The following is a 72,089-nucleotide window of genomic DNA, read 5'->3' on the forward strand; positions in this document are numbered from 1 at the left end:
GCTGATTGCATCCATCAGGAGGTCAATGAAGAATGCCTATTGTGCACTCTATGAATCCAGTTTTATGATGCAAGATAACTCAATAAAATTTGGAGGACAATCGAGCTTCCTCTTCAAGGGCAGAACGTGATAGCGTAATTGCACTTTGTTGGCATCACCTTCTTTATCACTACACTTGAATACAAGTCAAGAGCAGTGCAGCTTTCCTGTCAAAGGATTCCCCTCAAGCCAATGGTGTCGTGGCCACTTTGCGACACCTTCTGACACGCTGCTTTGCGATTCCTCTCTTAAAGGGGCCCTGCAACACTTTATGAGCATAGTCAGAAAACGCTGCCGATCGGTAGTCGAGGCTCCCGAAAACAAGCGGGTCAGATATTACATTGCAGCACGCGGCCTGGAATTCACAATAAATTTTCAAAGTCAGCTAAAAATTGCTTTCTCTTCTCTCAACAAATGACGCTACAAGCTCAAAAACCACTCGTCACAGCCATTGCATCAGCCATTGGCTGATTTGAGCCTGGCGCGCTCGTTCGTTACTGAGGCCGCCGCAGGAGGCCGCGAATTGTCCACGTGTGCTAGAGTCACTAGAAAAATTTTCCAGTGACTCTAACGTGTGCGCGCGCGTGATCGCACTGAAAATCCGCGTATTCGAAGAAAAAAAAAAGACAAAAAGTGCTCAAGGTCACGAGGTGCTCATGACGTGTTTTTTTTCCCCGTGCCATCCCTCCCTGCTTAGCTTCCAGTGCTTTCGCCGGGACAAGAGAAGAGAGAATGCAATTGCAACGTGCGACAAACCTTTGCAACTCCGCTCGTACCGGATGGATTCTAAAAATTTTTGCGGTGGTGAATTCGTGAGGCAATAAGCTCCTTTAGTGAATCCATTCCATGGCTACTTGGAAAAGTGTTGCAGGGCCCCTTTAAGCACAGCACAAAGGCAGTCTGCCGCAGAGTCATCATGAAACGGCGATACCATTGGCTGGAGGGGGTTCCTTTGACCACGAAATGCCGCACTGCTTTTGACTTGCATCTGAGCATAGCGTGGCTTCACTTCCTGGTGAACACTGAACCCATGCCGCAAGAAAAGGAATGTCTGTGCGCCTGTAAATTGGCCCTTTCAAACTATTCTAGAACACCTACTGCAAGTACGCTTGTGAAGTGCCCACTATGACATGATTCTTCCTTTTGCAAGTTGGCCAAGTGCCCACTACAGTCACCAGCGGATTTTTTGGACTTTGAAAATTCTGACTTGTTGGATATTTTGAGCTTCATAAATGCACAGTCAAGGTTCCCATAAATCTAATGCATTTTCGTGACCGATTTTGAGACAAATCGATGCCTTAAAGTTTGATTTTTTGGCCTAAATCGCTTGTTGTGAGCCAGGCCACCTGATTTTGAAAACCACCATGTTGGATTTTCTGCTGCCATGGTCAAGTTTGGCTTCCAGTGGCGAGTTCTGACGCCGCGAAGCACGCACAATCTTCCAGTTTCGGAGGCCGTGTCCGATCTTCCTTGCCTTTCAATATGCTTTAGGGGACCCAACTTTCCTTTTTCAGTCAGCCTTATCATCATGATTAATGTGCCGGTGGAACTTTCTTTTCTTTTGCTTGTCTTCTGTGTTTGTTTTTCCAGTCGTCATTCCACACATGGCCATGGAGGTGGTGTGTCAAGTGTTTTTGAGCTGTCAAGCGTGTCACGTGTTCTCTGCTGTTGCGGTTGCTCAGTGCTTACAGTGCTCGGCAACTGACCTAAAACACGCGGGTTTGATCGCAACTGCAGCAGTAGAGTTCCGATGGAGGCGAAATGGTGAAGGTTTGTGTGCTGTGCCGCAAACCTCAACCATTTCGCGTTCATCAAGATGCTACCGCGTAGTTTTAAATCCCAAGAAACAGATGAGATGTTGCATGCATCTTTTTGTGACAGGCGTCAAGTATTGTTAGCTTAATGCCATGGAGCCACCAACTGTGCCACCCGCAACAGTTGGTGGCACCAATGGACCTTTGTCACGATAGGTACAACGTCCCTGGCGGCGCGAGCCAGGAGCAGATTTGGAGGCCTTCCGGTTAAAGCGACAGCGTGGGAGCTTGTGCGTTCCTTCGCACACATGGCCACCGAGATGTCGGGCCGACATGTTTCAGAGGCCACGAGCCACCAAAAATGTTTCAGGGTGGCGCCGTCGAAGTGTTTCCGGTGCGCATGCGCAGAAGGCGCCCATGAAAAAGATCCATTGCCAGCACACTGACGATGTGCCTGCATCTGCTCCCTCTTCATGTGAACATTTCTCAAAAATTAGCATCCGAATAAGCGTGAAAAAATCGGGTGAGAAACCAAAATTGTGCTTTCACAGGATAATATTAGTATGCGCGACAGTATTGCTGCCATTGTAACCACAAGGTAAGGGCAGAAGTTTCCATGAAAGTTGGTGATGACAATGTGCTGTATATTTTTTAAAGGGGCCCTGTGACACAATTTAAGCATGCTGTCTTCTCGGTTCATCTGGACATGTGGAATGCACCAATATTTAGTGCAAGTGACAATGCCAAAAATAAAGCTGTTATAATTTTATTTCAATGGAAAAGCTTTCTTGATTTCGGACGAAAGCAACACACAACAGCTGTTTTTGTGATGTAGCATGCAGACGAAACAATGGTGCAGGGCCCCTTTAAAATCAAAGGGGCTACAAAACATACTGAGCTGGGAGTAATGAAATTGCTTCACATGCTCTAGATATTCCAAAGACTTTTATGCACGTCAAGCACTAGAACTACAGTACAGTCGAACCCACTTATAACGATCCCACGTATAAAGATCTATCGGTTATAACGACCATATTTGAATGCACTTACGATTTTCCAATGCTAACCATTGAAGCTGCGTCCACATATAGCGAACATTTTTCAAAGCCTCCTACTTTTACAACGAACACTTCAGGCATGGTCGCGGTAAAAATATGGCGCATACGAAGCGAAAAAAGTTAAAACAGGCCTTCTAAACTGCGTGAGAGGGGCGCGCGCTCGCACGTGCCCCGCTCCAGTTTACTCACGACTAAAGGCTCTGTTATACTCCGACGTCCGACGCGAGCGCCCGCGAGGACGTTGCGTTTCGTCACGCCGAGCTGGCGACGCTACGCCAGGCGCAAATCGGCCTCCGCTACAGTCGAGCCGGCTCCAACGCGCCGGTGCGATCGCATCTAGGGGAGCGCATGCGCAGTAAAGCGAAGAACGCCCGCGCCACCTGTCACGAACTGACGAAACAGCCCGCGAAGCAGGTTCATGTACATGCGAGTCTGGCGCGTCTGGCGCGAAATGCAGCAGGATCTATTCGGCGCCGAGCGACGCCCGAGCGCGCCAGCAGCCGTCGGCCGCGTCGGCGGTCAGCCGACGCCGGACTATAGAAGGCTGTCTTAAGTGCGAATGCACTTTATAAGCGACCCTGTGTCCGCCGTCCCATAGCAACGGCGCGAGCAGAGGAGAGGAGCGTCTGTAGCAACGGCGCAGCGACGTCACGCCCCACGTGACTGCGCGCGCTCCGCCCTCCGCTCCGTGGCTGCGCGCGCCCCGTGCATTGCCTGTGGTGATGCAGGCCGGCGGCGAGACGCCGAACGAAAGCGTGCGAAGCGAGCCGAGCACCCCGAAGCCGATCTGGCGCGGGGACGCGCGATGCGCGAACGAGCACGGGCCCTCGAATTCGATTGGCCGGACGCGCGCTTCAAGCGAGACTTCCTGGACCGCAGCTTCGGATATAGCTGCGCGGTGTGCGATCGACTGTGGTTCGACAACAACCTGAGCCCCATCTCGGGCGTGCGCAACGCCGCCAACAAGTTGAACGCGTTGCGGGTTCTTTGGAACGAGTTCGGAAGACAGATCATCATCATCAGTGAAAGTGCTTTGCACTTAAAAACGGCCAGACCTCCGTGGGTCGGCTGGCGCGTGCTCTCTCGCTGCCGTCTCCTTCGCTCGGCTCTGCAGTTTAGTCGTGCGCGCCGCCTCATAGCATCAGCCCGTGCTTCGCACTTCCTCATACTCCCCTTCGGGGAAATGCGGGTTTTTTTTGCTGACGTAACGTCGCCGTGACGCACGCGCTCGCTCGTCGACGTTACGCTGGAGTATATCAGAACCTTAAGATATCCCTGATCGGCGAGCACCGCACGCAGATTTCGGACGCTGCGAGCAAGGTCACTAACTTTCCAGCCTTTTTCTTCAGTAACAGAATGGCAGTGTGGAAAAAAAAAAGGAGGCGCATGAAGCCTTGCAGTCAGCTTTCGCACGATAACCTTTCCTGACGCCGTTCTCTGCAGCTACGACTGCCTACGATGAACCAAACAATGCTTGGAACGCAAGAGGGCATAAATGCAAGAAGTGATAACTGCGATAACTTTCCATTGCATAAAGGTTCACTGCGTCCCTAAGCTCATCGATGCCACCATGTGCCGCAAAAGGTCGTCTGTCTTTTCGGTAACGGCAGAGACCGGTCGATCGGTGATAACGATTTCTGCGCGATTTGGGCTTTGCCTTCGCGGATAAGCATCAGAAAAGAGCGAAGGAGAGGTGGCAGCCGTCGATGAACATGCAGTTATGACTTATAGCCGACAACCTTATATCACAGTCATCTGCAGATATCTGCTCGGTTGCGCGTGTGGCGTACGCCGTACACTGTGCGGATTGACGGCGGTACGAGCACGCCATGCTGTCGTTCGCAAGTTCGCCGCTGCCGCGTAGTGCGAAACCGCTTTAAAGTGTGCGTCGCTTTGTAGAAACGAAAGTAGTGTGGCTTGCACGGGGTCGAGTGCGTCAAAGGAACGTTTATTGAACGAAGACGCGCTCTTATATATACATCCTATCACAGGGGGCGTTGCCGCCAACCGAGCGCGCGTGTGCATGACTGTGCATTACGTCACATCTCCCTTTTTATTAAACAAAAAAGCTAATGTTCCGGCATTGGATATCTTCGAGGTGGCCGGCGGTTACGTTCGCTTCTGCGCAGTTGTGGCTCTGCCGGGCCCACGTCGACTTGATGTTCTTGTGTGGGGGACACCAGTGGAGCGGGGGCCAGACGGAGATGTTCTCTGGTGCGCTGCAACTGGAGCCCATCTTCGGTCTCGACAATGTAGGCTCTCGGAGTGTTGGCAGGCTTGACAACCGTAGCAGGGGACCAGGTCTTTGATGGCACGTTGTACACTGTGACGCGGGAGCCATCGGGAATTCCTGGTAGCGGCCTAGTACCTCTGTTGTAGAAGGAACGTTGTCTACTTCTGATGTCGTGGAGCCGCCGTTGAACCTCCTCAGGGGGTATGGTCTGCGGTCGCAGGTGGGTTTCTGTGACTGGTAGCAGCGTCCTCGCCTGTCGGCCCATGAGTCTCTGCATGGGAGATTTCAAATAGGAATCGCGAGGCGTGTTTCTCCACTCAAGCAATGCAGCACAAAAATCCACTGTGCCGTACCGATACCTCTTCAGCAATTTTTTGGCTTCTTGCACAGCACGTTCAGCCATTCCGTTTGATCGAGGGTGATACGGACTGGAACGAACATGGTGCAAGCCAATCTTACCGACAAATTCACGAAAGCTCTGGCTGCTGAATGGCGGTCCATTGTCCGTGCATAGGCGCTGCGGGAAGCCATGAGTGGCGAATATGTCTGCGAAAGCAGCAATCACCTTGTCGGCTGTCGTCTTCACAGGCCTGATTTCAAAAAAGAAAGAATAAAAGTCAACAACCACCAAGTACTCGGTGCCATTGTGATAGCATATGTCGGCTCCCACAAATTCCCAGGGTAGGCTTGGAATTTCATGGTTGATCAATGGCATGCGCAGATTTCGTGGCTTGTGCTTCTGGCAGGTCTCACAGCGTCGAGCAACTTCTTCTAGGTCGCTGTTTATAGAAGGCCAAAAAAGTACAGTTCGAGCACGTGCCTTCATTTTTTCTGCTCCCCCATGCGCCGCATGAAGGCAAGCAAGAACTTCGCTGCGCATCTTGGCAGGAATGATGAGGCGGTTGCTTCTGAACACGAGGCCATCTTGCGTATGCAGCTCGTCGCGGAAGCTCCAGTAGCAACGTAGCTCGCTGCTGACGTCAGCTTTGCTCTCCGGCCACTGTGTGCTTGCGTAGTGTCGAAGTTTCACCATCACCGGGTCCTGGTCGGTCTCATGTAGAACTTGGCTCAGCCGCCTGTCTGAAACCTGCAGGTAAGCAATGGTGTTCAACTGATAATTCAGGCACTGTTCTTGCAATAGTGCTTTGCTCGGGGACCGCGATAAAGCGTCAGCAACAAATAGTTGTTTTCCGGGTGTGTATTTGACGACTATCGGGTACCTCTGCAGGCTGAGGCGCATGCGCTGAAGCCTTAGAGGACATTGGCATAACGGCTTCTTAAATATCATTTCTAGTGGCTTGTGATCCGATTCTACCACAACTTCGGGCTGCCCGAAAAGATAGTCACGAAATCTTTCACATCCGTGAACAATTGCCAGCATCTCCTTTTCGATCTGCGCATACCTTTGCTGTGTTTCCGTCAAGGAGCGCGACGAGTACGCTAGCGGATGCCCGTCCTGTATGATTACTGCGCCAATTCCGTTCTGACTGGCATCTACCGATAGCCTAATTGGTTTGCCCTTCTCGTAGTAGCTTAGCACAGGGGCTGTCGCAAGCGCTTCCTTCAGAGCCTTGAAGCTTGCGTCTTGGCGGTCCTCCCAAAGCCACGAGACATTCTTCTTTAAGAGTTCTCGAAGCGGTGCTGTTAGGTCTGACATGTTCGGAATAAAGCGAGAGACAAAATTTACCATGCCCAGGAACGTCTGCAGCTCTTTCTGGTTGCATGGCGTCTGGACTTGCAAGATGTCTTCTAGCCGCTGTGGATCCAGGCTCAGTCCGTCACGCGTCAAAACATGTCCCAGATACCGGACGGACTCCTGCAAAAAACGGCATTTCTTTCTGTTCAATTTCAGTTTGTACTCTCGGCAGCGTCGTAGGACGTTTTCAAGGTTGACATCATGCTGCTCTCTTGTTCTGCCCCAAACTAGAATGTCGTCCATGACAACTGCTACGCCTTCGAGGCCTTCTAGCACTCTGTGCATGGCACGCTGAAATATTTCCGGCGCCGACGAGATTCCAAACGGCATGCGTAAAAACCTATAACGGCCGTATGGAGTGCACATAGTGCAAATCTTGGAGCTTTCTTTATCTAGCTTGATTTGCCAGAAACCGGAGGCTGCGTCCAAAGTTGTAAAGTACTGCGCCCCACTGATCGAAGGTGCTATGTCTTCCAATGTTGGCATTGGATAGTGCTCGCGAAGAAGAGCTTTGTTCAGGTCGGAAGGGTCAAGACAAATGCGTACCTTCTCTCCTTTCGTAACAACGACCATGTTGCTGGCCCACTCTGTCGGCTCCGTCACTTTCACGATGACTCCAGCCGTCTCCATGCGGTCAAGCTCAGCTTTCACCTTTCTTTGCAATGCTATTGGAATCCGCCGTGCTGGTTTCACTACTCCTTGGGAACCGGGCTTGAGCTTTAGATGGTAGACGATGCCCTCGAGTTGACCTAGACCTTCAAACACGTCTTCGTAAGGCTTGGCAGCGCCGTAAAGCTCCGTTTGCTCGATTGAGCAGACTCGTTGGAGCAAGCCAAGCTCTTCGGCAACTGTACCGCTCAAGGTCACGGCGATGTCGTCATCCACGACGAAGAACTCTGTCAGAACCTTTCTTTCTCTCGTTGCCACTTCAAGACGAACTTGCTTAGTTGCTTTTTTCTGGAAGCCAAAGAATGTGTTTAAAACAACGTTGCAATCCAGTGGCTGCTTGTTTGTTATTTTCTGCAGCTGGCTACGTGCTATAACCGAGCAGGTTGCGCCTGTGTCTAGCTTGCAAAAAATAGGCTTTCCTTCTATCTGAACGGTAGCCGTCCAGCGGTCGTCTTTTCCACGGGCATGCGATAGCGTTTCTAACCAGAAATCGCCTTCTTGCGCTTCGACAGATGCTACTGCTTGCTCTTTCGAATGGAATCTTTTTTGCATCTTCTTGCAGGCTAACGCAAAGTGATTCCTTCCCCCGCATTTCCTGCATGTGCGTCCTTTTGCTGGGCACACACGGTCGGTCTGATGAACCTTTGCGCACTTTGTACAACGCCGACCTTTCGCTTCAGATAGCGCGTTCATCTCGGCTGCGTAATCGCTTTTCGGGAGCGCCTGTATTTCCTCGCATTGTTCTTTGCCTTGTTCACGTGAGCGACACATTTCTACGGTCTTCGTGAAAGAAGCATTTTCGGAGATTAGCTTTTCCTGAAGCTTTTTATCTCCAATTCGAAGAATAATACGGCTTCTCAGCATACGCTCTTCAAGCTGCCCAAATTCGCAACTTTTTGCTAGCACTCGTAGGTCTGTCAACCAGTCGTTGAAACTTTCGCCGTCCTTTTGGTCGCGCTTTCCAAAGCGGAACTCATGGTAGGCTAAGTTTAGAGCTGGTTTGTAGAATGCCTCAAACTTCACTTTCAGTACTTCTACGTCCGACTTCTCCTCGTCAGTTGCAAAATCAAAAGTGCTATACGTCTTGCGCGCGTCCTCTCCAATAATCATGAGAAAGGTGGCTGCCTGTACCTCTTTCGGTTGCTGGTTCAGGTATGTTGCCGTTGCGAAGAGCTCGAACTCCTGCCGCCATGTCTTCCAGCTTTGCCATACGTCTCCTGTGATGTCCAGGGCTTTCGGCGGTGGCAATAGCGTGGTGACTGGACCGCTGGCCTGCTGGCGCTGTTCCCCGTTCGGCATGCTTGTAGCTGGTTGGGACCTTCGAGCCTCCCTTGTTGGCTTGCTACCCGTCCGCTGTTCGTTCCCCGGCTGCGTACATCGGCTGCAGTCCGGCCACTTCTGACACCATGTGGCTTGCACGGGGTCGAGTGCGTCAAAGGAACGTTTATTGAACGAAGACGCGCTCTTATATATACATCCTATCACAGGGGGCGTTGCCGCCAACCGAGCGCGCGTGTGCATGACTGTGCATTACGTCACAAGTAGCTCGCTGTTGTTGAGCGGCGCGGGCACCGAGAAACGTCGATGCACTGACAGCGAGCGTTTATTGCGTGTTTGACTAGGTGACAACTCAAGTGCGCCGCGCATCGTCGTGCAGGGCCGCAAGAGCATCGTGGAGACGTAGAGTGCGCATTGCTTGCAAAATGCTTGTTTTCGCCGCGTTGAACGAACAGGCTACTCGCCACACCCGTGCACGGTCCGGAGTGAAGCAGGCACGAAGAACGTACAAACGCACGCATACGGCATACAGCAAGCGGCCCGGCAGTGACTCCGCGAGCCGAGTAGGCGACGCGCTGCACGCAACTAGCCAGGGATGATCGGCTCCACGTGACACTACCGCGCTTCGGTGAAACGGTGTCAGTTCATTGCAAAGGCGAATAATTCACTCGTGAGCACGTAGTGGGCGTCGCTTCACGACGCGATAAGGCTTAGCTTGTCAATGGAGGGGTTGTTAGCACTTTAATAAAGTGTACAAAAAAAAAAAACCGCTTCGCCGCTAAGCGCACATTTTTAAAGGCGAGTCCATATACAACGAACTACTGATATAGCGACCACCTTTCACGACACTTTCGAGTACGTTATAAGCGTGTTCGACTGTATACATATATGTCGCCATCCATCCTGTTTGAAATGCTTAGAGTGCTCTTCCAAGAAACATCATATATCAACAGCATCAGTCTAAAAAAGACAGCGTGCAAATACAGACACAAGAAAGAAGTCATGACACCAGAAACACCACGGCATTTTTTTTAGAATAAATACTTACCAGCTAGCTCAGCTCTGTTATTCTAAACAGCATTGGATTGCCCAAAGGACATGCTACATTCCCTACTGAAGAATAACACAATAAACCTAAACAAAAAACATGTCTTTGACAACAACAGACATTACTTTAGAATCGCGTACATTTTTTAAAAAGAGCACTGACATAAATTAACTTTTTGACCCACATAAAACGCTTTCCAGCAAGCTGAAGCTACTCCGTGTGGATAGATCTCGTCTAAGTAATGACCCTGGATACGCACACGATTTAAGTGTATATAGAAGCACTGAACTGCCAGGAGAATAAATTTTCCATACTAAGAACACATACTGTCTCACACTCTCTACTTTTCTACTCGTTACCCTAGGGGAACGTACATTCTTACTTGGCATAGTGAATATTTGGTCGGCGTTCTATTCGAGTACAGGTGATTCTTTCGGACAGAATCGGAAAGTCATAAGATGTGGAGTCGGCATGAAATTGCGTCGTATAAGCAAGGATTTTAATACGTTATTTCTATCGGGATTTTGCCAGGACCAAACCGATTCGTCATAAAATGTGGGTCATCACAAGACCGGGGGATGTATAATCAAAATTACATTGTAAATTGCTGCAACGGTTTTTGAGTAGGTAAGGCCAATAAGCTATTTCGAAGCATCATTAACATTTCCACTGCAAATTGAAAGAACCGAAGAAGTGTCTGCATAAAGTGCAAACACCAAGCTGACAAAATGCCCATCAAAGTAGCAGCAAGTTCAGAAGTACAAATGTGCAACAACAAAATCCAACCTTCAGAAGAGACTTGTGGCACCAGGAGCTGTGCCACAACGCTGCTCGCCTTGACGAGGCTTTGTGCAGGTGCAGACACTGTGAGCTACTTCTGCAAAAGAAACAGACAGCATTGGGTACATTTCTTTGCACAATGACAAAACGTATGGCACGAATGCCATAGATCTCCACCATAGTTTTATTCTCACGACCACGCGCCATTAATTCTCACTACACTCATTTCAAGTCACTCTCATGATTTTAATACTTATATGTTATACCTGCCTTAGAGCACGGAATTTTAAGACCCCTATACAGCCACTCACTATAATTGTTGTCCACATCTGCTGTTCCATGAACTGGCGCTTTTTGGCCATCGAATGGCCCTTGCACCATAAAACTCCACACATCATCATCAAAACGTATGGCACGCAGTAACTAAAGCTACAACAATGCCGCTACGAAATGCACCCCCTTATATATCACTTTGCTGTTGCAACTAATACTCCATTTATTATCATACACAGTCAAGTAAAGCATAGAAGATATAATTTTTTAAATGAAATGTAATTATTAGTGAAATGAAATTGGACAAAAGAAACTTGCATTATGCAACAATCTCGCACGACAAGCATGTCTTGCACTTCCAAGTGTACTGTGGCAGCAGCAGCTTCTCTGTCCCTCGTCGTGCGCATTAATATATGCATAACCCATGTAGTACTGGAAGCACCAATGAAAATTATTCAAAACTAACATTTCCATTCCCCCACAGAAGCCTTATTCGAAAAACATTTTGCCACCAGTTGAACCCAAACTGCTCAATGTACAATGCTCAGCTCCCAGTGCCAGCAAGCAACTCCTTTATCTCAGCTTTATATTTACTACAGTTACATTGAAAACTACAAATTATATCTCCATGGCTTCATCATTTAGGTTTCTTGCGAGTACACAACTCACCAACCATTATTTTTAACCACAAGCACTGAACCCCCGACAATATGACTACAGGCATTTGACATTTATCCAACAAAGAATTTATAATAGACTACAATTATTACATGGACCGACAATCACTTTTCATGGCGCCTCTTTTTAATGCAACGGAAAGCTTGCTGGTCAAGGGTGTCTTATCACGGAATGGCAGGCAATGGGGAAAGAGCACCATGAAACATTCATGACAAAAATTTTCGGAATGCGGATGCTGCGTAAAGTAGAAAGTCAGTGCCAGGGCGGTGTGTTTGCGATGGTTGGCTGCGCATGCACGCATTCTGCGCACATGCAACGCAGCTCAACATGTTCCACTAGCTGCTGCAACAGCAACGCCGCTTCTTAGCGTGCAACTCTTTTTACCTTGTACACAGCACAGGGTAGAGTGGGCATGGATAATAATAATATACACACTAACTTTGAGCACTAATTATGGTGCACACGAAAGTACCAGACTACGTACAGCCAAGTGAACAACTCCATAATCCAGCTTCAAGGCTCTTCTGCTAGGCTACACAACATACCGGTTTTCTATGACTGTTTAAACGTGATTTACAAATATAAATCCGACTCAGATCGAGAGAAGAATGCTTTAATATGTCTGTACAATTCGCAGCCTTTTCATTTACACCAGAATCTGGTCACACGTCAATTCCTTTATCTGGAAAATTCTAAACCTTTTAAATAACCCCCAACATAGATCTTTCGTTGCTTGTTCTTTTTCACAACCATCCCATAACAAGCGATCTAATATTCTCAATTCTGACATTATTGGCACTAACATGTCTTGTTTTACTACAGCTTGAGTCATTCTTGCATTATAAAATATGCACTCCTCCTTTTCCCACAGAAAGTTTTTTTGTTTTTCTTAACATCAAAGTGATAAACATTCTGAAACTGCGCGAGAAGACGAACACACAAGTAAGAAAACATTCGGAACACCACAAGTGCAGGGGTGCTCGTTGTGTTCCGAATGTTTTCTTACTCGTGTCTTCGTCTTCTCGCACAGTTTAAGAAAGTTTATCGCAATGAACCAACTAGCCTGCCAGAACGTATTACTGATGAACACCAAAGTGTTTTATGCCGGGGTCCACCTCGGCTTCAGTGACGTATTTCTGTCATGCAAGAATGGACATGATCAGATGGTAAAGAGAAAAAGTTCTGTCAATGGGATTCGAAACCATGGCCTCTAGGTCCGCGACAACTAGGGTTAGCAACTATTCAATAAAGGAAGCCGGGACGGGGGGAGGGGTTGCGTATGCTAACTTAGTGAGCCAGCAAAATGAGTTTTTTCTTTAGAGTTGTGGCCTCTTGAAGCACTTCAGCTGGCTACATGCTGTTCGCAGCACTTCCTCTTGCTGAATAATGTACTCGTAAAAGTTGTCGCACTTCAGGTGAAAGTTCAGCTGAAGTGGCTAAAGCCTCTCGTAGCCACCACTAGCAACCACAACATTGCTTTGTGCGTGCGATTTTGCGTTGTACCACGTAAAAATTTCTAGCTGTACATTTCGGAACAAATCCGGGACATGTAGCTGTCCCGACAAGGACAGCACAGGACTCTGGACGGTGCCTGAAAAGTCTGGACAGTCCCGCAAAATCCGGGAAGGTTGGTAACCATCGTGACAACAGTTGCCGGGCACACTATACATTGCGCCACGGCAACGCTATCTGGAGGCCTTACAAACGCGCCTTTTATATCTACCACTTTTCTCTCGCAGTGCTCTTGTTCGGTGGGTGTTGTCTGCGTCTACGATGGTAAAGTGCAGCATGACCATGGCTTTCACGTTCAGGCCCCAAAACACGTCATTGCTACGAGTCCGTCTCATTCCGTGCGTTTCCAAAAGAGTGCAATTTTGTCGACGCCTTAACACACCGCGAGGAGGTAACCTCAGCCCAAGCGTCGGCCTCGCTCATAGCATCCACCCATATCCAAATAGATCTGCGACGCGTGCATGTCTTGTGTGGCTGTGACAGCGTTCCCCGCCCCAAGAATAATCGCGGCCAGGCTACAGGGGACACACGATGCGCGTTGCATTTCCCTCTAGTCCGGCTGTGCTGTTCAACAACTCTTTAACATGTCGTGGGTAGGCGACCTTAGCTGAAGTCCTGCATCAAATCGGCAACGCTCTTCTGGCTGTCGCACCGCATTCTACGATTACGCTCTCACATTTAACAACTGCAGCTACCACAAGGGTTTCTTTAATCATTGATCATGGACATTAGTCGCCGGGATAGTGAAGTATCACAAAGCGTCAACGTGGGGCATCCACGCTGAATGGTGCTATAGCTGCCAAAGAATAATAGACATTGTGCAAGCTCTGTTCAATGTACAGCAAACATTCAACTACTTCTGTAAGGACACATTTTACTTTTGTGTTATAGAGATTCCTATGACAGAGGGTTCAACCATGTTTTTTTCCTTCACTAGGGTATAAGACTCATTGAAAGACACCCAAAAACACACAAAGCTCTAAATTCGAATATATTGTTGGAACTTAGACTTGCAGTACGTTCCACTCGGTCATTTTTCAGTGCCTACTGTACTAGGTCAACTATTTTCTGTTTCTGTGCTTATCTCGTATGTGTTCTATGGAAATTAGTGATATTTTTGCGATTTTTCATGCAATGAATACCGATATGGTGTTATAGACCTAGTCAAGGGATTGCCTAATCTCACTTTTTGCCCAAAGCATATCATGACAACCACATACTGTAGAACAAAAAAATAGATAAGCTAGTACCGTGAAGAATGCCTGCCCACTATGGGGCTCGTGTTTACTATGATTATAATGCACAGTAACTCAACTAGGAATTAAGCTATTCAAGGTTCCTTTTTTACTGCACTCATAATTCTGAAACATGCTCACAAAACAAACACACAACATGGAATGCTGGCCTTCACCAATTTTCTGCAGAAGTGCATCGCACAATCTGGAATTTCGCTGCCGCTCTTCTTCCAGTTGACTTTCTAATTGCTGGACTCTTTTCTTATAGCTGTCTAGCAGCTCACCAGTGGCCCTGCTCTCTCCTTCGTCCTTCGAAAAATATTTGGGTAGGTCAACCTCTGCAGGCAATTCTGGCTCGCCTTCCCAGTGTTCCCTGTCGGGTGGGCCTTCCGCACTTGCCCCATCAGCTTGGCCTTCCTCGTCAGGTTGGCCTTCCTCATCAGGTTGGCCTTCCCCTTCAACAAGACGGCCCTCCTCGTCTTCTGAAGGCTGGTCCTCAGACTGCAAATAGTACATGCTGCCTTCTAAATCCATGCAAAGTCAATCTATGCATACCAGTGAGCATTTCATTGCTGTGCACTTATTTACGTTATTTTTATGTGCCCTGAAAGCGGCCCAGAAAGCACAATTTAGGCTTCACTGGCAATACAAATGAAACATTCTAAGAACATAGGTTTTGTGCCATCAGACAATGGCAAATGTAAATGTATTGCAGCTACTGTTTTGTTGAACACAAGTTCCAGCAACATAACTTGTCTGATGAATTCATATTAGCCTCTGCTTCCTGCAAAAACTTGGCAGCATTTTCAGTATTTTCAGTAAGTTAGAAGGGCCTTCCCAGTGGCTGCACAAATGAACACTTCAGTGCTCCACTTAATTACTGAAGAGTGGCACCTTATTTTTAACATTGCTATCACTACTCAAAAAGCATCGAGTGACTTCAGCTCTTGTAAAATTTGACGTGTACGTTTAGTGTTTTTTTTTTTCATTCAATGTCAAGTGAGGTAATGTCAATTTATGCAGTCCCCTAACTGTTATCCAACCACATCTTTCTAAGATAATAACATGAGTAGTTTGGCACCTTGCTGAAAAAGGGTAGAAAGTAACTGATTGTATTAATTCCAAAATTATGTAACAGAGGCATTACATACGAGGTCAATGTCCTTGGCATTCTTAAAGGCCTTTAGAATCTTCCCAAGCTCTTCCCTCTCTGCTTGCCGCTTCCGTTTCTTTTTTTCTTTTTCTGTCAGCCTTTGAGGGACCTTAAAAATACACAAAGACACAAAGCACAGCACACACTGGTGAATTCCTACCCTCTCTACATAAAGATACCCCAAGTTGATAAGAAATAGGTCCACAAGGAATTTGAATGGAGGCAAAATTTTGACAAGAGAACTTGCCTTCGTAGGGCAACCACTGTTCAATTATTTTTTAATCACTTCATGCATCCTATCTTCTCCTGAGGTTCTGTTTTGTTTGCATTTCAAAGTAGATAAGAGACAACAATAAAGAATGAAAAAGGATTAAGGACAGGGCACCTCTGGCAGCTTCTTCCAGTGCATTATATTTTCTTTAAAAAGCACGTACTACCTAGCCCTGCATGAACTTCTTTTGTGTGATCAATGTAGGAGTTAAGATGTAAATTCACCGAGGCAAATTGACAGCTTAGATGGCCCTACAGTAATTACATGTAGTAAATGTCATAAAAAGTAGAAGGGAATCATATTGCAAATGCACAACTACATTGACAGCACCTGTTTGTATAATAATTTGTCAAGAAAAAAAGTGTGAATATGTCTTTTTCTGCACCTCTCTAACACCTACAAATAAATTATAACTGTTCCCAAAGGCTGTGCTTTGCTGCAATCCAAGCACATTACAAGGGGTGCAGACACACAGAATTTTTTTATGCTAGGACACATGGACCCCTAGCTGCCATTCAAAGCAGGGGAAATGAACTCCTCTGTTGTTGTTTTCAATAAACGTTGTTTCTCTCTTTTAGTCCATCTCCATTTTTTTTTACATAACAAGTGTCACAGTGAACATACCAGACCCTAAAATGCAAACTTTCTTCTAATTTTGACTTTTCCTTTTTTTTTTACACATAGTGTGACAAGGCAGTATGTAGACAATACACAGACAACTGCACTGCATTAAAGCATAGCTTTTGCAACCACCTTGCATTAGTATAATCACCTTTCATTAGTAGCAAGTTTCTGCTACCACGATTGTAATGCTTTCAGATTTCAACCGCTTTGCGGACGCTAATAAGAATTTTTCTCCGAAAACATGCATTAGCGCTGTACTTTTTCAAATAAAAAGCTTAGGCATTACAACTGAATTTAAGCCACTGAATGTCGTTTACTCTGGGAAACATAGTTTGGGGAGGAATGGGACAGTTGAGATGAGCGAGATACGCGACATGGTTCCATTTGTCTCTATGCTACTGCCACACCGTGTTGCACAACACAAACGGAAAAAAAGGGTCCTTACTTGTACATTGGGGAAGCTTACATTGGGGAAGCATAAGCATGTACGATGTACAAGCTTACTTGTACATTGGGGAAGCATTCAGAGGTTAGCACGACAGTCTTAAAAAAAGGAATGCAGCACAGTTAAGAATGCCACCACAGCCCATCGAAAACAGATATGGCCTTTGCTGAAGGATTGCTGTTCTTCAAGTGAAGAAGACACACTTGCCGTTGCCTTTGACAAGTCTGACGACATGTCAGGTTTTGATAATGACTGGCATGACACTTGTGAAACCAATCGCCCTAATGAGTATATTTAAGTGACAAAATACAATGTGTTTCTTGTCAGTTTTAGTAAAAAAAAAAATTGGCGTTCATTACATGGCTAGAGTAAAGAACAGTAATAACATGTCAGCATCAGTGTGCAGTTCCTGCAGAACAAAGAACAGAGCTCTCAGTTCTACTTTTTGCCTAAGAAAGATATGGGGACTTTACCAATTACAGACATTGTGATGAAGCTGCCAGTGTCAAAAACTATCTGAGCAGCAAGGTTTGTGCAACCCTGTTTAATGTTTGATGTTGAACTATCCACTTATAACGATCGCCGAAGACACTTGGACCATTGTGTTACATACGTCCCACTCCTCCCAAGTGATGTCCCACTCCACCCACAAAGAGTCGGGTGGAGTGGGACAGATTTTAGCCGTCACAAACTATTTTTTACAGCTGCACCACCAGCTGTAGGAACCAGTGCATCTCGGAAGTTATGCAGCTCGTTTATACCTGTATTATAATCGATCAGATTGTTCTGCATTCAAGCTAAAACAAAACTAAAAAATATAGTCATGAAAATTGTCCCAATCCTCCCGACTCTCCCTTACCACTCTTTTATTAGACACTGACCGGTAAGCTTTTCATTGTGCTAAAGAAAACAGGTACCAAAAAATAGATTGTCGGTCCTTTTAAAACTTTCAGATAAATTGCATAAAATTAAGCAGTAAGCAATCATAACAGCATACATTACTCGTGTGTTTTATACCAGATAGGTGTTTTTTTTTTTTTCTGAGAAATTCTTACAGAGTTCTTCTGTGAGACTTTTCCCAGGATCAGTCTCGGAACAGGGGACCTTGATGTTCGAAAGGTCGCCAGGAGCTGTTCCAGTGAGTCTTACGAATGTTTGAAAGGAAAAGAAAGCATGTATGAGGAAGCTTCAACAAGCATAATTCATACCATTGTTGAAAGTTAGGTGGACTATTGGCATGTTTGACAATATCTATTTAAGTCAGGATGCAGCGTTAAATGTACAGTAACAAAGCACAGGCACTGAAAAATACCACATTCATTAATCTCGACACTGTTGTTCGACTTGTACCGATTACTGCGATTTGCTCGATCTACCCTGATCGATGCGCAGCTAAACATGTGCTTGCAGGGCACGTGTCTGGCTCAAGCACGCTCAGTGAATCTGTCGGAGCTACGTGATAGGAAAGTTCCTAGGCGCTACTACGACAAAAACGAAGTGTATACCTCAGCCGCTATCAGCGTGCTAGTGAAATTGCTTTGTAACCGCGCAGTTCTGATATGCATGCTCGCCGAATGGTAGGCTCCATCAGCGCGTAGAGCCTCTGCTACGAAAGATCTACCCGTGACCATTGTTACTGAAAAAGCATGCATGCCTTCACTTTCAGAGCAGCCGTACGCATCGATATTTTCATTGGCAAAGCTTGCCCAATGAAAATGAAAAAGAAATCGCATTCCGCGAGCAGAATACTGAAGCATGCATGTGAAGCGTACACATGTGTTCATTGTTTACTCACCTGCGAGTGCCACTCTCGCCGGGTAGAAGTTTTCGCAGTCACCATCCTCGTCGACCCAGTACGCTGAATACTCGCGATGTTTCTGAACATCCCCAATGCTTTTTGCTTTGAGCCCTTTTATGAGGTTTACGGGCAAAACAGCTCGCTCGTCGTCTTGAACGTACCTAACGCACGTGTACATGGTTTCGGGATTGTGCCGTAGAAATCCACGTGGAAGGCAGAAAACACAGAAAACCACGAGCGACGCAAGTGTAGCAGAGCCGTGTAGCTGATGGCGCTGCAGGGAGGATTATTACAGTAGAGGGGGCTGGTATCTTGTCAATATTAGAATTGTCGTGACAGCGTGATTTAGTAACAATCTCGTTCATTAAAATGCATTTCTACGCACATGATGAGTTTTATTAGCCGCACAAGTGTGAAATTTGTATTCGTGAGCCTTCGCAGGCATGCCACGCCAGGCCACGGCCGCTTGTGGCCATCGTGAACAGTGTAAGGCACCCTATGCACAAATTAATGTTGTCCTTATCTCTCATTTTCCTTAACGTTCCTGTGTCCATGATGAGTGTTAAGAGCATTAAAACAGTAAACAGAGCAAAATATAACTCAGGTTGATTTGTGAACGTTGCCTTCATATTTGTTTATGCATCTCATTAAGGGAGAGAAGATAACTAAACGTATGGGCCTCAGAAGCACGATGCAATTTACATGTTCATGCTGATATCCTGCGTCCGCATCACCACAAAATAAATGCAGTGTTTTTCTTTTTTTCTAGGCTGGTCTCTAACTCTGTCCGATCTGTTCGCGTCAGATCCCACGCACCGATAGTCTGAATTGAAAGTGATTTAAGCAGATGTGCTTCGCCCTACATGTTTCTGCGGCACCAAGTTTCAAACAAAAGAATTTATATAAGCTCTGAGTCTCTGACAGACAATTCGTGGTGTACTTAGAGTGTGCCATCGGGTGTGCCATCGGTAATTCGAGTGTGCCATCGGGAAACTGGCAATAAGCAACAATAGCTATTATTCGACTTTCCGTATACCGTGTTTACCCAAGTCTAGTGCTCCCCTGTTCATAACGTACACCCGATTTCAGGTCTTGAAGAAAAAGAAGCCCCTACTATAACACATATGTGATTTTCGCGCATGGAGTAAAAAAAGGGGGGGAAACGTTTTTAGCAAGAAGAATATCTGTTTATTGAATCACAGTTGGTCTAGGACAGCTCCTTGTCACTCTCAAAACAGCATCCCATCTTGTATTCCATCTATGGCATTGGAAATTCCACATTTCTTGAAGGTTTTCACAACTGTGCTAGCCCGAATCCCGAGCCGAGCTTCTGCCACCCACCTTGTCATATCATCAATAGAGGCACACTTCAACCTGTTGTTTGCTGCGAGCGCATGATGGCAACTGTTGACTAGCCACTTACTATATTGTGCTCGCGTGCGATCTCTCGTGGGCTTGTTCATGCGCATGTCCAGTGGCTAAACATTGAGCACCACAGGCCTCTAGGAGCTGCCTCACAAAGTCGCCTACCACATCTTCAAGGTCTGCAAACCTTCCTTCGAGATTAGTGGTCTGCGACAGCCTTTGCTTCACGACTTGCTGTCAAAAATCGATTTTTTTCATCTTTCGCCAATAGCAAACACAAGTCTGGTACGCCGTTATGAGAGGCTGCCTGCCTGTTTTCATTCTCTTCTGCACATGAATAACTTTATGCTTAAAACTATTCTCATGGTGTCAACAATGTGTCATTGAGGCCGATTTGTCCATTGGCTCTAGGCAATATGCTATCCAAAGTGAACTTAAAAAGGCAGCAATGACAAAGGAGGCAGAACTGGCGAACCGCACTTTTGCAACACAGAACACGAGAAAAATGTCCTGCCATGGTTGCCAGGTGCAAATGAAGTGACACCACTGCTTAATGATGATGATAATGGGCTTTGATGGGGGCCAGTTCCGGTTTGTATCCGATTCCATCATACATGCCAGTTGACGATAATATTTCTTGAAAGAATGTGCCTGTTAGAATCGGGTAAACGCAGTATTTACTGGACTCATCTGTATTGTGCATTATTTATACCAGCACACCACATACACAGCATAAAGGTGCCTGAACAATACATCACAGTAAGCCTTACTAGACAAGCTTTGAAAGCTCTCAGAGCTTCTGTGTCCTGTTTACTGGAGTGTTCCGCAGCTGCTTGCAGTACCATCTTATTCCGATTCCCACGTAGTAATGAAGCTGTTGTGACATAATGAAAACCTTGTGCTGATAACAGGGCAACTGTGTTATTCCTCTACATGGTACATTGTGTCATGTGCATGCCTTTCACCAACGCCTTTGCAAAATACGTCTTCCGATTCCATTAAAAACATGAACAGGGAAGTGTCAGGGTGCACAAATCCTCCTCGTCTCTTGCACTGTACTAATGGTGCTTCAGGCGTTGATGTTGCATTACCTAGAGCCATGAAGTAGCACCATTGAAAGCTGCAGTGCTTCAATATTTTTATTGCGATAGCAACTGTGTGGACACTCTCGGCTGATTTTTGCAGTCGCCGTCATGTCCCGGATATGTATATGTATGTATATATATAAAGCCACAAAGAAAAATTAAGCAGAAGAAAAAATTCCGAAGCACCCGACCGGGGAGTTGAACCAGTGACCCCTCGCTGGATGGCGCGCGCAGCGTTAGACAACTCAACCACGCGCCATCCATGCCCCGGCGAACTAACGGCGAGCTATTTATATACACAATATACCGCTGGTGGTACGCAGATCTTGGAGGAGCTTGCGCGTGTTTTCTATCACACAGCACTTCTGCATTTTCTTTCAATTTGAAAACTGCCCTTGAGACGCGAACGACAAAGTGGCCCCTTTCCGTATGGATGGAGGGATGCTATGAGCGTCTCCTTTATAACGGGGCAGTGACAAGTGTGCCACCAGGCTCGACAAAAAAAAAAAAAAAAAACCTTTACTCTTCTTTTTCTTAGTGTTGGCCTAGTGTCTTTACTTCAATTAAAACTATCTTACTCCAGAAAAAAAAAAACTTAAGTTTTCAGCTCCATTCTCTGCCCTTTACGGCAGAATATCCTTATTTTTTTTCCCAATATTTATTTTTGTCCTTTCTCTCTAATTTTCTGCCACCAATACTCTAACCGTCTCTTATTTCAATCGCGGTTATGTTCAGCTTTCCATTGTCTCTAAAACTCAAGGCATCATGTAGGCTCGTGCCCAAACGTACACCTGGTTGGATATCTCCACATTCAATCAGAACATGCTCCGCCGTTTCCTTATCTTCCCCGCAGCACGTGCAGTGTTCTTCTTCTTTACTGAATCTCGCTTTATAACTGCCCGTTCTAAGGCAACCCGATCTCGCTTCAAACAGTAAAGCGCTTCCCCTTGAATTATCGTAAAATGCGTCCGTCCTTATTTCATTTTTGCCCTTTCGGTAGTTACTCAAAGCCGGTTTTTTTTCCATACCTGCCGTCCAATAAATCCTCTCCGCCTCTCTGACTTTTCGCTTAACGCTCCTTGTTGCCATATCGCCCGCACTGCTAGCCGTATATTTACTGGTGAGCCTCCTAGTTCTTTTTCTCCACTACGTGTCAACGCTTTTTCTATACAAATACCTGAAAACCTTTTCTGCCCATCTACTCTTCTTCATTTTCCTCAGCCTTTCTTCGAACCTTATTTTGCTCTGAGCCTCCCTCGCCTCAAAACCGGCCCATCTCATATCGCCCTTTACAGCCTCATTTGTCGTCTTCCCGTGAGCACCCAACGCGAGGCATCCCACAGTCCTTTGATTTATATCCATTCCTGATTGCACCTCTGCCCTCATGCACACCACTGAGTTCCCAAAAGTAAGCCCCGGAACCATCACACCTTTCCACAGACCTCGAAGCACCTCGTACCTATTGTATCCCCACAACGCTCTGTGCTTCAGTATTGCAGCATTCCTCTTTCCTTTTGCTGCCGAGGCTTTTTCCTGTACCTCCATGTACCTGTCACCCTCATTTATCAATACTCAGAGGTACTTGTATTCGCTCACCCTTGGTATTTCTTGGCCCTGTATTGACACCGCCTGATCACAAGGATCATTGAATACCATCAATCCACATTTTGATACACTAAATCCTAGTCCTAGAGCTTCCCCTTCCCTTCCGCATATATCAGCCAGCTAGGGGTGTGCGAATAGTGGATTTCAGAACCGAAATCGAATACGAATCGAATAGTGATGAAACCGAATCGATTACGGATACGAATCGAATATTATTCGAATAGTTTTCGAATAGTAAGGCAGCAATTTTGAATGGAAAGGAATAGATAAACTTTATTCAGGTTTTGGAAATCACACTAGAATTGCAAGTTTTATTTAAAACGAGATTCACAAACGTTAACAAGGCACATGACAATTCTATTTAACCAACAAAGACACCACGATTACGTATATTGAGGTAATTTTGTATACAGCAGTGATAATAAAATTACACGTAGCAACACGCAGGGGCTTATATTTACAAAGCACGAAACAAAATAACTTCAAGTAGGCCACCTACATAATAAACTACTCACATGATAAATAGCACGGGCTATGTGTGGATTTTCCACGAGCTTCGGTATTGCGAAATCTGCCTTGTGCTAAATTTACTTACACAAACTCGTGCTGGTCAAGCTGAAAGCGTCACAAAGCAATTCTGTTTCTCAGAGCGCTTTAGGACAATATCGGTAGTTCCCGTGCAAGAACACTAGTTCCTCAGCGTGTTTCGAACTCAGCGACTTTCTTCTGCTGGTAACTGTATTGAGCAGGCTGAGAAAAGCCTCTCGCTAGGCACTTGGGTTGCAGGAATACCAAGGTAGCGCTTTGCTGCTGTCACCAGATTTTTGTACTTTGCCTTACCTACGTTCTGTCACCATTGAAAAGGGTTGTCTTGACGTGGCAGCAGCGGAGCTTCAAGATAACCTGACAATTCCTGCATTAATAGATCAGCACCCTCTTTTTGTCCTGCAGCCAAGCTACTGAAAATTTTCCACAATGGAGGACACTCACTGGCTTGTCCACTTTGGTTGGCACTACAGTCTGCAGGCATCTCCACGTCTGCTGAACGGCAAGACATTTCTTTGAGCACTGAATGCACCAGAGCTCGCACTTCCACTTTTTCTTCGTCACCGTAGCATACATCTTTGAAACGTGGATCAAGCAATGTGGCAAGACAATTGGGCGCGGTAGTGCTTACAGCCGGAAACCTAGCTTTTATCGATTTCAGAAGGTTCTGCGCAAAGTCGTACTCATCACAGTCGCTTGTTTTGTCGCAAAGCAACAGCTTCATGCAGTGAACGAGGGGCACGACCAAAGATAGCGTCGGGTAAGAATCGGCACGCGCAGCTGTTGTAGCCTCTTCCACTGGCTGAAGAACTGTCACAAAGGCGGACACTTGACGCCACTCTCCATTTGTCAAGTTTTCAACGGAATCATTTTCGGTCAGGTCGATCGTCACGGCACTCTTCAGCTTGGGCAGACGAGCTAGCATCGCAAATTCGCTGTTCCATCGCGTTGGAACATCTTGGACGAGCTCAGGTGGAGGGTCAACGGAAAGCTGCTTCTGTATTTCCTGCAGTCTTGCCCTCGCAGTGCTGCTCCGCTTGTAGTAGCCGACGATGGTCCGCGCTTTGGCACACATGTTGGCGAAGCCAATAGTTTCTTTCTTGGCATCTTGAACAGAAAGTTTATAAAGTATGTGCGAAGCATGAAATGCGAACCCACGGAGCCTGCTGAATAGCGGAAACAAAATTTCTCGCGTTGTCAGTGACAACAAAACATGGAAGGTTGTCACTGATACCCCAGTCCATGAAAATTCCTTGAAGCTGGGAACGCAAGTTGCTTGCTGTGTGGCTCTCACGGAGTGGCTGGCACGCAAGCACGAAGTTATGTGGCTCAAATTCCTCGCTAAGTACATGACAAGTCACAGCTACAAAACTGTCCCCGGCGCGTGATGTCGACCCATCCGTCGTAATTGCAATGGATGCCGCGCAAGTCTTCAGGATGCTTTGCAACTTCTCGTACGCGGCATGTCTTGTTGCAGAGTACAATTCTGGCACGACACTCCGGGAAAACGTTGTGCGGCTAGGAACTGTGAACATCGGAACTGCGCACTTCATGAGTGCAATAAAGCCTCGCTCTTCCACTATTGAAAAACTGTGCAGACCAGACGCAATAAATGAGCCAATTTTCATGGTGAACTCCCGGGAACGGGTTCTGTTGGCGCTTAGCTGCGGAAGAAAACCTGTGCATAGACTCGTCGTTTGCCTACTACCGGCATTTTTTGATGCCGGCGTCGTTGTGGTGGCTGCGATGCGACTGCTATACTCTTTGTGGGCAGCTGGATGGCGCTTCAGGTGGTTCATCAACGGCGTGGTAGTGTTGGTCGGTGTCTTCAAAACGCAGCCACAAGTGCGACACTCATGACGATCCAGTCCCAGTTCGGTCAGAAAGCTCCACACTGAACTTCGTTGCTTCCTCGGGGTCGTCTCTTGTTCGCTACTCATGGTGCGTCACGGTACGAAGCAGCAACGTGAACGCAATTAGCGAGCGTTGTCCGCCGAAAACAACACAAATGAGCAATGGTGCTTCGCTTTACGGTGAAAAAGAGAGTATAGCGCGAAAGCGCTCTAACAAGAGCACGTGAGAGATGACTGCGATGTATGGCTAAGAGCACGGCAAACAAAACCACCGCTCTTATGATGATAGCGGATTTATGACTTTCGCTTCTACGCTTTGGCGGCACTGGAATGTTAAGCAAAAGCGGCTCCATCTGGTGATCAATATGACGCCGATAGTCTCGTAAAAACTACAGCTGCATGCATCTTAGCGAATGAAACAAGAAAAAATCACCTCCCGATGTTTCATCGTTTCGTTCCTTTGGTGTTTTGTCGTAGGCGCTGATTACTCGAAAATTATTCGAAAACTATTGGAAAATTATTCGGTATTTCGAATATGCACTAGATTCGAGTGCCGAATCGAATAGAACAGTATTCGATTCGTTATTTGTAATTTTCGAATATTCGCACACCCCTACAGCCAGCTCATGTATATCCTCTCGACTGTCAGCAAATAAGACAATATCGTCAGCATAAAATAATCCTGGAAGCTTCTGCTCAATCATCACGCCGCCCTGTTTGTGCGACAGATTAAAACCAAAGTTGCTACCTTCTAGCGCTTTTTCCATATTCAGCATGTGCAGCATGAATAACAGCGGGGACAAAGGACATCCCTGTCTCAACCCCTTGCTAATCTCAACGTTCTCTCACGAACCGACTCACGATCACCGTACCGTACCCACACTGTCTCCGTACCCACTCACGATGACACCCTGTGGCGTCATCGTGGCGTCTACAAGCTTCCTGCATGCGACGCATCTCCGCGATGCTCTAGTCAACGCCTCCTGAATTTTTTTCAACGCTCGCTCCTCATTGGGAACCGCTGGTCCGCCTTAGTCCAGGGCACAACCTACTGTACTCCTGACCTGCCCAGATATCGGGGGTCCTATGGGAGCGCGCGTCCCTGTTCTCGTTCAACCGCTCGCCGTAGGTGGCGCTACCTATAACCTGTTCGTCCCCTTTGTCCCCGCTGTTATTCATGCTGTACATGGCGAGGATGGAAAAAGCGCTAGAAGGTAGCAACATTGGATTTAATTTGTCACACAAACAGGTCGGAGCGATGGTTGAGCAGAAGCTTCCAGGTCTATTTTATGCTGATGATATTGTCTTATTTGCGGACAGTCAAGATGATATACAGCGACTGGCAGATATATGCGGAAGGGAGTGTGAGGCTCTAGGACTAGGATTTAGTGCAACAAAATGTGGATTGATGGTATTCAATGATCACGGAGACCATACGGTATTAATACAGGGCCAAAAAATACCGAGGGTAAGCGAGTACAAGTACCTCGGAGTATGGGTAAATGAGGGGGATAGATATATGGAGGTACAAGAGAAAGCATCGGTAGCAAAGGGAAAGAGGAATGCTGCAATTATGAAGCACAGAGCTTTATGGGGATACAATAGGTACGAGGTGCTTCGAGGGCTGTGGAAGGGGTGTGATGGTTCCGGGGCTTACATTTGGGAACTCAGTGGTGTGCATGAAGTCAGAGGTGCAATCAGGAATGGATGTAAATCAAAGGACGGTGGGCCGCCTCGCGTTGGGCGCTCACGGGAAGACGACAAATGAGGCGGTAAAGGGTGATATGGGATGGACAGGCTTGAAGTGAGGGAAGCGCAGAGCAAAATGAGATTCGAGGAGAGGCTGAGGAAAATGAAGGAGAGTAGATGGGCAGAGAAGGTTTTCAGGTATTTGTATAGAAAAAGCGTGGACACGCAGTGGAGAAAAAGAACTAGGAGGCTCACCAGTAAATATACGGCTGGCAGTGCGGGCGATATGGCAACAAGGAGCATTAAGCGGAAGGTCAGAGAGGCGGAGAGGACTTATTGGATGACAGCGATGGAAAAGAAGCCGGCTCTGAGTAACTACCGAAAAGGAAAAAACGAAATAAGGAGGGAAAGGTTTTATGATAATTCAAGGGGAAGCGCTTTACTGTTTGAAGCAAGGTCGGGCTGCCTTAGAACGCGTAGTTATAAAGCGAGATTTAGTAACGAAGAAGAACAATGTACATGCTGCGGGGAACTAAGGAAACGATGGAACATGTACTGATTGAATGTGGCGATATTCACCCAGGTATACGTGTGGGCACGAGTCTACATGAAGCCTTGGGTTTTAGGGACAACAATGGAAAGCTGAACACGTCCGCGATAGAAATAAGTAAGAGACGGTTAGAGTATTGGTGGCAGAAAAGTAGAGATAAAGAACAAAAATAAATAATGGGGGAAAAATAAGGTCATTCTGCCTTAAGAGGCAGAGAGATGGACCGTGAATTTATATTTTTTGGTATAATAACATAGATTTAATCAATGTAGATAAGGTATTAGGCCAACATGAAACAAGGAAGCTTTTTTTTTTTTCTTCGAGCCTGGTGGCAGACATGTCACCGCCCCGTTTTAAAGGGGACGCTCATAGCATCCATCCATCCATCCATCCATCCGTCTGCTACTCTGCGACCGTTTGGACGGCGCTGGAGTAAGAACGCCTGCATTCTGTGACGAACTGCCGGCATTATGTGACTTTTTCTGCAAACTTAGACGGAGAGTCAAGTAAGCTATGCTGTGTGGTTAAGTATTTACTGCACACTGGTTGATTAACGTGAGAAGCCGTAGTCTTGCATAATGTAGAACGGCTGTGTCCTTTTAAATGCAAACAAAAAATTATAAATCACTTTCTGTATTTTATTTCCGAAGTATTTTGCGTATATGCATAATAATTACGCGATATGGGCGCTCCGCGCTTGCGAAACATCACCACGAGCGTTAAAGCTGACGCCAGAGAACAGGTGCTGACTAGCGCCACAACGCTCGTAGGTTACATCCCTAGCGGTAGGAGGTATGAACTAGAACGTGGGCGCTGGAGAGGGGACATCTGGGCAGGTCAAGAGTACAGTAGGTCGTGGTCCAGGGAGTGGTCGTGATGCGACGCCACACAAACGGTACGACGGCTTGCTCCACACGAGCATCTGAGCGTGATCCCGTGGAGATGCGGTAGACACGCCGTCCCTCTCCTATGTCATGCGTCTGTCAGATTTGTTCCTTCGTACTCCTTCCTTTGTCGCGTGGCCCATTTAAATAAAGCCAGCGCATGCAGCAGCGTCGCAGTGATGCGTCCGCGTTGGTAGCCCGCATAGCGCCACGAACGGAGACGCGCCATCTCAGAACCCCGCGTTTCTCAGAGAGCTAGCGTGAGAGCCAACATAGTCATTATGAGTAGTGTGCCTCGATGTGTGCGCCCCCCTTAGGGTGCTGCCATTCTTTGAAGGGGCTGATGCCGCCGTGACGTCATTTCTTGCCCCGCGTCTCGCGCCTCTCATCGCAGCCGCCGTGGAGCGGTGAGACGCCGGTAACACGCCGTGGGCTCAAATATAGCAGCCGCGCCGCAGTAGACGCCGCAGATGTCTTCACCCTAAAGCGCACAAAACCCTCATCAAGGCACCCTAATAATGAGGGATTCAAGACGCCGCCCCACGGATCTGACACAACTGAACAAAAAAATGCACCATCTGCCGCTAAAGGGAACCATGTGTAAATGCGAAGCAGCGTGGAGTTGGTGTAATTTTTTTTAAGGAGCTGGCTCGCCAGGTTCTTAAGCTGGGGCGAAGTCGCGCACCTTAAGCTGCATCCATACATTCAAAGCGTCGTGGAACGTGAAGAGGAACGCTACACGTTTCGTGCCTTCCCTCTAGCCTGGCCGTTAATTCTGACAGGGCGAGCGGGGAGCGCGGTCGACAGGCGCGCGAGATGGGGTGAGCGAAGGAGGGGAGAGAGGGGGAGGGGACGTGCATGCGCTGGCGCTCATCGCGGCGTTGCGCAGGAGAGAATGAGGCGCGCGATAGGGGGGGGGGGAGCGTAGGAGAGTAGAGGAGGGGGGGGTGAGGATGCGCATGCGCAGTGGGGGTGTGGACGCCGCACGGCGGAGGGACGAAGTGACATAGTCCCGACCGCGTAATTTTCTTTCCTCGGGGGATCGCGCACGCGAGAAAGAGAAGGGAGGAGTGCGAGGAGGAAACAGCGACGGCGGACGGCTGTTCTACCGCCGGCCTGCACCACCGGGAGGACGTCCCGAGCAGGGAGACGTTGTTTTCACAACTCGCCCGTCTAGGGCGGGGCTTCTGCTCCGCGACGTCATTTGTCACGTGCGAGGCAGTTTCTTTTTTTTTCTCTCTCTCTTTTTTTTTCTGTTTGGTTTGATGCGCGCATTGCACGGGCGCGGTGTAGACTAGTACAGTTGTCCAATGTAGCGCGTGCAGTGCCGGTTTGGCCACACTTCGGTGTCTGCGTTGTCGGCGTACCCGCGCTTCTAGAGTTTGGTGTTCAGCTACTAACTAGCGCGAAAAACACACAAAGGACGAGGTAAACACGGCAGACAGGACGCAGCGCTAATCTGCCGTATTTACCTCGTCCTTTGTGTTTTTCGCGCTAGTAGATACGTCCGCGGTTAATACGCACCAACTAGTCCAACTCGCTTCTCTAATTCAGCTACTACTTCGCGTACGCAGCTGCGAGAAACGGGGCAAATAAGGAATTAATGAATATAAGTGTGTTTAAAGCGGCTCTTCTTCCCGGGTCAGACGTTGCAACCACGTACTACCTGGTACTGCGTATTTTCTGTGTGTGTGTGTGTGTGTGTGTGTGTGTGTGTGTGTGTGTGTGTGTGTGTGTGTGTTTTACACACCATCAGAAGGGGGAAGGCTCGTTCCTAGGAGAAGCTATCGCATTGTGTGCGTGTGTGCGCGCATGCACGTGCGCGGCTGCTTCGTAAGGACTACACTCTTGACGTTTCTCCGACGTACTAATGAGCGGCAATGTTGACCTACGAGCGCCCATTCTAGAAGTCATACAAGCATACGCAAGAACACATGTAAAGAGGAGTCGGACAACCTTCCCACCTGGAATGAACTCCTGGAACTACGCCCCTTACGGCTAGGCTTTTTTGTATTTTCTTTTGGCATGGTCGGCTCAGGATCTAGAGGTTATGTATCCATCCTGTTGAGCGCCGATTATATGATCCCTGTACTTCTCACAATTATATTCTGTGCTTGATAATGTGAGCTCGTGTACAACATGCAACCACTCGTGTTCATCGTAGCAGTGTTTGTAGATTTCGCAATTATTGATAATTTCCAAAGCTAACCAATCAGCTGAAATGCTGAACAGGAAATAAGTCTCAATTTGTCAGCATTACGTGCATTTCATATACACTCGGATTTGTATCTGTAGACTGCAGCCTAATGAATTTGAAGGCTATCAGTCATTAACGTATGAGAAGTAAGCATGTCATTTGTGATTAGGTTGTTGGGCCTGCCTCCTCTAGCTTGATATCTACCAGTGTTGCGGAGTTGCCACTCCGGAATTGGAATGAATCCGGAATCATTCCGCATTTTCGCGACCCTGTAATGGAATGGGAATGGCATGGGGACAACGCTTGGTGGAATGGAATGGGAATGGAATTAAGCGCCTTTTGTACGGAATGGAATGGGAATGGAATTGCGTCTTTTTCCGTAAATAGAGCACGTTTTTGTCTATGCGCTGTTTTTCAAACTTCAAACATTAGTAAGTTAGAGCCTCGAATTTAGCAATAAAGCCGTATTTTTTAAATGGCTAGGCTGATTACAAGCACGGTACATTTATAAGCAATGCGCCTACTACAAACCGAGGCATAAGCTAGTGTACAAACAAATGTATTATCCCAGCAGATACTGAAGGGAGAAACAAATTATCCCTGCGAGTTGGTTCCCATTGATACCCCCACACGAAAGTAACACATACTCTAAGCACAGCCTGATCTTTATCTCACGAGCACTTTAGTACCTGACACACGTGAATAACCTTTCCGATTTTAGGTACCCAGACCAAATGCCATCTTCATGCTTAAAGTCCTGCAAGTGCCTTCTGAGAATAAGCTCCTGAACATCAACAGTACTGCTCATCGTCGACACGCAGATTCGCACTACGCGCTCAAAAGCTAACAGGACTCACGCAGCTCACTCGCGCCAAACCAGTCAAACTTGGTCGGACAGGGAGCGGGCGCCGAGCGCCAGCGCCCCCTCTCCCCCTCATAAAAAAAAGAAACAAAAAAAAAGAGAGAAAGAAATAAACTGCCACACACGTCTCCCTTCTTGGTGGTTCGGGAGGAAAAGGAAAAAGGCATCTAATTTCTGTCTGCCTTTAGGCGACAAGAAAAGTAGAAAGAAAGAGGAAAGGAAGTGATCGGATGTCGACAGGCGTGACGAAGAGAGAAGACCCGACCATAAGCTGCTTCGCATCTAAAAAAATCCAGCCAGATCCACTTCGCGAACACTGTCGAAACAGCGAAGCTTATGCCCGTCATTCATCAGGCTATATCGTACTTCTATGTTGTTCAAGTCTTCCCTTTGCTGGCGCTTAGCTTCGGGCTCCCTTGCCCGAACATTGCGGTTGGCTCTGCGACGACATGCCCGTTCTCTCGTTAGCTCTTGCTGACGCTCACTTCGGGCGGCTTCTTCATCAGGAGAACGAGAAATGTTCGCCATTCCGAAAGCGCAAACTCCTGAACACTGACACGCTATTTTAAACTCCACTGCGCCTCGCCGTCACCCATCTTGGCGCGTTTCTCGAAGGTTCACCCTTCGGTCAGAGGTGGACCGATCTCGATGCCAGTGGATGTGAGGTGCAGAAAGCTTTGGGGGGTGGGGAGGTGGAAAGATCAAAACAATCGACTGAGAAGCAAATTCAGGCAAGGGTTCAGTGAACGGCAAGGAAAACATTCAAGAAGGGCTTCAATGAAAGGGCGAGGAACATTATAAAGCTTTCGCATTGATGTCTCTTAAGAAGGACTTAAGGACTCAATAATTTTTCTGTGCATATCTCCCTTAGAAGCTGCACACATTTGTTGCTTGTGCCAGCTTCTTTCGGTATATCACACAATTCGACAACCCAGTTCGCACCAGGGCTTCCACAGCACCATTGTAGGCAATGCTCACAGTACCTACACGAAACACCAGCTGTCGAAACACGAAACACTGTCGATAAGGCATGGTCGAGCAGAGCGGAAACATCACTAAATCTTGTGTCAAATAATGTGCCGAGGCCTCACACCCTCCGGTCAAGTGACATTAGAAGCTGTCTGTCAAGTGTCTCGACACGGTAAACTGAATGCTGCTTTCGAGCACAGTCACTTGGTCAGGAGCTTCACCTCATTGGCATTGGTAATTCTTTTGTTATGCAGTTGCATGTATCAGCAGCTTTGTTGATGGGCAACCCATGCTTTTTTATATTGCACAGACTATGACCTGCGGGGGCGCGTTCGTAAAAGCCGATCTTTTCTTCATTGAGAGCAATGCATTTGCGCTGGGGAATGTTACGAATTCGTATCACACCGCAATTCGTACCAGCCGTGATTGTATCACCGAGATTTTAATGCATTAGCATTTCTGTGTTAACACAATTGGGGCAGCATATTCGTCACTGTCTGTGGCTCACACGTTGCATTTTAAAGGGGTCGTGAAAAGAAAATGAAGCTGCCCGGTTGTAATATTACCTGCTTCAAAAGGATTAGACATGCCGATTCCGAGGCGTTATATTCAGTCTATAATTAAGTTATATTCTATAGGTTATATTCTGTATAACTTATAAATATATATATATATATATATATATATATATATATATATAGAGAGAGAGAGAGAGAGAGAGAGAGAGAGAGAGACAGAAAGAGAGGGTGGAGAACGACAAGGAACATATACCGACTCACGTCGCCGTGGATAGTGATAAGACCCTACGGCAGGCGCTTCGCTGCGACGATGCTCAACCATCCGCTCGTGAAGTAATAGACCTTTTTCAAGCACCGCAGCGCCACCCGTGGGCGCGCAAGTGCTTATGGGAAATGTGTCACGGCCGGGCTAGACCGCACGCGCGCTTCTTTTCTTACGGCCTTCTCACCCGCCGCGAAAGCAATGGGAGAGTTTCTCAGTATGTTTCGCCGCCCGTCGGCGGTAGGGGCGCTGCGACCCTGACCGTGCATCTCCTGCGCCGCGCACTCGGCACAAGAGCGTTGCTCGATGTGAAACCGCGGAATGGGGGTTCTCGACGGAGAGGGGGGAGGGGGATTATTCAGGAAGTCGGGGTAGAGAGGGAGGATCGTCTCTTAAAAAAAAAAAAGAACTAATGTTATCAGATGACTCGCCGCATAATGTAAGAATGCATGTGCCCGTGGAGAATACAAGCTTAAACTCAGTAAAACTGGAAGAATCGGCTAACGAGGCATAATGCAGGAGGATAGCGAATTGGGCGAGTTGGAAAATGCTCATGATGGTTAGCGCAAACGCAACACGGTCGAAAAGAAGAAAAAACGACGACACAAGCGCTATCTAACAACTGAATGTTTATTGGAAAAATCACAAATATATATGTAAAAGAAAGAGAAAAAACAACAAACCCGCACATGCGCCAATTGACAGATAATTGACAGATAAAAACGTGTATGCTAACAAAACTACGCCCTTTCCAGGAAAGACACTTCCTCATCAATCAAAGCGATAGAAGGGCAGCTCACGCAGTTCTCTTTCTGAGACATATATATTTGTTATTTTTCCAATAAACATTCAGTTGTTAGATAGCGCTTGTGTCGTTTTTTCTTCTTTACGTCCGTGTTGCGTTTGCGCTAACCATCATGAGGCATAACGCAGGAGGCATGAAGCACTAGCAATGATCACAGAGAGAGATAAACGGTGCACCTAGCTGTTCTGCAAGGGGAGAGCATCAAATACCTTTGGCTCTTGGTCTCGTTGGACAACGAGGCCGCAATTAAGAGAGGTCGCTTACAGAAATGACGAGCACGCCTTCCCCTTGCTAGCTATTTTCTATTTCTTTATTTTTCCAAATATATTTGGAGTGGTTTTCAGGGCTAAAAGCTGCAGTCTGCAGCTTGACAGCTCTTTGAAACACGTACGTGAGTAGTATCTCTAAGGTTTGAAAATAACTGCGTATAGGGAGAAAGAAAGTAAAAAAACAAGAGAAGAGCTTTTGCTGCTGAATAACCCCTTCGGACGGCACGCCCCGAGAGTGGTGGTGTGCATTGTCAAGCTTGTTAACACCACCTGGAAACATTAATTCCGGGGACCCCGAGCTCTTTCGCGTTCCTTTTGTTAGCGTCAGGATGGCTGGGCCGTAAAATAAGACACAATAGAAAACGCAACGCACGACACATAGTTAAAAGGGAAAAAGAAGTTTACATTTAATTCTCAACAACTTGGTTACAACGGAAAACTCATAACACAAAGTCGCATACGCATATTCGCTCAAATCGCACTACTAACAACGCACAACCGCTCTGATCGCACCGCTCAAACGCACAACCGCTCAAATCGCTCGCACTTTTCAGACTCTCCTCATCGCCTATTATTATTACAGACCTCGGATGTGACTCTTGCGCTGCGCTGCTGACGACCAACAACAGGCAGCATCAGCTGTACAAGCTACTGCGAGCACAAGAGAGGAACGAACTACACTACCCGAGGCCTGATTTTCTAGCTCTTTTGGTCAAGATCGTGGTCTTTTTTTTTTTTTGATAAGGTCTCTGAACACCTGCCACGCAGGAATGTGCTAGAAGTTTTCGAAACAGCAGTCCAGCCCTACTTGCAACGCGCTCCCATCTTAAGCTACCCCGAAGGCGTTAACGAAAGCTACTCCCGACGATCCGCAGATCTCACAGCCGAAAAATTCCCAAGATTTTTCCTCGTCAATCACTTAAACCAACTGACTGACGCAAACGACAAGCCTTCCACCTACGCACACAAGCTGACTAGGAAGCATTTTAGGTTGTGAACGAGACATTTGTGAAGTCCGGAAAAGTTTTCACTTGAAAGGGTTCAACTATTTGCGAGTGCTTACGAGCTATAAATATTTATTTCTAAACCTCAGAATGTCTACACGTTTGATGGCGGAGAGCTGTACTCCCGGCTCTTGCATTTATACGTTTTTCGATAAGCTTAAGCTCGATGCACGTTGCGCATATAGGAAGTCAAAATAAACCATTTGTGCGTCTTCAACGATTAGGCAACTTGTTTTTCAACGCGCAGTGAGTGAAGAAGCGCGCCCGAACTCATGTGCCGGCGTTGCGCGCCTTGCGCGCGCTGCACGGAGCGGCGGAGGAGGGTCAGGGTCGCAGCGCCCCCCTCAAAGCAGCGGCGAGAGGCATGTACTACACCCGATGCGAAGGCCGTAAGAAGCGAGCGCGCGCGTGCAGTCTAGCCCGGCCGTGAATGTGTGTACATCCCGCCGCCCAGCAGAGTCAAGCTCAGCCTTTCGCAGCGCGTCTTCCGCTGATCGGCAGCTACTGAATCGGAAAGATTTTCTGCAGCGCCTTCTCTGGTGAAGACATCGTACAAGCTTATGTGTCAGCGTCGTCTGGAACACTCAGAGGTTAGAGGGGGCCATCAATCAGTGCATTTTTCCTCAGCATTGTAGGCGTTGTTGGGAGGTAGTCGCCTCGCAGGTAGTCGCCTCGCACATGAGAGGATGTAACTTCACCGGTTTTTTTCCCATGTCTCGGGCCTGGAACTGCGACCTGATATTCTTTATCAGATGGCATTTATCTAAGGCGATGAACAACTTTCGGTCGGGATCTTGGGGATGCTTTATAGAATGCTGCAGTTTCCTACTGCAAAGCATTTCCAAAGCAAGGACAATGATTTTGTGATTGTCCGTCACAATGCACATTACAATGAAGCCAGCTGTCTCCACTTCCTTTAGCACGTATTTCATCAGCATGAACAGCTGCTGTCCAGTGCAGTTCTTGGTGAAAAAATACCCCACGGGTATTCGAATGCGCACAGAGAGTCCTGACAAAATAAACCACAACAGTGAATTTGCTAGGACTGGTTCCCCTTTCGTTGGTGTTCCACAATCCTTACCCAAGTCCACCTCTCCAACAAAGGCATCTCTCTGCTTGTTGTATTGCAGGCGTTGCCGTATTCTCATTTCGTCAACAACCAGAGAACACACTTTCGCTTGCTGGGTGCTCAGATTTTCTAGTTCCGCTTTCAGACGCTCTTTCACGAGACTTGTAAATCCCACTTCACCAGTAGTCACGCCCAGAAACCTCTGTAACGTGGCCCTGCTTGGAAGCTTCAAGAGATTTTCCCTTCTTATAAATTCATAGGCCTTTGTTGACAAATTTCTTAGCACAATGCAATTACGAACAGTAACCTCGGAGTAAGTAGGTCTGATTTTCGAGAAATTGTTCACCTGGTCAACGAGGATGCAGGCCCCTACGTGCTTTTCTCGCGCAGCTTCAACTACTTTGACAAAAGTAGTCAAATTGCAATCTTCTTTTAATTGCTTCAGTTCTTCTTTATATTTGTCAACTGTTTGACGAAGCCGTTGTATCTGCGCCTTTAAATCGCGCTCCTTCCGTCTAAATTTCTGACGTTCCAAAACAGAAATACTACTGCGAACATCTACCTGGGTGGCTTCGTGCTTTGATGTAGGTTCAGAAGGAGCATCCACCTCAACTTGTAGTGGTACGGTGAAGCACGGAACTTCTGCGAGACCCGGAGAGCTAAAACTCGAGGAAAGTCCATCCGCAGGCACGGTGTCTTCATCAGCTCCAACAAAAAGGCCTGTTGCAGTCCCTGTCTCGAGAGGCCGTGCAGCAGCGTTGCCAGTAGCAAGCGCTCATTTCCTCACAGCCGCATCGCTCCGCGGTTTCTTCGGCTTCGGCTGCATGTATTCCGGGTAGTCGTCGAACACGCTGGGAGTTGCGCTCCTCTTGAGTTTTCGAGTTTTACATCCTTCTTTGTAGTCCGTCAGGAGAAAATGTTGGCTGCACACAACGGAGTAGCGTGATGTCGTGTTCGGCGTCCAGTCTTTCCTGGTGATGGCTTTCAACCAGGCTGCCCTCGCTTGACCGTCACTAGGAATTTTATAAAACGAAATTCCAGGTGCCTTACGTTTCGCATGATATTTGCACTTTGGAACACAGCAGTAGGCCATGGCATCACGAGAACACGCACAAGTTCTTCAATCGCGGGAACACAACGCGCGCATCGACTACAGGCCTGCGGCGAACCAAGGCTAACTGCCTTCACGCTTCCCAGGGCTGGTGGCGCCACCTCTTAAGGAACGGCGTGAGCCGGTCGGAGAGCGCGGACGGAGGCTCTGCCTCCTTCGAGCGGGCACAGAAAGTATATAGGAGGCTATGATTCAGCCCGTTTGAAATCGCAGTTTTCTTGGGCTGCTAAACGACTATGCGACACTAACGGCCGCCATAGGCACTAACGCGTGACGTCACGCTAAGGGAAGCTATAAACACAGCGTTAGCTTTCTTTTGCTCTAAAATAATAGATTTATAGGAACCTAGAAAAGAAACAACACAGCAACATTTGCGCTCTGAGTTGTATACTGTGCAAGTACAGCACTTGATCAACTTGCTTCTGCTTTCAAGTACATCCGGGCTCCGTCGTTTGTGTATTCTTGCCTTCGCTCGCGCGGTGCAGCGTCCCAGTTTTTTCTTTCTGGTTGCGTTAGGTTGTGTTTTACGGCGTGTTTTGGGTGGCTTAGTCCTCGCTGTGCCAACCATGTGCGTCGCAAGACAGTGCCGTAGAAGTTATCAAAGTGGAAACAACGTTCGCTTTCACAAGCTGCCGGCGTCACAATCGAGACGGTATGATGCTACGAATCTCGGCCAACTATGGCTCAGCAAACATCGCTGCGTCGTTATGTTTTGTCGATGACAGAGACTTTTCCTTGGCTGACCTAAAGTGACGTCAGCTGTACAGTTAGGGGAACGTGAGCTGGGAAATCGTAATTGTGATTTTATAGTTATTGAATGAACCCGGAGGATGAGACGAGTCGAGGTATAGTATTGAATGGACGGCCAGGATTTCGAATACACACGCAGTTGAAAATTTTCGGATAACGTTTCACGACCCCTTTAATGCCACCTGGACCAAACTGGTTCAGACTTATATTGTGGTGAAGTGCGCAAAACAACAGCGTGCTGCATCACGCCCATTGTGTACCACTATGATACACTGGTGTTCTCCTTTCTGCAAGAGCTTGACGAAGCAGACTCTTTTGCACTCTCTTAATTTCTCCGAGCCTGCGTGCTCGCTCTTCAGCAGATTCTTCATTGCGGTTATGAGTGCTGTTTTGCCACTGAACATCATTGATTGATTCTTCATCATCTGGGTCTGGCTCTACATCACCGTAGTCAACGCAAAAGTTGTGAGGAATGCAGGGGCTCATGATAAACTTTTTTCGCCAGTTAACAGTGTGGAGTTGAAAATACATCACTTGTCTGAAGCGCTTTTTGTGGGTGCTCTTCTGGATGAAAAGTTGTGGTAAAATTCTCTTTGCTGTTAAAGCACCATAATCCCTGTAGGGGCCCACACGTATCCCCGCAGTGGATATGCTGCGTTACCTTTTAGATAGTAGGAGCCCTGGTGCATTGCAAAGATCTCGGAAGGTGGTGACAACCTGACCACGCACGAGTCATGAATTCGGCTTGACATTCCAATGTAGGCATCAATGCAGCGTCTTAGTCATCGCAGACGGTTTGTAATGTCAGTGAAAGGTACTGGTGTCTGTTGCAATATGTTGAGACAACCTTTTTGTTCGAGCACAGAATCTTCATATGAGACCCACCTATGCAGGCATTCCAGACAACTGCCGGCAATTCCCGCACTTGTGCCTAGGTCGGCAAAAAAGTTGGAGCTCACTCATACTCACTCAACAAATATATCCTGCTCTGAGGGCTCACTCGGACTCAGAATAAGAACAAAACTTTATTTGAGCAAGACGTCGTTGCCTTTAAAGCAAGGCTCAGCAAAATTTTCCTCAACCGGACTCAGTCGGACTCAGACTCACTAAACTTTTTCTCAACCGGACTCACTCGGACTCAAACTCACCAACATATTACTCAGCCCGACTCACTCAGACTCAGACGGCTTGAGTTGAATCTGAGTGAGTCGACTCATGAGTCCGTGAGCGTAAACTACCTTCTTTCCATCTTGGTGTCAATGCCCTTTAGTCCCAATATCTCTCATAATCGGTGCTCTTCGATCCTATACCTTCAAATACGCGTTATCAGTAATCAAGTAAGGACATTTTCATGAAATACCCGACTCAGAAGCGATATTTTTACCAAGAACTTTCCGTGAAAGAGCGTGCGGGGGGGGGAGGTCATGGTACCCCTCCCAAGTCACGTCTCTGACCAATATATACTGAGGTGGCGCATGAACTTGAGTGCATTGAGATAGACTTGAGTATAAACGTAAGTGGTTATAAGGCTGACAGTAATGCTGAAGATGTGTAGATTGGACCATAGGTCAGCAGTAAAAGGCGGAGCGCACTCAGACTCACTCAATAAATATATTTTGCGCTTAGGGCTCACTCGGACTCAGACTCACCAATATTTTCCTCAACAGGACTCACTCGGACTAAGACTCACTAAAAATTTCCCCAACCGGACTCGCACGTGCTCACTCACCAAAATATTACTCACCCGAACTCACTCAAACAGACTCACGGGCCGATCTGAGTCTGAGTGAGTCGACTTGTGTAATATTAAATTCATTTCTGAAGAAGGACTGAGCACTGCAAGTTTTAAGAGGAAATGCTGGCACTGAAACCCACACCTTGCAAATCACAGCACCATTTTATATGCTAAGCAACATCCAATCCAAATGCAACTTTGAGATCTGCTGAAGGTAATGCACACCTTGAATGAAGGTTGTGCACATGACGTATTTCATGTTCTATACTACGCATCTCTTTTTACAAATGGCGAAGTGGGAGAGAAAGCCTGTGTGTTGTTGCGACCGGCCTTTGCAGGAACCAGAGACTCCGGAGGAAGGGGCTGGAGGAAGGCAAAATTAAAAGAGGTTTTATTTACATGGCGAGCATTTCGTTTCTACATGACGACGATTTCGTGTCGAATGAGCCCGCGGGGGCTCATTTTAAAGGGTCTCTTTTCCCTAGATCCCTAGATGGGGGAAGTTGCTCCAAGTTGGGACGGTCAAACACAGCACTTATGAGGGTTCCGCCCACTCCCGCCCAGGTTAACGTCCTCGACTGGGGCGTGGTCACCGCACTCTGCACATGTGGCACCAAGGAGATCCTCCCTTGCCAGGTGAATGCCGTAGGGCGAAGGGTCGCACGCTCGGACAACCGCGCGCATCCAATAGGTCCGCCGCTTCGAAGTACCTCGTCGCTCAATTAGCGTTACTGGTTGTCATCCACACTGACGCCGCTGTCTCATCAAAATTTGGCTATAGGAAACCATTGCGGTCGTCTCGCCGAACGTTGATGGGCCGGACTTCATGGCGCCTCACTTCCCGTCTCGGGAGGGCAATTCAGGTGCTTCAACCGCTGTCAGCAGTGCCCGTTTCCAAGAACAGGGGACACGTACCGCTTCCTTTTTCGGCGCAGATGCCGATCGTAACAGCTCGTCCACTGGCAGGAGACCTGACCTGAGGGTGACCAGCTGGACAGGTTGCCCGAAGCGTCGGTGAAAGTCGCGTCCTTCGGAACACTGCCGATGACGCCGAACCATGGACTCTCACACTCGTTTCTCGGGGTTTCCTCCTGGGAATACGCATACACATTCGCAACCACAGGCACAAGAGAGCGTCCTGCCCGCACTAAGACGCATCGAGTCGATAAGAAACGCAAGACAAAACAGTCTGCCTTATACTTTAGAATTAAAACACAAAAATAGCGATCATAGTGTTCCTCTGAGTACTCACTGAAGCCCCGCATTGGATAAGGGTATAATCGGGCTTCGAGGCTTCAAGAGAAGAGTCCTTTTAAACCTCTTTATTCTGACGGCCTACTCAAGCCATCAGCGTTACCGTTAAGTTTTCCTCTCCGGTACTCCACATCAAAGTTATACTGCTGAAGTGCCAGACTCCAGCTGAGTAAATGGCCATTCTTGGGCGACATGTATGTTTTCGCAGCCACTTGAGCGGGCGGTGATCAGTCTGAAATGTAAACTAGAGTGCCTGAAAGGTAGCACGACAGTTTTTGGATAGCCCACACTAGGCAGGCGCACTCCTTCTCGGAGGCACTGTACGCCTCCTGCCGAACAGTTAGCTTACGGCTAATGTACACAATGGGTTGTTCTGCCCCTGCCTCGTCACATTGACAAAGTGCTGCTCCCATGCCACGGTCGTTAGCATTGCACAATGAATGGTTGGTCATAATCAGGTGCCTGTAAAATGGGGCGGCTGATGAGCGCAGACTTCAAATTTTGGAACGATTGCTGCTTTTTTTTTTTTTTGATCCCACACCAATATGGTGGGCTCCTTTTTTCGCAGTGCATCGGTGAGCGGGCTCGCCAACTCGGTATAGTTCCTTACGTAGTGCTGATAGTAACCCGTGAGCCCCAAAAAAGCGCGTACGTCTGTTTTCGTTTCGGGTCGCGGGTAGGATGCAACGGCCTCCACTTTTACTTCAGAAGGCATCCGACGTCCTTGCCCGACTGCATGTCCCAAGTAGCTCATTTGAGCTCCTCCCAAGTTACATTTTTCTGCCTTTACCGTCAAGCCCGCGTTCATTAGACACCCAAATACTTTCCTTAAATGATTCAGATGCATCTCCCAAGGGTCTGAAAAAAAATACGCGATGTCATCAATGTAAGGCAAAGCAAAGTCGTTTAAGCCATGTAGCACCCTGTCCATAAGCTTAGAAAAACAAAACGGGGCATTTTAGAGCCCGAAACTGAGCATCAGTGAGCGGAAGGATCCAAAAGGGGTTACGAATGCGGCGTAGCGGCTTGCTCGTGCCGTCAATGGCACCTTTTTCTTTTTTTTTCGAAAGTCTGCCCTTAGGCATACCCGCGAATGAGATCAAGAGTAGAAATGTACCGCGCCTTACTGACGGTCTCTATCCTTTCCTCGATATTCGGAATAGGATAGAGCTGATCTCTCGTCTTGGAGTTCAGCCGCCGATAATCTATGCATGGACGCGGCTCCTTACCGGGAACTTCCACCATGATCAAGGGAGAAGCGTAGTCGCTATCACCCTCCTCAATTATGCCCATCTTTTGAACCTCCTTTCGCATCATGTCTCTCTGTTTTGGAGACACGCGGTACGGTTTCGCTTTGACTGGCTCATCGGACCTCAACTCAATATCATGCACCTGTCTCATCTGTTCTTCCCGGCCTATCTGAAAACAAGCTCTCGAACTCCTCGATCAGGTTCTTGAAGTCCTGAACATGGTCACCTTTTACATCCGTGTCACTAACCATCGTCTTCATTTTCGCACTCGTTGCCTCTGACCGATCTAGTTCTCCGAAACCGGGAGGACACTCTACGGGCATCTCTTCGTAGCCATTGAGTGAAAGGCATACGACGGCTTGTCTCTCGACGTATGGTTTCATCAAGTTTACATGATATATTTTCAAGCCCTTCCGACGACCTCCTAGCTTGACTGCGTAGTTAGCGTCTGACAGTTTCTGCACGACCCCGGCCGGACCCTCCCATTGCACTTCAAGGTTGTTGGCCCTCGAATGTCGTAGCACCATCACACGGTCGTTCACCTTGAAAGCGCGCTTTTTGGCGGTTCGGTCGTAGTACACTTTGGCTTTAAGCTGCGACGCGCTCATACAAGCCTCAGCCAATTCCCGTGCTACGCTTATTCTTTTTAGCAAACGGAGAACGTGCTCGACGACTGTCGTCTCTTCTTCGCTTCCTGACCACATCTCCTTAAGAATGCGGAGAGGCGATCGCAGTTCGCGGCCATGCACCAACTCCGCCGGACTGAACCCCGTCGACTCGTGCGTTACTGTGCGCAAGGCAAACATAGCTGCGGGGAGACAGCGTTCCAAATCGCGAGAGCTCTCCCTACACAGTCTTCAGCACTCGTTTAAGCGCTGAATGCCACCTCTCTACACTGTTTGTCTGGGGATGATGTATAGAGCTATGTGTTATTTTTATTCCACATCGCTCCAGAAAGGTTGTCGTTAAAGCGCTTGTAAAGACGCTTCCTTGATCACTTTGGAGTTCTGTTGGAAAACCCACGTGAGAGAAAACGCTTAGGAGCCCGTCAGCTATTTCAGACGAACTAAGTTCCTTCAGCGGAATAGCTTCCGGGAATTTAGTGGCGGGACAGATCAGAGTCAGTATGCATTTATGCCCCGACGAAGTCGTTGGCAGTGGTCCGACTGTGTCTATGACAACCCGCCGAAATGGCTCGGTTATTATGGGAACTAGCTTGAGCGGTACTTTCCACTTGTCATGGGGTTTGCCTACGCGCTGGCACACATCGCATATGGCTTAAAAAAGTGTTCTGCGTCGTGGAAACATCCCGGCTAGTAAAACTCCTGTAACAACCTTGCTTTAGTTTTCTTTATTCCCAAGTGCTCTGACCACGAGTTATGGGCCATGCGTAGGATATCTTCGTTGTATTTAGCTGGAACTACCAGTTGTTCAAACGATCTCTGACGCCTATCTTGATACGCACGATACAAGATTCCATTCTCCTTAAAGAACTTCGCGTTCTTTCGTGCAACACCTTCCTGCTGATGTGTATCGAGCCGCTCAGTACTTTCGTCGGCTGTCTGCTCTTCGTGCATAGTACTGGCACTGATACCTCGCAACTTCTGGAACGCGAGCGCGCTCGGCTCTACTACTACTCGGTTCTACTGCTCCCCCCATTTCTACACTTGCAGCCGCATTTGCTGCTGAAGCCTCCGTGCCTCTCTCCTCAGAAAGAACTTCTGCGATACCTATCCTGCCAGTCGCCAAGCGCGCTCGTCTCTTCAACCTGCTCGTGCGTGAGCTTAGCTGCCACTTCTCGGGCCTTGTATTGTGTGAGAGCCCAGACTGTCCCCTCACAGAAGTTCAAACATTTGTCTTTCAAGAGTTGATCTGATTTGTTTGAAAATAGGTACGGGTACTGAACAGGAAGGTTCTTTGACATCGCCGCTTCAGTCTTCAACCTACCAAACGGGCCCTCGACGATGACTGGGGCGTGGCCGCCGCACTCTGCACATGTGTCACCAAGGAGATCCTCCCTTGTCAGGTGAAGGCCCGTAGGGCGAAGGATCACACGCTCGGACAACCGCGCGCATCAAAAGGTCCGCCGCTTCGAAGTACCTCATCGCTCAATTAGCCGGACTGGTTGTTATCCGCGCTGACGCCGCTGTCTCATCAAGGAAGATTTGGCGATAGGAAATCATTACGGTCGTCTCGCCGAACCTTCATGAGCCGGACTGCATGGCGCCTCACTTCCTGTCTCGGGAGGACAATTCAAGTGCTTGAACCGCTGTCAGCAGGCAAGCAGCCCTTCGACGCCCGATTTGAAGAACAGGGGACGCCGCTTCCTTTTTGGCGCAGATGCCGATCGTAACAGTGTGCCCTTCCCTTAAGCGAGCACGTAATGATAATTTGGTTGCAAAATCAGATGTGATTACTATGGTATCGTAGGCCTGAAAATTTGAGCAGAAATGTAGTGTGGTCGGTGATGTCAAAGAACGCATGCAGCATGAGATGCTTAGGTTGACTGTTTTGATCACTGCTGGAAGACATACCGGCTGGTATCAGCACAAGCTGTCATGTTTTCGTAAAGGCCCAGCACAATGCACTATAAAGCTTGCGATAACACATGATTATAAAACGGGCACAGTGAGGTTGTGATATAATCAGTAATACTTGACTGGCCGATTTTCGTTGGTTCCTGTTAGGCTCAAAAATCTAAACAAACCTCGGTTATGTCAAGTGTCCCGACATCCTTCTCGGCACAGATTTGTATAGCGAGGCGACATAATCGCCGTCCGACCGAAGGACCTTCCACTCTTCTTGAATTGCGTTCCACAGCGCGTCCGCCGTTGCCCTAGACAAGTTGCACCTGGACAGACGCCACTTCATTCGAGCCCACACATTCTCGATTGGGTTTGCGTCGGCGCCACTGGGAAGCCACGGCAACGTGCGCACGCCAAGGTCTTCACCTGACGAGCCATGTGTACGGTGCTTTTGTCCTGCTGGAAGATGAAGCAGCCGTCGGGGAATGGTCCGTCCAGAACATATGGGAGCATGGTGTTTTGTAGCAGGGAACTGTAGTACGGCGCTGTGAATTTCTTATGAATGCGGGCAAATGGCCGTAGCCTACCTTTGCTTATAGCACCCCACAGGGACACTGAACACCGGCCACGTGAGAGAACACTGAGTATAACCAGGGTGCAGCGTTGTATGCGTTACCGAAAAAAAGTAACTAAATGCAAAGAAAAAGGAACGCGTTACTGTCCTGCGTTACCCATAAAAAAAGTTAGCGCGTTACCGTTACCGAAAAAAAGTAGCGGACGTTACTTCTGCCGTTAACCTATAGTCAGAAATCTTAATCAGTGCGTCCTCGCCTCAAGAACCTACAATAGCAACTTCAGAAAACTCATATTAAAGTTGTCGCCCAAACAACATTTTACCCGGAATATTGATTAAACCAGAACAATTTGCACAAATTTGCCATATCCTCGCAGCACTATAGTGGCCTAAAGTTGCCCGAGTAGTTACATGTGATGGCTTGTAACTCTGTGGCACATGGCGAAGCTTTATTTCGGAATGGGTCATTAAACACAAAGCGATCGATTTCATCATCAACGCTCTCCGCAATGAAAACATCACGGAACAAACTTGCAGTAATTATGAGGGCGTGCTTCTACTACCAAAATAATGCGCATATTATGTAGTAATAAAGGAATGCCTAAATGGCATGAATATGGGGAAAATTAATTGCGCACATAAACAAATTTTTTTTTCCAATTTGACCTGTATAATTGCCGTGAACATTGCGACTACGTATGTGAAAGTGTTCAAGACCAGCCTTGTTTGCTCAGGAGTTCAGTAACCAGGCATGTTGCATAGCAAGAAGCTAAAACTAATTTTGAATACGAAGTTTATAACACTGAGTAGTCCAGGAATAGTTTCCTAATGTAACTATAAACCGCTTAATATAAGCAACAGCTGCGTTTCAAAGCTTTATTGGGAAAGGTTGACTCGCTTATTAGCGAATACGTCCGCACCTACACTAAATCGGAGCTCGACGGACGCGCTATATGGTACTCCTGTATTCACTTTAAGGAAGAGCTGGTGAACGCGCGGGAAGTTTTCCTTGAGCCCGCTCATGGCGATATCATGCATCATCAAAGGTACCGGGACAGTCACTCATATTCAGTTTGCGATTACGTTCAGAAGGCATTTGCGAAGAAGTAACCCTGCTTTGTGCTCACACCGAGTCTTGATGTCCACAAGCCGAGCAGATCTCTACAGCTCGCTTTTGACGGTTTCGAGGACCGCATTACACTTCGCTTCATCGACGATCAACGACAACTTGAACCTCCATTTATTAACGTCTATTTGCTCCCCATTGCAATTTCCCCCGCGCAAAAAAGGACCCCTGTGCGGTTTCGCTTTGTCAACGCTTGGCGGGCCGACGTCAGTCTGCCGCAACGACAAAATAACGTCGGGGCGAGCTCTGAGAAAGGCGCATCGATCCTCCAAGACAAATGAATTTTCTGTAAGACTGCGAGAATAACTGGAATAAAAAGTAACGAGTAACGTGACAGGGCACGTTACCGGAAAATGGTAACGAAAGTGCGTTACTCGTAACAGTTCCAAAATAGTAACGAGTACGTTACTGTGTAACTGAAAAAAGTAACACGTTACCAGTAACGCCGTTACTTGTAACGCGTTACCGCCAACACTGCCAGGGTGGTACCTGCAATTTTAAAGTAACCAGAATGGACAGGTCAAAAGTGTGGAAAACCGATTTGGGAATCGGTTATGCGCGTTTTGCTTAAAATTATACTTTGCTTTAAACCATCGTGCGAACAACGCGTTCAAGACGCTGTGTGAAAAACTTGAAGCACGCGTATTTCACGTTTTGCTAACGAGGAATTATTTGTGGACGTTCTGTTATTTACAGTGCATTTGTTTCTTAATTGACATTGTAGGATATTTTTATTTGTTGAAATAAGTTTGAAAATTACTCAAGAATATTACATCTACAAAAATATTTCGGCATATGCAAAGTAGCAAAACATATTAACACCGTGAAGTGTGAACGCATTGGTTACCTCGATTTCAAGGGCCGCCAGACCCTCCTCTGCTGATCCCACCGAGTGCAGAAAGTGGACTCGTCAGAAAAAAAATACATTTTGGCGTTCATCATTCCAACACTGGTGATTCAAAGCGAAGTCCAGGCGTTGTTGGCGCTGTCGCTCAGGCAGAAAAGGCCTTTGCGTTGCGGCAAAATTGGAAATTCCAGCCTCTTTCAATCGTCGGCGCTCTGTCGCTGTAGAAATATTCAGTGACACCTCGTCCCGGATTTCTCTAGCTGGCAAGAAAGGGTCCACGACAGCTGCAGCCACAGTCAAAATATCGTCCTCGTGCGTCGTGACCGCTTGGCATGCGCAAGTGTTCCGTCATCTCTAAAAGCGCGGATAATCCTGGTGACCGCTGTCTTCGACCTCCCAGTTCTTCGCGCAATATCTCTCTGGCACACCCTCCACAAAAACTCTGGCGATGTATCAGCCGATCATCAATGGGAACACGAGGCTCCATTTCAGTGGACAACATACCTTTGTCCGTCGCTCAATATTTCTACATGCTTAATAAGCATTGCTGGCCAATAAGAAACCTGAACACATGACGGACGGGTGAAGATAAGGGAATGGCGTGACAGCCGTATTCTAGTCGAACGACTGAAAATCAGCTGATCGACTGTGTAGATAATTCTGTGGTCGCACGGCGCCCCTCTGGCTGGCTTTTGATAACTACAGTTTTTAATGAGCGCTTCAGGGGATACAGCCGTATAAAATGTTTGGGGAGATAGGTGTCCCATGTAATTTTTTATTGAGAAACGTGTTCGCGAATAGGAAATTTGCCAGCTTAAACACTTGATGCCGTATTCTGTTGCCATTAAAAACAGTGAAACCGTTGTATCACGTGGTCACACTCATACACTGATCGGCAAGTTTTCGGACAGGATACCAAACGATGCATATCTTCGGAACTATTTGCTGTGATCACGCTTCTTCAGAGCTTGCGATATCCTCTATAGAGAGCATGTAAATCACAGTGCGTTCCGCGTGGCTGCAGAAAGTTACAAAAATACGTGGCAGCAGTGACGAACTCAAAAAAGCTGAGTGAGAGCTCAAAAGAACATAGCGTGTTCATCAATGAGTAGAAGTTCCCTGCTTTGTACTCTAAGTGTGAGCTCTTGGAGTCACGATAAAATTAGAGGACGCTTGAGCCTCGCCTCCAAGAGTAGAACACAGGATAACCTGATCGGGCCTAGTTGGCATCGCCTTCTCCATCATTAGCCTCAACGTGCCGTGAGGAAAAGAAAGCCTGCGCGGGTAACATTGAACACGTTTTTGCCATGCAGAACGCGCTGATTTTTCGCGCACTACCAACAACGCTTACGTAGACACCGACACCGGAATTTCTGCGAAAGGAGCTTTCAACATCAGCGCTTTAAACGAAAAGTTGGGCTGCCCTGCGTTGTCTGTGAAGCAAGGCGCGTACGCTTCACCGCCGCCATGCCTCCGTCGAACTGAGCGCTTCACGGATTGAAGAAAGAAAGCGACGCCTAGCGCAAAACGCCACATGTAATCACCTGGTCCGCTGCAAGCGAGTAAAAAGATATGGCTGCGGAATTGAAAGGACGCGCATGCGCACTCTCCAAGTCAGATGGTGCGGCGATGCAGTTTTATCTGATTGCGGTCGTCGCTCACACGTCCAGACTTATTTTGCCGACGGGTGTACCTTAATTTTCCTCGAATAAGCCAATGAGTACTTCACAATATAATGTAACCTGAGACTGGGTTGGAAAACATAATGCTTCTATTTTTTCATGTTGAAAGAGAATAAATGTTTCAAGTTTTGTGAACGACGATCTTAGGAGACATAACTTTTTCACGTCGTAGAGTTAAGACACTAGACATGTAGTCATGGCCAGTGCACTATAATCACCAACATTCGCACATGAACTTGCACACTTTTTTTCATGTCCAATGCTGCGGCCACTTGTGCCACTTGCAGGGCAACAGAAAGATTTTTTTGTCCGTCTGTAAGCCGCCGGTACTCACAGCAGGCAGCACGTATAACAGACCCAAACCCTGTAGGAAAGCATATGGATCACTTACAGCTGCCATAAAGACAGCCTTTCAATGCAACTACTGTAATAAGCATTATTCACTTACAGAAGCCTCTGAGTGCGTTTCCACGGAGCAGCTGGCTCGACATCCTCTGCAGTGTCCCTGTAGGAATTGTCGACCTGAAAAGCAAAGAATCTTCGCTGCCGTGGCAGAAATTGAGCCAGCTTCGCGCGAACTGCCACATTTCTGGATGCGCAAAGCGGCTTAGTTCGTATTGCTTTGTACGTGCAGTACCACGATGATGCCGTATATATTGCTCGTGCCTCTCTGTGGCTTCCAACGGGTGCATTGGTTTCGCCATCCCGTGACCTACCTCTCAGTCTCTGCAACGCCTTCCTGGAAAGCAGAACCAATTCTCTGTCGCACACAAGAAAAGTTTTTATTGTTTCGCATTGTTAGACGCCAAACACTCCTTCGGACCTTCGTACAGTTGTATAATGTCTCCCTTTTGGGCGCCTCTTTCAACGAACGCTTCCTACGTGCGTTCGTAATCACCTCAGGCATGTTGCCACCGCCTTCAATGCAGCACGAACGCGTTTAGAACGCGCTGTTTTCAGGCTGTGCCAAGGCAGCACTAACGCGTTTCAAACGCACTGCATTGAGGCGGTGGCGTAGGGAGGAGAAAGCGAAAGGCGAGAGAAGGAGCGGCGAAGCATTGCACCTACCCTCTCTCCACACACGCGGGAGCTCCGCCGAGCTCCCACGATGCGAGAGCCATCACACGCCAGAGCGCGCTCCTCCTCTCCACTCACTCCGCTACTCCGCCCGCAACACCTGCTCCGGTTCTAGGTGCGAGGATAAGCGCGCGCCCGCAGCTGTTGCCATGGGAGAGCGAGTGAGAGCGGTGAGGCGCGCGGACAACGCCGGATGCCTTACATAGCCCGACTAAGAAATGAATTCGCATTTAAAAGCCTGCTCATAAGTTAGCTGTTCAGAATAGCACACATCTTATTTTAAAAGGCATCTGTGATGTATATAGGTGTTCAGCACTTTCTTCATGGTGTTGAAAATGAACTTTTGCAAGCATAGCCACTTTTACAATGAGTAGAACAGCAGCAAAATGCTGCCCCTTGTTGCATGGTATGTACAAAGCATCCTGTATAGATAACAGTGTAGGTGTCCTGTGTTATGCCGACCAGGCCTGCAGCCAAAAATTTTCCTCGAGGAAGGGGGCACTTTTAAATATTTATGTTCCATAAAACACCCCCATATCAGAATTTCAATCAAGGTGGAGCCGGGCCTTGTGTAATTATGTTGTGAGTAGGCAACAGTACTGCCAGAAAAGAACTATTGGAATTTCTAGTCATTTGCTACTATTCAAGGCACAATGAGAATGTGCTTTGGATACAGTCTGTATGCAAGGCTTTCTTTAAGGGTGTGCGAATAGTGAAATTTCATCTGGAATCGAATAGTGCCGAATAGTGGCCAAAAATATAGAATCGAATATCGAATAGTCCGTATATTTTCATGAAGCGTGTACCGCCAGTTACAGCAAGACAAATGAAAAATCAGGGACGCTGCGACTTGGTGGCAGCCTTATTACTCGCTTGTTCGGAAGGGTATTTTTCTTCTGCCTTCATGGGCGCGCACTGCATAGGCATGTTGATAGAAGAGACGTCACTCCAGTTAGCAGGGGCTCTCGTGACCTTTGAACGGCTAAAAAGAAGGGAGTACGGTAGCTAGTTCTTCACCCCCCCCCCCTTATGGTCGCGGAATACGGATTCAATTTTGCGTCATCTATGGTCGCGTGAATCTTCGGGCGCCCGTTCACAGCAGCGTTTTAACTACGCGCCGGAACGATGGGAGTTTTTTTTAGAGTGGTGCAGTGCGGCAGTGACGACTGCACAGCGTGAACAAATTTTAATATGTGAATCCAATCACCGAGGGTTTCGCGAGCGGAAGTTAGGATGTTTTACGGCGCCTGCTGCATACGCGACCGAACTATCGCAAAAAAAGTCCGTGCCTTCGCTTCAGAGGCGAAGTTGTGAAGTGCTTGTCAGTTTTCTCACGTTTTTTTTTACTTGTGAAAAAGTTGTGAAGTGCTTGTCAGTTTTCTCACGTTTTTTTTACTTGTGAAAAGTTACATAATCGCCTTTAAAATAAACATGCACTCACTTTTGTACCAGGATATCTGTGAAAATTGTAACGAAAGGCCTACTGTACCGATGTTAGTGTTAGTTTTAGCAACCCCAACCTAGCTAAGTAACACCATTGACCTTTGTCGCGTTTTAGATATTCGTCCTGTCGAATTATTCGAAACTTCGAATACTAGCTATTCGAAAGTCGAATCGAATTATTCGGTTAGGTATTATTCGATTCGAATTCGAAACTCGAATATTCGCACACTCCTACTTTTTATCACTGCCGACCATCCCTTGTGCACGCTCTTGAATGTCGAAAAGTGCTAAGAGGAGTGTTGAAGGTGTACCTGTACAAAATGTTATGCTGCATATTCATGAAGTGCATTAAATTGGTTTTACCAACAAGTTGGTCTTTGATTGAATCAAACAGTGCACATGAAAATGGTTTACTGAAAGACATTCATAACGATTTTCTGGCTGTGTATTCAACAAATAATCAGCCATATAGACAGCATGGGACACATGCTAAACATGAAAATCGAAACTTTGTAAACATGTACTGCGTAATCCATCAATGCATTTCGCGGAATCAACCGTCGACAAGGCCATATGTGAACGAACAACTGTGATTTTTTGTTACGACAACACATCTTTCTTAACAGGGCACAAATGTGAAATACTATAGACGAATTCCACCGGACATACGTCACGAAAATGCGGTGGCGCTGTCGTCGAGCATTTAGTTTCGCGCGGTAGGCAAAAGCCGCTGTGCCTACCGCAGTTGCTGCCGTGTTTTCGCTGGTGCGTGCGCTGTGTGCCGTCGTGCAACGAAGAAAAAACGGTCTACCGACGAGATACGTTGCGGTTACTTACGCAGAAAGGCACAGAAGAGGCGGAATAAGCTTCTGTCCGCTGTCTTTTTCCGAACACCGTCGCAAGAAATCGGCCGCAGCTGCTAAACATGAGAACTCGTGTGCGACGACGGCTCATCGGTTATGTGATAAAAATTGAGCGGTTTGCGCGGGTCGTTTTATCTAACGAAAACGATTAGCTTTGTCAAAAGTGTGTCATTATTACGTCCCGCACCACATTTTCTGGCATTTAGCCTTGTGTGGAGCCATTGGAAGCATGTCTACCTACATAGGCGGTGGTGGCTTTGTACTATGCGGAGAATTCATCACGATTGAAAAATGTGGAAGTCAGAGTGGTCAAAAGGATTTTGTAGTATTCGCGTGAACTAAAGTAGTGGCTCGGTTCATTAACGCATCAGCGATCGAAAGCATGACTTCGGCTACACTTTTTCCAAATTTTATGCGGCTGCGATGACACACGCAACACAAGTGCATTGGACACGGCTCTTCTGGCTGCGATACACATTAAGACATTTCCATGTCTGTCACACTCCTCAGGCGAACTGCAAGCGTGAAATGTTCCGAGTCTGTTTACGGGCTGTAGGCCTTCGCGGTCTCGACTTCAGCGTACGGGCAGAGCCGCGACCCGCGGTTGGTGAACCTGACAGATATGTAGCAGCCTTGTACATGACATGTAGTAATTGTTTAATACGTTATCGCAGCTGTATCGCCGATTAAAGTGTCACCGAGATCGCCTTTCACTATTGAATGAGTAACTTACCCGGCAAATTTGTTTATGTGCGAGGATTTACCGTAACGATTATGGACCTGTTCGTAATGTTACTCCGCGCAAATTCATACGGTAGCAAAGAGCGTCTTGCGGGGCTAGGAGGTCCGTTCTTGCATTAGTTACCAAATTAATACGTACAAGTGTACTAGCAGTGTCGATGGAATTTCGCGAATCAGGCACATTCGTGGCGTCAAGACAGTCAAGATACCTGATGTTATGGTGAGGTGGTCATAGGTAGAGTTGCACGTCAACATAGCTTTTATATATTTATTTCAGAGTCCTTGTTGTGCCCACGAAAACTTCCTCTGTCGCGGCCGCCCGGCCGTCCCTTGTAAACACGCGGGAGGCGCCCCGACGCGCGGTGCTCGGAGGCACCTTTGCAGCTGCTGTGCCGGTTGTCACGTGATCATAGAGGGCGGTGGCGAGCTTTGGGCTGGGCGGAACCTACGCGCCGCGACGTCGCTACAAGCGCCTCAGTATGTCGACGGCGCCTACCGCTGTTTACAAACATGGAGTAGGTCTATACTCGCGGACAACTTTTCTTGGCATTGAAGCGAAGGCTACAGAGCCACAATGCACGTATCCTACCGCTAATGAATGTAGTCCCACAATTGCGTCCGTATTTTCTGCGTGAGATGTATAAAATGCTCCTTCATTTTCTACGTGTAGCTTTTTGTGAGGGAACGCAGCGCGCACAAGCGAGATATCTGTATTTCTTTTACTTTACACGTTGTCACTTTGCGTTTTTGCGTGTGTGAAAAAGTCGCGCCTTTTACCCGTACCTTAGACGCTAAGCAGCGTTTGCATAGAAGTGCAACGCTAGCCATCACACTCCACGGTGTTACGAGACGCGCGCCAAACCGCACTACTTCGCGTAGCAGTACATGTGCAGACGCTCCGCCCCCGTAGCTTTCCCTTCAGTGCCAAGAAAAGTTGTCGGCGAGTATAGTACAGAAAACAGCAAGATGGGAAGCTCGGCTAGTTGAAATTGATGAGCAAGGCAGCTTCAGGCAAGATATTTTTCGATGAATCACAGGTAATTGAGAAATGTGCCGAGCGTAGCAAACCCCTTTATTTAACTTTCATAGACTTGAAAAGTCCTTCAACTTGGCTGAGATACCAGCAGTCCTGATAGAACAGAGTTAGAAAGGAGCACCTGTAACATGTATAAATATGCAAGCCGACATCTAGACTATACAACTACCTTGCTTCTTCACAAAAAGCACAATAAAATGGCAGTACAAAGAGGGGTTAGGAATAAAACCTGACGAATATCTTGGCTATCTGCGATTTGGGGATGACATAGCATTTTTACGAAACAATGGGAATAAACCCTCCTCCCCCCAAAAATTGAGAACTGAAACCGAGAAAGCATATAAGTAGGGCCAAAAATAAATAGGCTGAACACAAACATAATGCCCAATAGCCTAAAAAGAGAGAGGGGTTATGATTAGAAAAAAAGTCTCCACAATAATATGCATACCTAGGTCAATTAGTAATAGGGGAGCTTGCTTAGGAAAAGGAAATTCACTGAAGAATAATGGGCTGGATTGCATACGGCAAGCACTCGTGACTAATGAGCGGCAACATGCCGCTATCCTTAAAGTGAAAGCATACAATAACTCGATACTGCAATTTATAACATATAGGTGCTGAAACAGAGAACATAACAAAGAAACTACAGAAAAAGTTAAGGATCATGCAGCATGCAATGGAACAGACAATGGTGAAAGCAACATTGAGAGAGTGGAAGACAGCCAAATGGATCATGGAACAGACAGAAGTAGCAGATATTCTAGTTCAAGTTCAATAAATGGTCCCGGGCTGGTCACTTGATGCGTAGGACAGAGAACACGTGGACGATTAAGCAACAGTATCGTTACCAAGGGAGGGGAAATGCACTCGATGAAGACGGCAAGTTAGATGGCGTGATGAAATAAGGAGGTATGCAGGGATAAAATGAAATCGGCTTGTACAAGATAGGGTGCATTGAGATCATTGGGAGAGGCCTTAGTACAGGACTGGAACTAAATAGGGCAAGGATAATCATGATAAAATTACAGCAACAATTATGGAAGGGGACAGGTCGAGCACAGTCTAAAAATTGAAGTCTAGGAAAAGAAAACGCAAAGAAGATGCCAAATTATGCACACAAAGTCACTGCACGTTATCAAAAATAATGTGGGATCCTCCTCTACAATGTCCTTCGTATCCCATGAGCAGAATGACACGAGTGCTATGAGAATGTTGACAGAATTTTTCAATGCTTCCTCGTCTATGATCATCGATTAACCAAAGGTTCGTTCATGAAATTGTGCACGTAGGCACACGCCTTCCACACAGAGTTCAGCTTCCGTGTCATTGTGATTGGGTATACCTGTTTAAGAACTTTGAAAGTCTTCAGTTGTCCAATCACACGTTCAACATGAATCCTGACTTTAGCAATTTTTCTCGTCTCTTGTTCATCCTGTAACGACAGCTGGGATTTTTCTTTCATAAACGGCGGAATATTTAGTGACACGCCAAGCTCAGTAAGATCATCTTCAATCAAAAATCCTCTATCAGCCATTACTGAGTCGCCTTGCTCTAGCTTTTTGTACAGACCACTGCACCGTGTTATCTCTTTATCAGAAAGCCTTGCTGGAGCAAGGTCAGCAACAACAGTCACCATGCCGTTTGGAGATATACTAACAAGTCCTTTTGCTGTATTCTGACCTTTGTACGCTGAATAAGTGGCACTCTGCACAGTGTAATCACTAGGAGTTTCTATGAATATTTCTGTGCAGTCTAAGATGACCCTTGTAGTTGGATAGGTATCTTTAAACATCTGAGGCATGAATCTTTTGACGATTTCACGACGGGGCCAGTGAGGCACCCGTCCGAGGTAAGCCGCTAGAAATTCAGTCCAAAATGAAAAGATGCGGCTTACACTGGTCAAACTCGTGCCAAACCTGTACGCAAGATCTTGCTCAGGAAGGTTCAATCTGAACCTCATGAGCACGAGTGTCACTTGGTCCATCATGTGCATTACACATGGAATACCTTGACCCGTTACATCTTGATAAGCTGATAATCCATCTTCTACAAACTTAATGAACAGCATGTATCTCTGAGCAGATTGAAAGTCCTGTGTAGAATCTACAACATTTGGGATCAGCTTAATATTTCGTGAGACTTTGTGGTGTCAGGTATCTGAGGTGACCGAAGTCTTTCAGCTTGCATGTAAGCAAGCTTTCTCTCCAAGTGCTTTTCTCTGTCCTGGAGGTCCGTGTTACGTGCTGCAAGTTCTTGAACTTCCCTGTGAAGTTGGTTCGTTGACTCCAGCAGCGAAGCAGCAAGTAGCTTCTGCTCAGAGACTGCTTTCCGGGGACTTGTTTGGGCAACACTGTAAGGGTGATTTGTGAATTCAGAGCATTAAGGATGCAAATTAGTTGTATTTCAAAGCCTAACCAGAGACCTACAAACACAACACTGAATCGACTTAACTGCTTACTGCTTACAAAGCATTGGCAGGTAAGCAATTATCCACACGCAGTATTCTCATTTGTTTTCGACACGAAAAGTGACATGAGTGAGGATACAAAAAAAAAAAAGAAAAACTCGACTGTACTTGGAAAAACACCATGAGATGTCGCTACCATTTCCACTTCTGTAAAGTTATTTTCCAGGGGCTTTACGCTGCTGCTGCTGGTGCTGTCAACGGCTCCGGAGACGGGGTGTCAGCAAATGTTAGGAGGTCTACCGACAAACTAAATCATTCTAAAAAGACAGGGCGTGCAAACATGGACACAAGGAAGAAGTCAGGACACCACAAACGCCGACTCCTGGCCTCATGATTGAGGCTGCTGCTACGGTTTCTATCAAAGGAAGCACCTGCCTCCCGGCCTTTGGGATCAAAGGCCTTGAGGGGGCACTCGTGCTGTTATCCCGCCTCTCACTTGTAAATACCATGCTCACTCGTCATTTATCCCACACCCATAGATCACACCACTTGTCACTGCCATAATTTTTATACTGTATACACATTTTTTACGCTTCTTTATAGCGCGTGATTTTAGGCCTCTATACAGCCACAATACACCCTGTCATCGTAATCATTGGTCATCGCTAACACCAGATAACAGACATGGCGCTCTTTGGCCACCCATGGCCCTTGCGCCAAAAAAACCCACTAATCATCATTATCATCAACACAAACGCCGACTAACAACTGAAGAGAGGCACAATGGCGGAAATGAAAGAAGGCCCGAAAACTTATCCCACCGAAGGCCTCCTTCCGTGGGAATATAAAAAAAAAACGCTTGCTTAGAATGTCACAGTTCGCTCTTGAAATCGGTAATTTCACCGCGAATTGAGGTTCTCAACGGAACGCCTGCATATCTACGGTGCGCTCGCGTAAGGATGAGTCTTTGCACAGCTACGGGCCGAACGTCTCAGTTGCTGCGCCTCATCTTCGGAAGCGTTCGACTCCTCCGCCGATTCTCCGTCGTCCTCAAGGTGTGAGCGCCGGTTAGTCGTTGTCCAGCACTTCAGCTGCGACACGTGTGCAGTAGTCGCAAACCGGCCGCCCTTGTTTCGTCGAGGTCGGCAACTCGATAGGTGTCAGCTGGCAACGCCGCAGTGATTACCAGGGGGCCCCTATACTTTGGTTGCGCTTTGGTGGGCCTTCCCGTCGTTTCCGGAGCCCTCGCCATGAAGACTACGTCACCGACACTGTACATTTTAGCCGGAAAGTGGCGCTTGTCTTAAGCCGCCTTCATCTACTTCTGCTCACTTATGAGGCGCTGGCGTACACGTTCGCGCAGCCCGCCTGGCTCTTCCCACGCCGTCTCCGTCGGCTCAACCAATCGTTTAAGCTCCACGCTGTGAAATTCCGGTCGATAGCCGTGCAACATTTCGAAGGGGGTTTTCGCGGTCGTCTTGTTTACAGAGTTGTTCAAGTTGCACTCGGCCTCACTGAGCTTTTCGTCCCAATCTCGCTGCTCTGTATCGCACATCGATGTAGTAATGACGGGTAGCAGTGTACGGTTCACTCGCTCGACTAGGCCGTTTGCCTGAGGGTGTCGAGTGGAGTTGAGTACATGGTTAATCCCTCTAACACTGCAAAAATCTTCAAACGCTCGTGATCTGAAACAGCTGCCCCTGTCAGTAATGATCCTTTCAGGCAAGCCTCTCTCTATTACGAATTCCCGTAGCGCCGCGAGCACCAGCTTCGTCGACGTGTCGCGCCTCGGGAACACCCTCACGTACCTCGTCAGGTTGTCCACAATCACCAAAAGGTACTGGTTGCGTCGCTTGCTTGGCACGAAAGGTTCCATATGGTCCACGTGAACCACTTCAAATGGCCTCTTGCCAGGGGGAATGGGGTCCAGAAGTCCTTCCGGCTTCCCGGAAGGAAGTTTGTTGCTTATACATTGAAAGCACTGTGATATATGTTTACGAACATAGTTTCGCATGCGTGGAAACCAGAAGCTCTCTTGTATCTTGACTACTGTTCTGTCTAGTGCGAAATGTCCCATTAAGTCGTGGGATTGCACAACAACTGCCTTCCGCATGCTCTTTTGGCAGTACGAAATTGTGCTTCTCTTGCTCGCCCTGCCCGATCTTCCGGACAAGCCGTCCGTCCTTAAGCGAATAACCCTCCGTTCTTCGTCTCTCTTCCTTAGTGCGGCAATCTTGTGGTTTTTACAGCGCCGCTATGAGCTCTCTTAGCTCCTCGTCTCCCCTCTGGAATGCCAGGACCTGATCGGCAACAGTACAGGTGACGCACACCTCAAAACGCTCCGCAAGTAGTGAGCACATCGTGTCATTTGGATCCTCGACTGCTCCTCTGCTCAGTGAGTCCACATGTAGCATTCGAGATCCCGGACGATGTTTGATTGTGAATGTAAACTCCTGGATTAAATCGTACCAACATGCGATTTGCGGTTTCAGCGTTCGCTGTGCGTTGAGGTACACGAGCACCTGACAGTCAGTCACGATTGTAAACGACATGCCAAGCAGCAGCGGCCTAAGCCGGTCCACCGCCCACACTATTGCCATTAGCTCAAGTTTCGAGGAGTGGTAGTTGCTTTCAGCGTCGGTCGTCTTTTTACTCGCACAGTAAACGAGATGCCACTCGTCCCCCTTTCTTTGCAGGTGCATAGCCGCCAAACCCTTGGTACTGGCGTCAGTATGCAGTTCTGTTTCTGCATTTGGATCGTATAACTGCAACACCGGTTCGCACGTCAGCCTTTCCTTCAATACCATGAAGCTCTCGTCTTGTTCAGCACTCCACTCAAACACTGCGTCCTTCTTCGTCAATCTAGTAAGAGGCTCAGCAGTCAACGCATACCTCGGTATGAAACGTCGAAAAAAACTCGTTAGACCCAAGAACCTCCTGATGTCGTGCACGTTTTTCGGAGTTGGAAATTCAGCTATAGCACGCACCTTCGTCTCGCCCGGTTGTACGGTTCCACTTTTCAGTCTGAATCCGAGAAAGTCCACGGTATCCATTGCGAACGCACACTTGGTGAGCCGGAGCGTCAGATTAGCCTTCCGGAACGCCTCAAGAACCAGGCGCAGACGCATGATGAGCTCATCCCAGTCCTTGGCTGGTATTAACACATCGTCAATGTAGCACATCGCGACTCTCCCTCTCAGCGGTCCCAACACACGGTTCATGAGCCGCTGGAACACGGACGGGGCATTTGTGAGTCCGAATATCATGCGCTCGAATTGTCCGGTCTCGTCAGGGGTTATGAATGCCGTTTTTCTCTTGGCCTCTTCCGTCAAGGGGACTTGAAGGTATCCGTGTGCCAGATCCAGGACGACGTATAGTTTGGCCCCGGCAAGGCCCTCGAGCTGGTCGTCGATACTTGGCAAGGGATATTTCTCTTTTATCGTCTGGGCGTTCAGCCGACGATAGTCAACAACCACGCGCTGCTCTCCGCTTTTCTTTTCGATGAAAATAACTGGGCTCGCGTACTCGGAATGTGTCTCGGTTACGATTCCCTCTCTTTTCCACTCTCCGACTATGTCGCGTATAGCCTCTCGCTTTGCCGCATTCGTGCGGTAGGGCCGAACAGCGACGGGGGCACTACCAGGTATCTCTTGTATGTCCATCGAGGGGACAGGTGTGCATCCCAAGCTCGCCGAGATTAGTGGCAAAACAATCCCGGTGCTCATTTAAGAGGCATGCGAGCTCACGATGTTGCGCCTGCGAGACCGACGGGCCCACTCTAATTTCGTCGCGCATAATCGGACGTCGCGTTTCCGTTACCAGAATCTGCTCAGATTCAGCCGCACCGCACTCCTCCTTGCAATTATTCTCCATTCTCTCGCAACCCGGGATGTCCACTTCCGTCGCGTGGCCAATTCTCTGTCCTTTACGTAGTGACCACGTCATCATCTCCGCTCGTGAATACCGGCACAGTTATTTCTCCGCCCTCCACGTCAACGAGGATTTCGGGCCCGCAGTTGCTGAACAGCACTGGACCGATGATGCTAGACGGCGACGACAGCCTTACCCAGTTGATGACATTGGCCTGCAGTGCGGTCTCCTCAGCAGTTTTCAAACACAATTTCGGGCACGAAACGAGGGGCTCGAGATGAGAGAATGGGCACTCGTCTCTATGCCAGAAATGCAAGCTGCCGCCCAGCCTGGCATATGTCACGTATGGCAGCTCGGTAAACGTGCGGCCAACAAGCAAGTCGACCGACTGGGCCTCGTCTGGCACAACTAGCACCGGGATGTTTTTGCCAACGACACCATCGATCTCTAAATCGGCCCTGCACCTGCCAATCGCACGGACAGCTGGAACCCCCTGACTACCGAAGCCATAAAGAGCGGTGGCGTCTTCCAGCATTTCCGCTCCGCACTGCACTGCTGCCGATTCGCGCAGTAAGCATCCTGAACTGCCGGTGTCGATCATGCCCACCAAAGTCCTACTTCCATTCCATTTATGTTTTAGAAGCACACCAGGGTCAACCTTTTCTGCCGAGACAGTGTTGGTCTCACTTTTGGTGCTGCTGTCTTGGCAATGCCTCTGAGTATGCCCAAATTTCCCGCACTTCAAACACTTCTCAACACGCCTTTCCTCCGGGCAGTCTCGCGAAATGTGCCCGAATTTCGAGCAATTGTAGCACTTTCGCTCACCGTTTGTGTTGGTCATCGGCGGTCGCTTGTCCCGGCTGCCGTACCCGAACGTATCATGCAACGGCGTCTTGGGTGCAGGCTGCATGCGTGGTGGATTACTCGGCGCTCCTCGCTCACTCGCTCCGCCGAAGCGCTGTCGTCGCTCCCGGTCAATTCGCTCGAATTCCTCCACGTCATGCAGCAGGTCGTCTTCGTCTGCATGCGACCGCCCGAGGAGCATGGTGCATAATTCCCGTGATCGCAGACCGGTCAGCACCTGCTCCCTCGTGTCGCAGAAGTCCAAGTGCGCTTCGCGGCAAAGACGCACCTTGGCGTGGAAGTACGCAGCCGTGTTTTCATATCTCTGCTGCACACGTTCCTGCATCCGCCTCCAACGCTCCGCCGCCCGAGTCTGGCTATAAAATGTCCGCCGGAAAATTCGCCCGAAGTCGTCCCACGAAGAAATCTCCGCAGACCTGGAGTGGTACCAATCTTTGGCGGCGCCGACTAGGTGACTCTTCGCCGTTTCGAGCAGAAATGGCGTTGGCCACCGGTGAAGCGTCGCCGTCTGCCGCAGACCCTCCGTCCAGTCACGCGCTGCTGACGCGCAACCGTCACCAGCAAAGCCTGAAATGTTTTTGCTAAAGTCAGGCATCACCTGGAATGTGGCGACGTCCGCCTGGCGTGGAATCCCCGACGATTCCAGCTGCGGAAGGCGCCACAGCAGATCCGCCAACAAGCGGTCCTTCTCACGCAGGGCGTCGAAAAGCTCCCGCTTGGTGAGTTCAGCGCAGTCGTCGTCATCACAGCGCCCGCTCTCCTCCGGTGACGATCCGTCCAGCATGGTTGATCTTACGCACTTTCACTGGCGGTCCACCATTCCCCGAACTGGCGCGATCGTAGTCCTCGCTAGCGCTTCTCACTCGTTTATTAACCTTTCCTACATTCGGTCCAATCCCACTTCTGAGGATGTTAGCGTATGCATTTAACGCTACACTAAACGATGGCCGCAAAAGTTTACAATGTAGGCATGAATGCAATTGAAACACTACACGCAATAAACACTTGACACACTGCAATAAAAAGGTAAAGAGGTTGATTATATTTTAATTACGGAAAACTTGATTAAAAACTTACATCACTCAAAAACACTAACACGAAACGCACACGCACAATCGCCTCAGCATAGCACACAACCGCTCTGTTCGCTCGCCCTTCGCACACTGACTTGTCGCCCGATCTTCTCGCATTTCAGTCTCCGTTTCCCGCGCTTTTCGGACTCCTCCGGCCACAGGTCCGGGCACACACACACACGCACGTTGACACAAGACGCACTCGGAACCACTGAGAAACACACGCACGAAATGGTTTCTCGAAGTTGGAGGGACACACACACACGCTCGTTGACACAAAACGCACTCGGAAGCCACTCAGAAACACACGCACGAAAGGGGTTTCTCGGAGGGAACCGACCAGGCCCCCTCTCTAACGGCCGACGAGCAAACGCATTACCGATGGGGGAAAAAGGTAAGAAGAAAACAACACTAAATGGGTGCCGCGTACATACGTGAACCTCAAACACTAAGCGGTGCCTGCGTCGGAATGCAACGCTGATTTCTGGAAGCCATCACTTTCCACAGTGGCACGAGACGCGTGCTGAACCGAACCTCGCATAAAAGTACATGTGCAGAAGCTCCACCCCCATATCTTTCCGTTTATTGCCAAAAAAGTTGTCCGCGAATATACATGCATACTTGCCCCAAAATCTATCTACTAAATTAAAAATTTCTTTGCATGCAAAGTAATTCATTTTACTTGATTTTGTTCAAGAAACATGAATTTTACAACCCTCTCATATTGCAACAAACATGCCCTTACATTCTTACCTCATGTTTGAATGGCACCCACTCTACAAGTTCACAACTATCAGAACCACACCAGCTGGAAGTATATAACTTGACCAAACAAGAATACTAAACTGAGTGCTGCTGCTATGCTGTCCCATAAGCCTTAACACAAGCACCAAGACTTTTGAACAAAATCCTGATATATTGCCATCAGAGCCAATAGCAGAGTAGTTCATGTTGTCATGTCTCTGTTTAGGCTGACCTTAGACACCACTTCCGAATGAGTCCTACACACGTTTATGTATTTATGTACAGTTACACTCCCCGTCATGTCTATGGAGCTAATTTTGCAATGGTCAACACAAGGTAATGCGGGTATGGGCAGTTCGCTAGGCCATTCATATTCATGATATATTCAAGCAATTTCGCAGAAGATGCTGCGGCCTGGCATGCATGCTTAGGAATGCATGTTCTTGTTGGTGGTAAAAAGTGTGGCATGGACCAGCTCAGTGAAAGGTCAAAGATGCCTTGAATTTTGTAACCTCGCACAACTTACGATGAGTTTCTTTTGTCCAGGGTGGGTATGTTTTGGAAGGAAAAAACATTGGAAGAACATCGTCGTAGGCCCTTTGGCCTGTCACATTAAAATGGACCCCACATACTCTGTTGCTCGGTTTTGGTTGCCAAAGAGCATATTTCCCTCCAGGCCCTTTCCTATTTATTCGTTTGAGCCATATTTTCCTCATGGTGAGGTCACTTGGAAATACGTACCACGACAAGCCTTTGTCTTTTATGCTGTTGTCACACCCCGGCACACAGCATGTTTGCCCAGTTCTTCCTCTAGCTGACGCCATCCTAAATTAAGGAACACACACGTAGAGTGAGAATGCATGTGCTTAGCAGATGATGACATATATCAGGATGTGCCACTGTGAAACCTCACGATGCTAATAACAACCAGAGGCTGCATTTTATGGGACCTATGTGTGGCTCTGGCAACTCCTCTTCCCTTCATGACAGCTGTGATCGTAATGTCAACAATCACAAAACTCGACAAATAAACACATAAACTAACATTCACACACTCAGTCTCAGTACTGCAATAAAAATGTTCACGCAGCATGATAGTTCACATAGCATAACATTTCACAAAAAACGAAATCTCCACATATAAAAGTTAGCTTAGATGTTCACACAGCAGATCGTTAGGCACTCGCAAATCGTCTCTTCATCGTGCGGCAGTTAAGATTACTTCCCTCTCATATGCTCCTATTTTCGCCCTTCGGCGTTGGCTCGTGCCTTCGCGATCACAGATGAAGAGGACCAGAAAACAAATCACTACAAAATACGTGCGCACGTACGCTAGCGCTTGCACCCGTCACTTTAGGACGATACGGATCCGGACATTTCACGCTAATCGCCGTAGTTGTAGTTTAGCTGCATTATCTAGAGCTCATTTTGCAATGTTTAACACACGCTCCGGGGAAAGGCTGTATACCAGATAGCGCATTCTTAAAAATGCTTTTTACTTACATGCCATGTTTGATTAATCGACAACCGACACTACGGATCGCTCATACGACAGCGTTCTCGTCGCACGAAACACGCACGTTTCAAATTTGTGAGAGCGTGCACGCAAGAACACCCTCGCTTGAATAATCAAACGCACCTGTACTCGAGTCGCGACATATTACAAGAATATTAGAATACTTCCAACACGCCGTGCCAACATGTCTCCTCGTTTACGTGCGAGGCGATTACCTCCCAACAACGCCTACAATGCTGAGGAAAAATGCACTGATTGATGGCCCCCTTTTACCTCTCAGTGTTCCAGACGACGCTGACACATAAGCTTGTACGATGTCTTCACCAGAAAAGGCGCTGCAGAAAATCTTTCCGATTCGGTAGCTGCCGATCAGCGAAAGACGCGCTGCGAATGGCTGAGCTTGACTCTGCTAGGCGGCGGGATGTACACACATTTCCCATAAGCACTTGCGCGCCCACGAGGGTCGCTGCGGTGCTTGAAAAAGGTCTATTACTTCACGAGCGGATGGTTGAGCATCGTCGCAGCGAAGCGCCGGCCGTAGGGTCTTATCACTGTCCACGGCGACGCGAGTCAGTATATGTTCCGTGTCGTTCCTCAACATATATATATATATATATATATATATATATATATATATATATATATATATATATATATATATATATATACTGAATGCGAATGACAGACGCTCCGCTCTTATGAAACAGGAAGACGACAATCTGTGGCTGTGGTTGTCGCTCGTGCTCGCGCTCTCTGGTAGCCTGACCTGCCTTACAAGAAGCCTTCCGCGACGCAACGTGTAAGCCTGCACGAAGCACAACACCCCCGTTTGAATATATATATATATATATATATATATATATATATATATATATACCAGGTGTCCCAGCTATCTTTAGCCAAAGGTTAAAAAATACGATATTAGGGGCAGGCGAGTGAAATCAGCTGCAAATTGTTGACAGCCATCCCTCCGCACTACAGACAACATTTTTGTTTTGTAATCGATTAATTAACACTTACCATTACCGTAGGTCACAGAAATTCTGCTCCTGCAGATGCTTCAAAGCACCTTCTTTTGAAACACCTTGTTGTGCCCACTGCCACGGAACTTCACCAGCTTTGCTGCAGAAGAAAGCTGTGAACAAGTTTCTTGCTCGTGCTCCTTCAGTTTCGAAGTTCTTTGGCTTTATGTTCTTGTAGCGGCCGGGAATGTCGGCTGCCGGAGGCAGCGAGAAAGGAGACGTGAAGCTGGTTTGGAGTTGCAGGGCAAGACTGTTTATTTCCACTCCGTGCGAGTGACGAGAGCTCCCCTCGACGAGGGAGAGAAGGAGGCACCCCCGCGTTCTTCTACAAGAAAGAGGAAAAGGGGGCCCCCGAGCGAGCAGACGCAGCATGCCGCCGGTGCTAATTCCCGGAGCCGGCCCCGACAACACGTTGTTCCCCGAACACGGAGGAGGAGGCGCTGGCGCCGCGCGTAGGCGAGCTGTCGACGGCCGGCTGCAGACGGGATAGAAAAGAATGCGGTGGTGCTGAGCAGCTTCCGCTACAAAGGCTCCCCCCCCTAGATTGCGGAGCTTTTAAAGAAGGACAGCAGTTACGGGCTGAATAGTGAAAGGTCACAGTCCAATGGTTAGCACTGAAATCGTACGTGAGAGGCTGCTTGAATGGAAACCTCATATGAGCAGGCTTGGCGCGGTCAACGGCGACGACTTCTCGTTTCCCCCGCACGTCGATTGCGATGGTTTTGTTAGTACGTCCCAAAACTTTGAATGGGCCATCGTACGGCGGAGTAAGGGGCGGCTTCGTTGCGTCGTGTCGCACGAACACATGGGTAGCAGAGTCCATGTCAGGAAAAGTGAAAACTTTCCTGTTGCGGGCGATGCGAGGTGCTGTTGGCCTGAGTTGCGCGAGCCATGCGCGCAGCTTCTCGATGTGATCGGAGGCTGTTGGGGCGGAAGGTGTCTGGTCGGAGAAGAATTCTCCCGGGAGGCGCACTGTTGAGCCGTAGACCATTTCCGCTGCGCTGAAGCCGAGGTCTTCCTTCACCGTTGAGCGTAGGCCAAGAAGAACGAGCGGGAGCTTCTCCACCCAGTGCTGGCGGTCGAGTTTCGCTGCTAGTGCGGCTTTGAGTTGCCGGTGGAAGCGCTCAACCATTCCGTTGCTGGCGGGGTGGTAGGCGGTTGTATGCTGCAGCTTCGTGCCGAGGAGCGTTGAAAGTGCGGAAAAGAGGTTGCTCTGGAATTGCCGTCCCCGGTCAGTTGTTATGCGGGCGGGGCAGCCAAAGCGGGACACCCATGTTTGAATGAAGGCCTGCGCGACGGTCTCAGCTGATATGTCCGCAATTGGTATAGCTTCGGGCCACCGGCTGTACCTGTCGATGCATGTGAGCAGGTACCTAAATCCTTGGCAGGGCGGTAGTGGTCCCACGAGGTCGAGGTGAACGTGGTCAAACCGCGACTCAGGAGTCCGAAATTCCTGTAGTGCAGCCCGATTGTGGCGAGTCACTTTCACTTGCTGACACGTTTCACATGTCCGAGCCCATCGTCGCACGTCCGCGTTGACTCCGGGCCAAACGAAGCGTTGCGTTATCAGCCGCTGGGTGGCGCGGACACCTGGGTGGCTGATGGAGTGGAAAGCGTTGAATACCACTCGGCGAAAGTTCAGTGGGACGAAAGGTCGTGGTGCTGCCTGGGAGGTATCGCAGGTTATCGTGCTCTGCACGTAGGGAAGTGCAACCTCCGAGAGCACGAGTGAAGATCCCCCTCCCTTCAGTCTTGTCAACTCGGGGTCGTCCCGCTGAGCTGCGGCCATAGCTTAGAAGTCCAGGACTTCTGTGCCGGAAGCGTTGACGCGAGACAAGGCGTCAGCTGCTTCGTTTTCGATCCCGGGAACGTGGCGGATGTCTGTAGAAAACTCGGAGATGAATGAGAGCTGACGGATCTCTCGTTCTGAGTAGGAGGAACTGTTGTTTTTGAATACGTAGGTGAGGGGCTTGTGGTCTGTCAAGATGTAGAACTCACGGCCTTCGAGGAAGTAGCGGAAATGCTTAATGGAACAATAGATTGCGAGCATCTCCCTTCCAAAAGTGCTGTACCGTGCTTCTGCAGGCTTCAGACGTTTCGAAAAGAAGCCCAGTGGCTTCCACTGGGCGCCCTCCCTGTTGCTGCAGCACTGCTCCGACCGATGTGGAGGAAGCGTCCACCATGAGGCGTGTAGGAGCTTCAGGCCGTGGATGGATGAGGAGGGTAGCCGCGGCTAGCTCGTCCTTAGCTTTCTGGAAAGCGTTCTGGTGTTCGTCAGACCAACAAAATTCTGGTGCCTTTTGGTCGTCTCGGCGCAGCAGGTCGGTCAATGGCTGGAGCACTCGAGCACAAGACGGAATGAAGCGCCGGTGGAAGTTTAAGAGCCCGAGGAACTCCCTCAGCTTGCGAAAAAGATGTTGGAGCTGGAAACTTCTTGACGGATTCCACCCTCGATTCCAATGGCATAATGCCCTCAGCAGTGATGTGGTGGCCGAGGAAGTTGAGCGCCTCTACTCCAAACACGCACTTTTGAGGTTTCAACACCAGACCGTGCTCATCCAAACGCTGAAAGAGCTGGCGGAGGTGCTCTTCGTGCTCCGCAGGCGTTCTGCTGGCCACCAAAATGTCATCCAGGTAGACAAAGATGAAAGGAAGACCCCGGGTGACTTCATCCATGAACCTTTGAAAGGTCTGTGCGGCATTTTTCAAGCCGTAGGGCATGCGGACAAACTCAAACAGGCCGAACGGAGTTGTTATGGCTGTTTTTGGTATGTCCTGCGGTTCGACGGGGATTTGGTGGTATGCCGCTACAAGGTCGATCTTGCTGTATATTTTCGTACCTGCCAGCCGCGCGCTGAAATCGTGAATGTGTGGCAGAGGATACTGGTCCGGCGTTGTCGATGCGTTCAAGGCTCTGTAATCACCACACGGGCGCCAATCGTCGTCCTTAGGCACCATGTGTAGCGGCGATGAATGGTTGCTAGACGAAGGCGAACAATTCCCAGCTGCAGCATGTGCTCGAACTCCCTGCGTGCAGCTTGAAGCCTTTTGCTGGACAGCCGTCGTGGCCGGGCGGTGACTGGCGGCCCGGTGGTGACGATGTGGTGAGTCACGTTATGTTTCACCGGCTGTTCCGTGTTGCGGGGCTTGGTGAGCGAGGGGAATTCGACCAGGACGTGGTGGTAGGCTGATACTGGCTGGAAGGCGCAGATGCCAGATGAGCAGATGTTTGACTCCAAACCACGTACTTTGAGGGATGTGTTGTTATCCTTGAGGCAACGGTCACGTACGCTCACATCCAGGTTGAAGTGGCTGAGAAAATCTACTCCGAGTATGGCGAAATTAACATCCGCCACCACGAAGACCCAGCGAAACAGGCGCCTGAGTCCGACGTCTATTGTCAGCGAGCGGAAGCCGTACGTAGCGATGGCAGTGTTGTTCACTGCCTGCAGCGACGATGTGTTCTTGCTACGTCGGCGATCCTCGGGGGTTGCCGGGACAATAGAGATTTCGGCTCCCGTGTCGACTAGCAGGCGCGAGTTGCTTACGCGGTCGACTACGAAAAACAGGCGGCTGGGTGGAGGGCCGATGTCGTAAGCCGCCGTTAACGACTGGCCGGAGCGTTTCCCGGAAACGAGCAAGGTTCAGTGCAGCGGCTAGCACCCGTGCCGAAACGACGGTGGTACCAGCAAACTCGTCCTGTGTATCTCGTGCATGGCTTCTCTGGGAAGAAGCTTGGGTGTCTTGAAGGGGATCGGTTGCGTCGCTGCTCGTCCTGTTGGGGAGCGCCAGATTAGCACAAGTTTCTGCATGGTCTCGGTAAGGTGTTGCAGTTTCTCCTCAAGGCGCGACAGTCGATCTGGTTGCTCATGTGTTCTTGCAGCAGCTATGGGCGCAAAGGTTGGAGTTGAGTATTCCGTGATGCGATCGGCAAGTTGCGCTAGTTGATCAAGGGACGTCTCATTTGAACACGCGAGAACCACGCGCACCGACTGGGGGAGCCGTTGCAGGAAAAGGTCACGAAGAAGTGGGAGCTGGCCGTCCTGACGCGCGTGCACACCGAGTAGTTGCCGCATACGGTGCAGCAGTTGGGAAGGTCGTTGGTCGCCCAGCTCTTCGCGACACAAGAGCTGCTGCAGTCTGCTTTCTTCAGGCGCCTCGAGGCGGTCCAGCACCGTCTTTTTGAGGGTGTCATATTCTTCTTGCGCGGGGGGTGAAACCAAAATGTCGTCGATAGCGTCGGCGATTTCGGGGGGCAGGGCTGCGACGACGTGAAGATATTTTGTCGACTGCGAGGTGATATGCCGGAGCTGAAAACGGGCCTCCACTTGGCTGAACCAAACTCTTGGATTTTTCGGCCAAAAATTTGGTAGCTTCAGTTCTGTGGCGATGACCGCAGGCGTGGAGGCAGCAGCGCTGTCGTCGGAGCTCATCGCGGCGTGTTCGTTGAAGCGTTCGGGTCACCAATTTTGTAGCGGCCGGGAATGTCGGCTGCCGGAGGCAGCGAGAAAGGAGACGTGAAGCTGGTTTGGAGTTGCAGGGCAAGACTGTTTATTTCCACTCCGTGCGAGTGACGAGAGCTCCCCTCGACGAGGGAGATATAGGTGATTCTGTTCAGAAATAAGAAGTGGGGTTTGGTGTGCACGATAACTGTCTCTCGAATAGGACACCTCAACCAGTACACACACGGGGAAAGGGGATGAAAAGAAGACAGAGAGGAGGAAAGACACTAAAGGAGAACTTGCGGGAAGGTAGGACGGGGGGGGGTGATTCTTAAAAGGAAGAAGGAAATGAAAATGGAAATTGGGTGTGGAGTGCACGATAACTGTCTCTCAAGTGAGGACACCTCAACCGATACACTCACGGGGGATTAGGGATTTAAAGGGACAGTGAGAGTGGAAAAGAGTATGGTAAAAGAAGAAAAGAAAGGTATGAGTGGAAAAAAAAAAACAGTGAGGGGGTGGGGGGCAGGAGAACGGGCGTCGAGTCACCGTGGTGAGCGGCTAGAAAATTCGTTCGACTAGGCCGGCATCCTCGAGAAAAGCGAGTAGGGCCGCAAGAGCTGATCGGCGACGGTGCACGTGGCCGGTGGGATGGAGCAAGTCCTGTAGGGTCGCACACGGAAGTCCGACGAGGCGGTACTTCATGACGAGCCGCTTCCGCGCAGTGTTGAGAGAAGGGACAGTCAAACAATAGGTGGCACAGGGTTTCGATCGCGCCGCAATCGGTGCAGTTCGGTGCAGCGGCGCCGCGAAGACGATGCCTGCGTTCCGCGGGCCACACAGAACCGGTCCTCAGGGCAAGAAGAAGCGCGCGCTCGCGGCGAGTGAAACCAGTGGCTGGGATGGGAGGAGGGGGGTGTCCGGAGGCGACCCGTGCGTCCAGGATGCTCGCGCACTAGCTCCCGGCGAAGGTTGTTGCGTGCCGAGTCGAACGAGCTGGCGTAATCCGTCAGCGAAGTCTCGGCGGAGTGTGCTCGTTTTGCGAGTTCGTCTGCAGCCTCGTTGCCCGCGATGCCGACGTGTGAAGGGAGCCACTGAAGGACCACATCACAGCCTCGTTCCTGGAGGGCCAGCAGGCTGAGAGCGGCACGCTGAGCAAGAAGGGGGCCTCGTTCCTCCCTCGCGAGCTGGCGGAGGGCAGGTTTCGAGTCGCAGAAGATTGCTGCGCTCGTGACGGCCGGCGAATTGCGCAGGAGGTCTGCAGCCAGCTGGAGCCCGACTAGCTCAGCTGTTGTTGAGGATGCACAGTATCGCAAGCGGCACTGTCGTTCCGAGCTGAGCTGAGGGGCTATGCAGGCGGCCGCGGCTGAGCGATCCTGCAGGACGGACCCATCGGTGAACACCTGCGTCCTCCCGGCCAGGTCCTCATACATCCGCGCCGCGGCCTCTTGAGCAATGGCACTGATGGGGGTGTGGCGTTTGGATCGAATGCCCGGCAGGTGCAAGTTCACTCGAAGGGGCACTCGACGGTGAGGGGGTGGCCAGCGCGAAGGCGTGCGGGGTCGTCAGCCACAACACCGTCGTACACGTCGATAAGTTGGCCGACACGTGAGTTTGGCACAGCACGTAACCGCGAGAGGAGGGGACCTGCATCAGGCGCTCGGTGGAGACGCTGCAAGTGGCACAATGCGCGCAGGTCCCCGTGAGCGACGCAGGCCACGCACGAGCCTCCGCGAGGGTCCTCGGCCCACACGAGAGCCACGAGGCATTCCGTGACACATGCGGATGACTCGGCGGTGGTCCTGGTCGATCAGTCGCCACTGTGGCGCCTGGAGTTTGCAGGTCGGCAGTGCGTAGTGGATGGCAGACAGAGCCATCGCCTCGTAGATGGTGCAGGCGAAGGCAGCGGGGCAGCCGTTGCCGCCTGCGAGTAGTTGGCGCACGGCCGATTCCACGCGACGCGTCGTCTGTCGTACACGTCGCACCGCCGGGAACCATCGGAGGCGATTGTCTATCGTCAGGCCGAGGTAGCGGACGTTGCTACTCCAAACTATTGGTGCC

The sequence above is a fragment of the Rhipicephalus sanguineus genome, chromosome 2 (genome assembly GCF_013339695.2).
Source record: "Rhipicephalus sanguineus isolate Rsan-2018 chromosome 2, BIME_Rsan_1.4, whole genome shotgun sequence".
Classification (NCBI taxonomy): domain Eukaryota; kingdom Metazoa; phylum Arthropoda; class Arachnida; order Ixodida; family Ixodidae; genus Rhipicephalus; species Rhipicephalus sanguineus.